The sequence below is a fragment of the Mus caroli genome, unplaced genomic scaffold, assembly GCF_978045245.1.
Source record: "Mus caroli unplaced genomic scaffold, Mus_caroli_1 scaffold_13, whole genome shotgun sequence".
In the NCBI taxonomy this organism is placed as follows: Eukaryota; Metazoa; Chordata; class Mammalia; order Rodentia; family Muridae; genus Mus; species Mus caroli.
The window spans coordinates 63,667,691-63,734,551 of record NW_028227268.1 but is presented as its reverse complement, the minus strand read 5'-3'; the positions used below and the strand labels follow the sequence as shown (position 1 = coordinate 63,734,551).

Here is a 66,861-nt window from a genome sequence, read left to right as displayed (position 1 = left end):
GCCAGTGACTTTTGTGGGGCTGGGGCTCGGGCAGGGCTGGGGCAGACATACACACCTGGCACCCTGGAGACCCTGGAGCTGCTTGGACACTGGCCACACTGGGGCACTGTTTTGCCCTGTCCTTCCTCTTTCCACCGCCTGCCAGGGATGGTTGGGCTCAGTTCCTGGAAGGTTGGAGCTGACCCCAACCTGTTGCCCCTCAAAGAGGTGCTGTCACCCGGGGACAGCAGGTGGAGCTTCAGGCTGATCCTCAACCCTGGACAGAGATGGTCTTGTCTCCATTTTCCAAACTCCTCCTCTGGAAGTGGTGTTAAGGGTTACAGCCCTTTCCTGGCAGCCCAGGATAATGTCCTGGGGTCTCAGCACAGTAAGGTATGGGCTGGAAAGGGGCAGTGGTCCTATCTGCAGCTTTTCTGGCCTGCTCAGGGATGGGAGTGGGGGAAGGGTCCAGCAAGTTGCCAGGGAAACAAGAGCAAACAAACACTTCCTCCCTTCACAGGCCTGCTGGCCTGCTGGGGGGCCTGTGGCAATGACCTCATCTGCCCACCCAACCCTACTCCCAAGGCCAGGCTGAAGGTGGGGGGTCCTGGGCTGTTTGTGTTGGGTCCAGATCCATGGAAACGGCTGGGGCTGGGGGTGCAGGGCTGTTCCTGCTGCAGTCTGTCAGTAGGTGGCAGGAATATGGAGAGGGAAGGAAAGTGAGAGGGCAGAGAGAAGAGAGGAGAGGAGAGGGGAGAGAGAAAGGGAAGTAGCCGAGGAAGGCATTCCAGAGGATCAGAGGGGAGGCAGGGAGGGCAGAAGTCAGGGCTGGGGTGTGGAAACTCATTGAGATTGTGAGGGGCGGGGACATCGAAGACATGCCCTGGGGTATGAGAAGACCCCTCTGGAGCCCTGAGCGAGATGAAGATAGTTGGTCTTCGGAAAGGGAAGGGCCTGGGCACAGGACTTCAGGGTATATGACTGGTATAGGGTATCAGCTCTCTCAAGAGAACCTCCTCCAACTGTTTAGTTTAGTTTTGTTTTATTTTGAGACAGGGTTTGTTTCTCTGTGTATTCATGGCTGTCCTGGAACTCCCTCTATAGACCAGGCTGGCCTCGAACTCACAGAGATCCTCCTGCCTCTACTTCCCGAATGTGGTACCACTGCCTGTTTCTTCCAACTTTCTAAACCGAGATCCTCCCTATGGGAGAAGACAGAGCAGTATGAGAGCAGGTGTGTGTGTGTGTGTGGCACACACACACACACACACACACACACACACACACACACCTATTGTCTTTCTATCTGTTTAAGAGAAATTGGGATGGGTACTATGTCCCTGCTTGCTCCTCTTCCTATGGTATGGGGCCAGAGGCACACTGACATGTGTGTGACTGCCTTTGTTCTCTGGCTGTGTGACTTGAGGAGGCCCCTCTCCTCTGGGGCCTTCTGCTCTGGTAATGGTTATGCCATACGCTAGCAAGTAAACCCAAGTTTGTCATCTCCAGGACCAGATGCTGTCGGGGGAGGACTCTATGTGTTTGAGTTTTCTAACGTCACTGATAGGTTCATTCAGTATGCTGTGCAGACTGAACCCAGAGCTTGGGACCAAATGGGTAGTCAGAGGTTAGACATGTTGTGGACTAGGGGATATTTGACAGATGGATATTAAACATCCATAATCTGAACATTCGGAACCCTGAGATCTGACATCCTCCCATCACTGAAATTTTTGAGCATCATAAAGACTTTTAAAACATTTCAGGTCCCAAGAAGGCTCAGCAGATTGCACTTGCCACCAAGCCTGGTGATCTGAATTTAAGACCATCAACCTGCAAGGTGGATGGGGAGAACCGGTTTCTTTAAGTTATCCTTTGACATCTATGCATGTGCCATAATATGTACACACACACACACACACACTCACATACACACACTCACACAGAATATAAAATTCCAAGAACTCAACTAGGTCAGCTTCTCTGGGCTGCCTGCCAGCATCAGTGACCACCTGACACCTTTCTGACCATGGGCTCAAGTCTGAAAGTCTGTCCTGTAATATGCAGACAAAGGCCAGATGCTGAGAGATCCTTCTCCTGCTTAGCACTTCACCCTTCACCCACTTTCTGTCTGGAACACGAGACCTGGTGGCAAAGTCACAGCAGCTATCTTGAGCTCGTGAGCAGGGAAGCCATACACGGAAGCTGATGGAGGAAAAGCTTGGGCTCCCCGCACTGCCCTTTGTTTTCATTGCCTGTGTGACTTAATGCAAATGAACACTGGCTGGGGGCGTGGCTTAGCGATATAACACTTAGCAAGTGCTTAGCAAGCGTGAGGGTCTGGGTTCTACCTCCAACCCCCAAATCAACACATGTTAAATTTTTTATAAGACTATCTGTTTGAGTAGGTTAAGTTGAGAAAACCCAACACCTTTTTCTGTGATGACCACATGAAGCTTGGAGCATTAGGCACGCTGCAGCAATGAAATCGGAGTGCCAGCTAGGCTTGAAGCCAGGCCGGTGATGCAGGCCTATGATCCCAGCTGCTACAGAGGTTGAGGCAGAAAGATCAAGGGTTCAAGGCTGACATTGGTCAATTCTGTGAGACCTTGTCTCAAAATAAAGATAAGTAAATAAATAAATAAATAAATGGAGCTGAGATATAGCTCAGTTACAGGTTTGTCTAGCATGTAGGAGGCTCTGGGCTCAATCCCCCATACCAAAACACCACCAAACTTAGATAATTCAAAGAACAGCCATTTCCACCCCAGATGTCCACACCCACCAAGATGGCTTTTTATAAAACAGCTTTTTATATTGATGGGTACAGAGTATGCATTTTCATAGGGCACTGTGCCATGTTCGTTCCATGTAGGCATTGCATAATACCCAAGTCAGGCTGAACAAAGCTGGTTCCACCACTGTCAGTCTCTGGCTTCCATATGGACTGGCACACACATGCACGAGCACTATAATATACCTGCAATACACACCTGTCACATGCTACTCACATACGTGGAATAAAGAGTAGATCTGAGTTGTGAACAGAAGGCCAGTGGAGCTGGGCGCCTGAGGCCATTTAAGGACAGAGTGGACCCAGCCGAGGATGGGGAGCTGGGACACATGGTGGCTGTATCCTTGCAGATCCACTTCCTGGTGATGGCTGGGACCCAGTGCCCTAGAGGCATATTACCTATTCCTCACTCTCCAGCTCACTTTTCCTCTTCTCTTGTTATTTCCCCTCTGTTCCATTTTTCCCCTTTTCTCTTTGCCATTTTTAAAGTTTTTTTAAAAGATTTTATTTATTTATTTATTTATTATATATAAGTATACTGTAGCTATCTTCAGACACACCAGTTGAGGGCATCAGATTTCATTACAGATGGTTGTGAGCCACCATGTGGTTGCTGGGATTTGAACTCATGACCTCTGGAAGAGCAGTCAGTGCTCTTCACCACTGAGCCATCTCTCCAGCCCTAAGACTTATTTTTATTTTATACGTACGCATGTTTTGCCTGTACGTGTGTTTGTGTACATGTAATGTGCCGGAGGGCCATTGAGGGTCTCTGGAGTTACAGACTGTTGTGAGCCACTATGTGAGTGTTGGGAATTTCAGCTGAGTCCCCCACAAGAGTAGCAAATGTTCTTATCCACTTAGCAGTCTCCCTAGCACCCTTCTTTTTAAAAATACATTTTTTATTTTATGTGCTCTAATGTGTGTGTGCGCGCAGCATGTGTGTGCCCGGTGCTTGAAGAAACAGAAGAGGGAATCAGATTCCCCAGATCTGCCATTACAGCTGCTTGCCAGTTACCATGGTCTGCAAGAGCAGCAAGTGCTCTTAAACATTAGGCTGTCTCTCCACCCCCTTCCCCATCTTTCATTTGAGTGATAAGCTGCCCAAAAAAGTATATGCAGTGCATGTGTGTGCTGCATGCACGTAAGCAGATGTGGTTGCCCATGCATAATGTGTAGGAGCAAGAGGTCAGTGTCAATTATCTTTCTCTATTGCTTTCCATTCCACTTTGGAGACAGGCTCTCTCAGTGAACCTGGAGCTCACTGATTCATGCTGACTGGCCAACCAGCAATGGAGCTGACTGATTGGCTGGGTTGACTGGCAAACTAGCAATGGAACTCACTGATTGGCTGGGCTGACTGGCCAACCAGCAAGTGCTGTTGACTTGAGTCATCGCCCATCCTTTTTCTTTTTTTTTCCTGCCCCCCCCCCTTAAATATACTTTCCTTGTTCTTCTTTCTTTAATTTTCTTACTTTTCCCTCTTCTTTTCTATTTACTTCTTTTCTTCCTCTTGTATTTTTCCTTCTTCTCTCTCCATCCACCAACACCCATCCATCCGTTAATACTTACCAAGTGCCTTGCATATTCCCCTCCTGCACATACTGAGATTAAGGATGTCAGGATAACCACCAAGAATAAGCAGTTCATGGAGGGAAGTATGTTCCACAGGAGGAACACCTGTCCCTAAGTACAGTCACACAAGCCACTTGCTCAGTGAGCCTTGCTGACAGAGATCTCACCGGCATGATTCCATGAAGAGAAGAGGCTCTGTGGGCCTGACATGTGGAGCACTTGTCATGATGGGAACACAGAAATGAGTCTTGAACATGTCCAAGCAACAGACCATGGGTCAGTTCAGAATGGTACTGGCTTAGGAGCTGCTGATAGGGAGAGTGGATACCAGTTATAAACTGTCATATGAAGTCCCAGGAGCAGTGATAGGGTAACTAGTGGAGAAGATTCATAACTCCATCCCAACCCAGTGTTTGACTTCAACAAACTGGGATCCCAGGAAAACATCCCTAATTCATTCCAGGGCAGCACCACGGTGACCCAAGCACTTTCCACTGGGATCATCAAGATCCTATTTTTTTTTTTTTTTTAAGATTTGTTGCTGGGCAGTGGTGGCGCACGCCTTTAATCCCAGCACTTGGGAGGCAGAGGCAAGCAAATTTCTGAGTTCAAGGCCAGCCTGGTCTACAGAGTGAGTCCCAGGACAGCCAAGGTTATACAGAGCAACCCTGTCAGGTTTGTTTGTCTTATGTATATGAGTACACTGTAGCTGTCTTCAGACACCCTAGAAAAAAGCATCAGATCCCATTACAGATGGTTGTGAGCCATGGAGTGGTTGCTGGGAATTGAACTCAGGACCTCTGGAAGAACAGCCAGTGCTCTTAATCACTGAGCCATCTCTCCAGCCCAAGGTCCCAGCTCTTAATATCAATATCCTGAGGAATAGGCTTCTTGATGTACAAGTGTCTTCGTTTGTATTTTATTCCTGTAACGAGACACCATGATCAACACAACTCTTTTTTTATGATTTATTTATGTATGTATATGAGTACACTGTAGCTGTCTTCAGAGACACCAGAAGAGAGCATCCTATCCCATTACACATGATTGTGAGTCACCATGTGGGTGCTGGGAATTGAACTCAGGACTTCTAGAAAGGCAGATAGTGCTCTTAACATCCAAACTATCTCTCCAGCCCCCTAACACAAAGTGTTAAATTGGGGCTGGCCCAGAGGTTCAGAGATTCAATCCATTATCATCATGGTAGGAAGCATGGCAGCATCCAGGCAAACATGGTACTGGGGAATCCAAGAGTTCTAAATCTAGATCCACTGGCAGCAGGAAACTGTGTTACACTGGAGTAGCTTGAACATATATGAGACCTCAAAGCTCACCCCCACATGACACTTCCTCCAACAAGGTCACATCTATTTCAATAAGGCCACACCTCCTAAGGATGCCCCTCCTTATGGGACAAGCATTTCAACAAATGAGTCTATGAGGGCCTCTCCTTTTCAAGTCACCACAAGTCATAACCAAGGCACTGCAGAACACAAGATACGAGTCCACAATGAGATGTTTCCACTATAGACCAGATGGGTGGTGGTGGCACAGGCCTTTGATCCCAGCATTTGGGAAGCAAAGGCAGGTGAATCTCTATGAAATCGAGGCTAGCCTGGTCTACAGAGTGAGTTCCAGGACAGCAAGGGTTACATGGAGTAACCCTGTCTTGAAAAAGAAACACACAAATACACACACAACATATCTAAAGTAAGAAAAAGAGAGTAAGAGGGGACATCTGCTGGACAAAAGAGGCCATACCTGGAGGATAGCCGTCTGGAGGATGAGTTCAGAGAGGAAGAGGACTCCTGGCGTGCAGGCAGTAGGATTGAGAGGCATGAGTAAAGGATGGGGAAGGGGCTGGCAGGGAACAAGGATCTGCTGTGGGGCAGTTGGTTTGCTGACCCAGTGCCAGGATTTCCTACCTGAAAGCCCAGTTATGGTGAAGTTTGACCTGGGGACTTCAACCAGAGCATATAAGGCTGTGTCTAGGTGCATAGTGTAATTGAGAAGTCACTATGGAGACAGAGGTGCTGGCTGGCTGTGGGAAGCCAGAGCCTCATGCTAAGAGGGGTTTATCCAGAGTGAAGCCAGGGAGGACCCCCAGAGGCTCCTGTTCCTTCCACTGGTGGGTTCCTTGTCTGGAGGTAAGTTCACCCCAAGGAGCAGGCTGTGGTACAGAGACTGGCACAAGCATTACTCTGCAAAGAAGCTGGCCTCCTGACCCCCATGGAACCCTATCAGAGCACATGTTACACTGGTCTCTACTGATAACTGTGGGGACTTCACACTGCTTTCACAACTGGCCAAACTACACCAAAGGCTCAAGGCGAGGACCGTGTGTCTACTGTGCCTGGGTCAAGCCACTGGCCCTGTACGTGCCCCTTGCCTCCCAAGCAAGGCATTGGAGCCATGCAGTTGGGATTGTAGGCTGCAAGGATAACAGCTTGAGCAGGGCAGTTGGGATAGCAGGAGGGGTACAGAGGGAGCTAGGTAGATGCATGCCGCTGCTTACTAAGGAGAGATGGGGGGAGCAGGCAGGCCAGGGGTTTGGCTCAGATGAGAAAGTGAAGGCTGGTAAGGGCGGTGGGTGGGCTGAGTGCTTCACTTTAGCCAGTGGCTTCCTGGGGCGTGCTGCTGCCTGGAGCAGGGCCCAGAAGCTTCTGAGACGTGGACTAAGAGCTTCCCTTCTGTCCTATCTGCTCTGCCCTAGGCACGCCAGAGGTGGGATGATGAGGACTGATCTGTGGCCAATAGGAGACTTTGCTCCATGAGGAAGGAACAGTGGTTCTGGTGTGGAATTGGGCTTTGTGGTTGTCTGGAACTCATTGGTGCAGAGCCCAGGTCCCTAGTGATCCAGCATCCACATAGATCCTCTGTGGTGTCTGGCTCAGGCCGAGGTGGCTGGAACCCCACTCAGGGGTTGGCAAGATCAGCCCAGAGATGCTTAGAGCTTCATGAAGGTTCACAGCAAGGGGAAGGGAGTGATGAGCTGTCCCCATGCAGCCCCCGGTCAGCCCCCAGTCCAGGGCTGTGGGCTGGGTGGCCTGCTCTGGTTGTTGGTAACTGTCATTGAGAGCAGCTACTGCTGATGACATTTATGGTGCCCTTGGGGACATTTTCTATGCCAAATAACTCAGCAGGACTCACACACTGACAATGAATGTGTGAGATCCAGCAAGGCAGAGGGGGCTGAAAAGGTTTATTGTGAGGGGCCTGTCCACTGGTCCATGGGGACAGGGGGCTTCTTAGCCTCCTCACCTACCCACTGCAGCCAAGTGTGTAACTCCCAGTGTGCTGTGCTGGGGACAGTGGGGCCAACTTGGTATCACCTCGCCTACTGGTACATAGCACCATTCAATACATGCTCTTATGTCAAGCACACACAAAGAAGATGGGGGGGGGGTTATCCATCCTATTGGCAGCAACTGTGAAAAACAGACTTACTCTGAGACCTGTGGGACATGGTCCACCTTGGAGTCAGGGAAGACACTGCCTTGTCAAGTGACCTGGACATGTGACCCTAGACCCTGTAGGCCCAGCCACCTCATCCGCCCCTCTAAGAGAATAAAGAACCTAACTTACCCTGACAGACATTCTCCATGGGCCTATCCTTCCATGTCAGAGGAATCCAAAATGAAATAGGGCAGGGGTTTCCTCACACCACCCAGACTATGCCTGAGGCAGAAGAGTTCAGGAAGTCAGGCTTCCGTGGAGCCGGTTGGGAGTTCAATAGATATCAGCCAAGTGATCCGGGGGTCAGTGAGACTTTCAAGTTAGAGAGCCAGCCAGAGAATCAGCTAGGTGACCCAAGGGTTAGCCAGGAGTGTAGCCAGTGTGACAGCTAGAAGCCAGCCAAAGGAGACATATGTTCCATGGCTCCTCCTGACGACCCTTGTCCTCAGCCAAGCTGATCATAGGACAGAGGGGCTGATCCTTCCTGCTAAAGAGATGCTTGGGCACATTGATGGGGTCTGAATAGATGGACATCTTGCTGTTGGGTAGGCACATCCATGAAGGATGGGAATATGACAGGACATGGTTCTGGAGGCCTTGAGTCAAGAGTCCAGATTAGAGCTGCCTCTCCCAGGAGAGCTCGGAGCCCAAAGCTGAAATCTTTCAATGTGTTAGGAGTGGGGGTTTAAGCCACAACCTCATCTGGAGGTTCATGTTTGCCGCTTTCTGCTTGCCACAGCCTGGTCTCAGCCCAGCATCACAGCACAGACCATGAGCCACAACACAGACTCTCTCCTGCCTGGGGCCCAGCTTGGCTGCTGCCACATTGGCTTTCAGGATGGGTCTGAGGTCACAGGGTCTCTGCAGGGACCTCTCCTCAGCTCATTCCCACCTGTCCTACACTCTAGGGCCGTGGGCTGGGGCTGTAGCCATTTCAGGTCATCTGGGGAGAGTGGGGTACTGTCTGGACAGCACTGTCCCCAGAGGGCTCTTACTTCATTGATCGAGAGTAGGAGTGAGTTTTAGGGGTCAAACCAGCACGAGAGCCTCTTCCTAACCCTAGCCAGGCCAGCCTCTGTATCTGCCCACTCCACCTCTCCAGACAGACACTTCTTGGCTTCTTAGCCAGAGGCCCCAGCTGGCTGACTCAGACATAGGAAGATGAAGAGACAGATAGTGAAAATCGGGGGTAGACAGAGACAGGGAGATGAGGAACTAGAGATGGAGAAATAGTGAGGCTACATTGATAGATAGATAGATTGATTGATAGAGATAGTAAGAGAAAGAAGTGAAGAGAGATGCAGAAACAGAGTTAAAGAGACAGGGAGAGATGTAGACAAGGCAGAGCAGATGAGATTCAGAGAGATGGAGATAGAGAGACAGAGACCGTCAGGAAGAGATGGAGAACAGAGAGTCAGAAAGCGATGCAGAGAAAGAGAGATGAACAGAGAAATGGAGATAAGCAGAGGAGGGGAAGGGAAAAGAAGGGAGGAGGGAGAGAGGGAGAGACAAAGAGACAAAGAAGACAGATGGAGAGAAGCAGAGAGGCAGGGAGAGGGAGAGAGGGGGATGAGAAGGGAAGGGGGATGGAGAGAGAGACAGATAGACAGAGACAGACAGAGAGATGGAGAGAGGGAGGGATATTCTGCAGATAGAGACTCAGAAGTGAACTGGGCCTGCTTCTCTCCCCCCATGGCCTCTCCTTTCATTTCTAGGGCACACTGGAACAAGGGTTTAGCCTACTCAGCATAGAGGACAGGATGGCACTGAGCCTCCCCATGGCCCCACTTTCTGTCACCACTCAGAGCATCTGTGAGCACCTGTACCTGGAGGCTCTCTCATCCCTTCTCCCGAAGTCCCAGTTAAGAAACCCTGGGGTTTCAGCCTCTCAGTGGGTCAGCCTGGACTCTCAGTGGGTCAGCCTATGCTCTGTTCCTCTGACAGCAACTGGACCCTCCTAAGGCCTAAGAACTGTGTCCTGTCCTTCCAGGCCTTTTGGTCCTCTGGTCAACCACCCACCCCCACCCCAGACTCCAGTGTGCCACCTGCAGGTAGCCTGAGGGATTATATGTCAGGGCTGAGACTTGGTTCTGCCTTCCTTGGTGTTCTCAAGAAGTCTGCTTCATGCACCCCCATTTGCAGGCTGAGAGAAACGATGGAAGGGGTTGGCTACCAAAAGCCAACGAGGAACCCCAGGAGCAGGCAGAGAAAGGCCTGGCCTCACTGGGCTCAGGCCTTTCTCTTTGCCTGGTTATGGGGGCAGGGCAGCGCAGGACTATTTATGTAAATGCCGTACGATGTTGGATTCTCCCAAGATGAAATCATGCTGCTTGGCTCAGGGTCTGGGGAGCTGGGCCAGGAGGGCTGAGTCGGCCTGGGGCTGTACCAGGCCCTCAGTGAAGGAACTCAACAAGGAGAGGCATCAGAGCTCCACAGCCACAGGGACTGCAGGGATGCAGCCATCTCTGGAGCTGCAGAAGGAACGGCTGAAGATTTCCTGCTGGGGCTCAGAGAGCTTAGCGTATGTGTAGACCTCTTGCTCCAGAACCTGTAGAAAGAAAAGTCGAGGTCCTGCAGCCCAAGGGACCATTCTGGACCAGCCAGGCTCCTGGGAGATTTGGACTCATTCCAATGGACTGAGACGTGGAAGAGACAGGATGCTTCAACCGTGCCAGGACCTAGGGCAGCTCTATGGCTGACTTATCTTCTAGAATGTGGAACGCCTGGAAGCCAGAGAGGAACTAGGGAGAGGCCTTGAAGCCAGGAAAGACACTCACATTATCCACCCCTCTCAGCGAGGGCTGGGTTGCAGACCAAGGCTTGCCCAGATCCCCAGACTCTTAAAGGTTTACCTTCCATGAGTTTGTTATAGCAGTATGGATGCTAAGAGGACATGTAGATCACAGAACATGAAGGATAGGACAGTGAGAGGATGCTGGGGTCACTTCAGAGTCTGAGGGACAGGACATTAGGAGGACATGTGAGGACACAGAACAGGAGATACAGGGTACTAAGAAGACCTGTTGTGATAAAACCCATGACCAAGAAAGTTTATAGAGAGGATTTATTTTGGCTTATGGTTCCAGAGGGATACGAGTCCATCATGGAGGGGTAGAGCACTCACATCTTGAATCATAAGCAGGAAGCAGAGAAAGAGAACTGGAAATTGCATGGAATCTTTAAGTTCCCAAGCCTCCCTTCAGTGACACACCTCCTCCAATAAGGCTGCACCTCCTAAAGCTCCCCCAACAGTGCCACCAACTGGAGACCAAATGTACAAGCAGCTGAGACTATGTGGGACTTCTCACTCAAACCACTGCAAGAGAAAGGACATTACAGTCACGGTGTTGGGGTGTGTACTGGCTATTTTTGTGTCAACTTGACACAGCTGGAGTTATCACAGAGAAAGGAGCTTCAGTTGAGGAAATGCCTCCATGAGATACAACTGTAAGGCATTTTCTCAATGATCAAGGGGGAAAGGCCCCTCTTGTGGGTGGGACCATCCCTGGGCTGGTAGTCTTGGTTCTATAAGAGAGTAGGCTGAGTAAGCCAGGGGAGGCAAGCCATTAAAGAACAACCCTCCATGGCCTCTGCATCAGCTCCTGCTTTCTGACCTGCTTGAGTTCCAGTCCTGACTTCCTTTGGTGATGAACAGCAGTATGGAAGTGTAAGCCGAATACACCCTTTCCTCCCCAACTGCTTCTTGGTCATGATGTTTGTGCAGGAATAGAAACCCTGACTAAAACAGGGTGAGACTGGAGAGATGGCTCAAAGGTTAAGAGCATTGATTGCTCTTCCAGAGGTTCTAATTCAATTCCCAGCACCCACCTGGTGGCTCACAACCATCTGTAATGGGATCCGATGCCCTCTTCTGGTGTGTCTGAAGACAGTGACGGTGTGTGTACTCACATAAATAAATAAATCTTTAAAAACTGTCACTGAGGGATGGGACACCAGAGGACATACGGGGTTGCCTCAGAGCATGAGGGACAGGATGCTGTAGAAGGACAGGAACAGGATACAGAAACTGGGCTGAGTTTCTGGTGAGTGTGGAGACTGGCCATTCTGCATCAGGTGGCCCTGGGCAGTCCATTGTGCTGGCCTGCTGATTAATCTTTGGCAGAACTGGCAGATTAACAGCAGACTGCTCCTCATGCTCCAGCCCTGGATCTCAGACTTTCTGGACTTTCAGGAGGGCCTGCCTGTGCAGTAAGAGGAGGGCATGTGGTCACGGAGGCTATGCCCTGAACCGGGGCCATGGCACATTCTCTCTCACAGGTTCTCTGTGATTTGGTACCTCTTGCCGCCTACCTGAAGGCTATCTCCTGGGAGTGCTCCTGGCAAGCAGTGCAGATGTGACCTCCCCTGTGCCCCGCAGTATCAAATTCCTGGCCAGAGATGAAGGCAGCTTTGCAACAACAGGGCTGCTTATGAAGCGTCCTCCCCCGCACCACTCTCAGCCCAGATGAGAACATCTGGGGACCAGCAGGGAGGGGTTGTGGGGCAACAGAGACAGGAGAGAGGCATAAAGACAGAGATTGGAAGTGGGGACAGAAAGGGAGGTGGAGACACAAAGAAGCAGGGAAGGAGATAGGAAAATCCAGATAGAGGAGGAGGAGGGAGACAGAGACAGAGACAGGGACAGGGACAGGGACAGGGACAGGGACAGGGACAGGGACAGGGGCAGGGACAGGGACAGAGACAGAGAGGGTAGGAGATGGCCGTAAAGACACAGAGAAACACTGACTGGGAGGTTGACAGGGAGTTAACAGAGTCTACACATAGAGACAGGGTGAAGAAAGAGACAGGGACAGAGGGTTGTGATGGCTCACACCTGCTGTCACAGCACTGGAGAGGCTGAGGGAGAAAGATGGTCATGAGATGCAGGGCTGCCTGGGCTAACCCCATGTGACCTTACCTCAAAATAACAATAATAGAGAGACAGAGGAAGACAGAGGTAGAGACAGACACAACAACAGAGTAACAGACTCCATCACCCTAGAGCATCTCCTTTAACAGCACTTGCTGGAAGGACCCCTGGACACTCACCCCCAGATGCCTCTCCATCCTGGGACCTCACAGTGCTCCCCACTTGTGCCTGCTAGACCCAGGGGTCTTTTAAACGTGTATTTATTTATATTTAGTGTGTGTGTGTGTTTGCTCTCTTGAGTTTATGTATACCACATGTACATAAAAGGAGGCCAGAAGAAGAGTTTGAATCGTCTGAAACTATTACAAGTGTCTATGGGCTGCCCTGAGAGTCCTAGGTTACCACTAAGCTCCAACTCAGGGGTCTTGCACAGGATCAAATGACTATTCAGTAAAAAGAAGATGGGTGTCAAGAGGACAGAGAAAGGAAACTGAGACCCAGAAGGCAGCTGGAGGGACCAGGTATTCAAAATCCATTCACTGTGTCTACCTTCTTCCTCGTCTCTGCCCCTAGCTTACTTTGGTGGGCACCCTAGGTCCAGCTCCTGGGCGATAAGGGGAGGCAGCCAGAGACCAGTACCTGGCCCAGGAGACTCTCAGAAGGGCCTGATGTAGGCAGTACTGAGGAAGAGGGCCCTGAACAGAATGTTAGCAGCCATCTCAGCCACTACTCAGTGGTTGCCCTCTGTTCTGTGCTCCTGAGTTGGGTACCACAGGGGATGAGACTGACCGCATCCATGCTCTCTCCACAAGCTAGAGGCCCGGCCAGGGCTAGCGCCTCTTGGGAAAGGGGAGTGGAACCTAGGAAAGGTCAGACCAGGAGCTCAGGCCAACTGCTGCTTTCCTTCCCAGGGAGGGGTATGGGGCTCAGATACCAAATGGACCAGGTGCCCAAGGAGATCAAAGCCCATCCCAGGCTCAGAGGCCTCCTGGAAGGGAAGGGTGGGGTGGGGTGCAATCATCGGGCCTTCTTGAATCTTGCTTCCATCTGGTTACATTCGCTCAGGACCCAGCATGCCGTCCGTAGCTCAACACTGCCTGTTGATAAAGACTGGTTTGGGACACTCCCAAGGGCAATCCCTGAGCTGGAAGTGAAGGCTTTCTCTGTCTTTTCTGTAGTAGGATTAATCCCAAGGTTGGACAAGGGCTGGGACTCTCCAATCAGAGGGGGGCATTGTCAGGTAGACTACAGGTCCTATTGTCACGATGGCTCTGAAGACCAACCCCACTCCAGGATGTCACCCCTGCCTCCTGAGCTCTTAAGAACGTATACTAGGGGACTAGCCTTAGAAGCCCTTTCCTCAGTAGGACTGAAGCACACAGTAGGACCAAAGCACTTGTATGGCCCCTAGCTTCTCCACTCTTCCCAACTGGACTCAGGCACAGGATAACCTGGCCAGCTCCCTGCAGGATACTCCCATAGGTCTTATGGAACTTGCCTGGGACCAGGCCTGGCTCCAGTAACCGCCAGGATCCCCCTGGGACTCTGGGATGAGGTTTTTATCCCCTTCGGCACTTGTCCTATTTAATATCTGAGCCCCATACCCCTCCCTGGGAAGGGAGGTTCCCATTTACCTTTGATACTCTAGGACCAGAGGCAGAGCTGGGGCTGTGTCCATGAGCCTGGGCTAGGGCTGTGACACAGCAAGGCAGAGGACAGGGCCTGAAGCCAGCCTGAGGATTCTGCAACTGTGAGGGTCTAGAGTGTGCTCAGCATGTAGAAAGTGGCCTTTTGGGAACCATTAGTGATTATGGTCTCTGCTAGTCCTAAATGTAACAGTCTGTCAACCATGGAAAGCTGGAGGAAGAGAGAAATCTTGAGCCCCTCCTGCAAGCATCTGTTGCCTGCCTTGGCAACCCTCTCTCCCCCTCCTGGCAAATTCCTGGAATTCCTTTTCAATCCCCTCACTCCCCTTCTCCCAGCATCGGTTGGGCTATGGCCTCCAGGTTGGATCCAGGCTTCTCAGTGTGGCCTAGCCCTCAGAACTCCACCAGGCCTATGATATCCCAGCCACACTCCTAAGATCCCAGCCACGCTCCTGAGATCCCAACCACACTCCCGAGATGCCAGCCATGCTCTAGGGTCATGATAGAAAAGGAGTTGATGGGGCTGGTGAGATGGCTCAGTGGGTAAGAGCACCCGACTGTTCTTCCGAAGGTCCAGAGTTCAAATACTAGCAACCACATGGTGGCTCACAACCATCTGTAATGAGATTTGACTCCCTCTTCTGGAGTGTCAGCTACAGTGTACTTAAACAGCTACAGTGTACTTATATATAATAAATACATATTTTAAAAAAAAGGAAAGAAAAGGAGTTGATGGAAGACTGATTTGGAAAGCAAGCTGAAAGCCCACTAGGCTGGCCAAACTTCCCAGTGTCTGATCCTGAGCACTGGGGTTCCTAAGACCCTGCACTGGGTTCGAGTGGAGAGAGAGACACAGACACAGGAGATACAGAGCCACAGACACAGAGATAAGGAAGACAGAAATACAGAGACAGAAAAAGATAGAAAGAGAAACAAGGACAGAAGACAAAAATATATAAAAAAATACATATATACATATGAATATACATATACATCATATGCATATATCATATACATGTAACCTACATATACATCATATACATATACACATATAAAAAGGGAGAGATGAAAGATACTGACTAAGAGAGGTCCACAGAAACAGATGCCGGGAGACAGACGAAAAACAGAAGAGAGGACAGCCAGCCAGAGAAAGACAAGTATGGACAGACTAGACAGACAGACCTGTCTCCAGGACAGACCTGGAGACGGGCTGAAATAAAAGGAGAGAGAGAGGGAGAGAGGGAGAGAGAGAGAGAGAGAGAGAGAGAGAGAGAGAGAGAGAGAGAGAGAGAGAGAGAGAGAGAATAGAGTTTGGGAGAGATGTGACGAAAAGGAGACAAAGACAGCAACAGAGCTGGAGACAGGTGCATCAGGAGGTTGAAAGCCAGTGTGAGTGGAGCCTGTGCCTACTGTGGGGCCAGGAAGTATTGAGGCCCCACCCAGCCCACTAGCTTTGGAGGCTGTGAGGTACTCTGGAAGAGCCGTTGTGACCACTAACCCGTCTGGACCCACTGGATTCATGGTGACAACCATGTGGACCTCACCCACCCACACCCAGATAATGTGTGACCCCTCAGCTGTCTGGAAGCCTGACAGGGTCAGGGTGGCCCAAGAGTAGGATGTAGGTGAAAGCAAGGACTGAAGTGGGGGTGGCTTTCTGAAGCTGGCTTAGTCTGAGCCTCAGTTTCTCCTCCTGCACTCCTGGGCAAAGGTGTACGTTATTGAAGTACCACATGGAGTGGAGGCTTGGAGCTGTGTGTGGGCTTCCTAAAAAGGCCTGTCGAGACCCCTCTCCGAGAATTTTCCCCCACTCATCCCCTGGTCCTTTACCCACTGGTTGCATATTCAGCCTCAATGGCACCTCAGACTCACTCTCAGGAGGCCACACTCTCTAGCGCCATCTTGGACTGTGGCATCTAGGCCAGGACTCCATCGCAGATGCCTTTGTGATATGTGAGGGTGGGGGATGGGGGTGACAGGGTGTGGCAAGCAAAGACAGCCCAGAACCACTGCCAGCAGCCTGAGGAATTCTCATATCCTTCGGGGAACTCCACTCTGGTAAAGGCAAATTGTTTTTATTATTTTGTATTTGCATAAATTAATTATACAGAGTAATATATTTCATCATGACATGTTCACACATGGATATACAGCATTTTTGGTCATATCCACCCCCATGTATTGGCTAGTTTTATGTCAACTTGAATTGACATAAAACTTTTATGTCAAGCTAGAGTCATTAGAGAGGAGGAAGCTTCTTGTGAGAAAATGCTTCCAAAAGATTCGGCTGCAGGCAAGATGTAGGGCATTTTTCTTAATCAGTGATTGATGTGGGAAGGCCAGCCCATTGTGGCTGGTGGTTCTGGGTTTCATAAGAAAGGAGACTGAGCAAGCCATGGGGATCAAGCCCTCCCTGGCTTCTGCACCAGCTCCTGTCTCCAGGTTCCTGCCCTCTTTGAATTCCTGTCTTGACGTCCTTCAGTGATAAATAGTGTTATGGAAGTGTAAGCTTAGTAAACACTTTCCTGGGCTGGAGAGATGGCTCAGCGGTTAAGCGTTCTGACTGCTCTTCCGAAGGTCCTGAGTTCAAATCCCAGCAACCACATGGTGGCTCACAACCACCCATAATGAGATCTGATGCTCTCTTCTGGTGCTGTCTGAAGATAGCTACAGTGTACTTATATATAACAAATAAATCTATCTTTGGGCTGGAGCAATTGTGGCCAGAGTGAGAAGAAAAATAAAATAATAAAACAAAATAAACACTTTCCTCCCCAAACCTTCCCTCCCCCAGTTGTTCTAATCATGGTGTTTTATTACAGCCATAGCCACCCTGACTAAGACACCCTCCCTGTCCCCCTCTGTTCCCACGGATCTCTTCACATCTTTTTGTAACCCACCTAATTTAGTTAGAGTTGCTTACATGATCATGGGCAAGGTATTATTTACAGGAGCATAGGTAACTTACCAGTAGCTGAAAAAAAAATCCGTCCCTCTGGTTTATATCTCATGAGCAGCCCCCCTCCCCCTTCTGTGACAGTGCTAATGGACCCAATCTTGTTCGAGTAATTACAGTTGCTGCCACTTCAAGCGGGCAACAGCCACATCGTGCTCAGAAGACATCGCTCCATCGCTCCATTGCTCCACTGCTCCACCGCTCCACCTCTCCTCAGCACTCCACCCTTTCTCTGGCTCTTACACTCTTTCCATTTCCTCTTCCATGATGTTCCTTCCCTAAGCCTTGGAGTGAATGACAGAGCGGGATTACCGACCTCGCCACAGAAAATAATTTCAGGATGATACAATACAAAACAGAGTTGGTGTTTATTGAGAAGAAAGTTCAATGTGGATATAAGCGCAGAGGTTTAATAAAAAGAGAAGGCCACTCAGGAGACTGATAAGACATACTCAGGGGCATAGGGATGGCCTTCTCAAAGAGAATTTTAATTGTCTTCTCAGGAGCCATAGGTATCACTCTGGGTGGCATCTGAAGGCATATTTTAAGGGTTGCTAAGGAACCTAAGTGAGATCATAGGGTGGTTTCTATGCATTGAGTAGGATTGTAGCTGTCATGGTTAAACCCTACTAGGACATAAGCATTGCTGGGGAAGCAAAGAGGCTTATATTGTAAACAAAATAAAAAGAACAAAAAAAAAAAATGGTCTTGTCTTGTTTAAGATTCTCCAAGGCTGGAGAGATGGCTAGTGGGTTAAGAGCACTGTCTGCTCTTCCAGAGGACCAGGGTTCAATTCCTAGCATCCACATAGCAAATCACAGTTGTCTGTAATTCCAGTTCCAGGGGATCTGAGGTACACACATACACGTAGGCAAAACATGCACACTAAAAATAATCACTAAATAACAAGCAAGCAAACAAACAAAAACAGTACATTTTCAAGCTGGGCATAGTGGTACACACCTTTAATCCCAGCACTGTGGAGGCAGACGCAGGTGACTCTCTGTGAGTTCGAGGCCAGCCTTGTCTACATAGTGAGTTTCAGAACAGCCAGGGACACATAGTGAGACCCTGTCTTCAAACAAACAAATAAACAAACAAATAAAAGATTCCCCAGAAAATATGTGGGAGAAGTAAGAGTCACAGGGGCTAAAGAGATGGCTCAGCAGTTAGGAGCACCAGCTGCTTTTCCAGAGGTCCTGAGTTCAATTCTCAGCAACCACACAGTGGCTCACAACCATCTATACTGTGATCTAATGCCCTCTTTTGGCATACGGGTACACTTGCCAACAGAACATTCATACAGCTAAAATTAATAAATAAATTTTAAAAAGAAAAGAAATGAGTGTGAGATCATACTTGAAGATCCTATATGCATAGGCCTTAGCATGGGCTCATTGCTATTTTAAAACAAAATACCTCTATATAAAAGGAATTCTATTTCTGTGTCATCAACCTTCATAGCAAATGATTGTGCTGGAATTCTTGATTCTTGGATGTTGAGAAAGCTTCAGCCAGGTCCCCTTTCCCTTCCCGCATCCCCTTAATTTTGCTGTCTTTCTAGCCTGCCTCTGTGCTGCCCATGGGGGACACTGTGTGGGCAGTATCCCCAAATTTAGCAGCTGGCTGATGGCTCCGCTGCCCGAGAGAAGGTGCTTTCAGAATCTGCCTGAGCTGACCTGGTTCCTCCGCTTCCTGCTTCTCTCTGTGGGGTTTCTGAAGACTGGGGCTCAAGGCTGTTCCTTCTCTTTCTTGCTAGTCCAGGCCCAGCTGGCTGACTCTCTGAGCCTCAGGTAGGGAAGGGCTACAGGCCTCAGCAAATGATGTCCTGCCCTGGCTCTAAGATGGAAAAAAAAAAAAAAAAAAACCCAAAGCTTGCTATGTAGTGCCTGCTGGATGGGGCAGTAGAAGTGTCTGGGCGGAGGGGAGTGCCTCAGGCCTCACTCTCATTGAGCTATTATAAGGTCCTGCCTGTCTGGGAGGTCACCACACTGCAGAGCCCATCGAGGAGGAACCCAGGCTGACCTCCTCCCTGCTCCATTCTGTGAGGACAACCCACCATACCCAGGAAAGCGGTACCTGTCTCCTTTTCTCCTGGCTGAGCTGGCAAGGCCACTTCCACCAAAGTCCTCTGCCTGAGGCACAAAGTGACTGTCCCTTACTATAGGTTCAGACCTGGTAATGGGCCCAACATCATACTCCCTTTGTGGCGTAGGAAACACACCCAGGAGAGGTCTCTGGAAGGGTCTAGCAGGGACATAAAAGAGGAGTTTTTATGTGGCAAGGATTCAGAAGGTACAATCTCAGCCTGTTAGACAGGCACTTGACACACCCCACAGCAGGACAGAGGACCAGAGGAGACCAAGGCCTGTGCCTAGCTAGGAGTCCCCAGGTCCCACCTGGACTGAGGATAGAGGTGTCCTTATGTCCAGCAAAAGAGCCTGAGGTGCCTCTTTGTGTCCCCGCACACCAAGTCCCCAGTCACTGCAGACTCTACCTACTGCCCCCCTATCTTTGTGGCTGCAGAGATCCATCCAGTCTCTATGGCTCTGGGGCTGTCAAGTGAGAAAGCCTCATCCCATCTATTATCCAACATTCCAAAGGGCAGTGCTTGGGGTGTTTGCATTTGTTTTTGTTGTAGTTATTTGAGACAGGGTCTTAGTAGGTAGCCTTGGCTAGCCTGGGGCTTGCTATGTAGACCAAACCAGGCTGGCCTTAAACTCTTTTTGGGTTTTGGGGGCATTTTAAAAAAGATTTTATTTATTTATTATATGTATGTATGTGAGTACACTGTAGCTGTCTTCAGGCGCACCAGAAGAGGGCGTCAGATCTCATTATGGATGTCTGTGAACCACTGGAGTTGCTGGGATTTGAACTCAGGACCTTCAGAAGAGTAGCCAGTGCTCTTAACAGCTGAGTCATCTCTCCAGCCCCTCAAACTCTTAAAGTCATAGATTCTTGTATTTGCCTCCCAGTGTTGGAACTACAGATGGTTTGCATCCTCAAGATGTCCAGCCAACAGAGGCCTTCTTCATCTTATAAAAGACATCAGTTTCCTCATCTGTGGAAGGAAGAAATCCTGTTTCCCAATGTGAAGACAGAAGCAAGAACACACGATGCTCGATGGAGCTGTGCGTAAGGGTGGATGTTAACCACACAGCAATGGAACGGTGGTGACATGTCCTCACTAGTCACATGAAGGGGACATCTGCACCTTCTCCATGACTACGCTCACCTTCCACACTGTAGCCTAGGGCTGTCACTGGTCCTCCTCTGCACTCCTCTGTGACCTAACCCCTGGAGAGACTCTCCTGCAGCCTGCCCTGGGACAGGTAGCAAGCAGGTGCACCAGGAACAGGAACAGATATGCAGAGACTGCATCTGGCATCCCTCTTTTGGGACAGCTTTCCCTCTGAGCTTTAGAGGCTCCCTCCACCCCATCCAGGAGTCTGCATCCCCACTGTGCTGCAGCATCCGACTGACTTAGGCTTCCACAAGACTCGGGCCCAGATGAAGTCCTCTCTGCTGCCCAGGCTCTATGCCTGCACCCGGTGAAGCGGCAACCACTGAAACGTGTGTTATTTCACCTGCTAGATTCCGGCATTCCAGGGCAGGGCTGGGGAAGGTCATAAAAACGTTGTGGTAACCTATATATTATTTTTATGCTGGTGCTTAACACAGCATGTTTGACACATGTGCAGGAGCCCATCATAAATCAAGCCTGGGGTCCACCCTTGTGTCCACGCAGGGGGTCGCCTGGCCTCTCACACGTGTATGGAGGCCCCAGCGGCTGTCCTCCTGGGAGCCAGGCTTCAGGCTGCTCTGAGGTCCAGCTGCTGGCTGCTGCCCCTTGCCTCCCACAAAGCTTCCCTGAGCCAGGGGAAGGGAGGGAGGCCAAACTGGGAAGGCTTGGGCCAGAAATGCTCAGGAAAAATGCATTTTGGAGTGAGCAACCCTGGTGCGTGATTGCGCTCCACGTGTGCATGTGTGACAGTACATATGTGTGTACAGGAATATGTTCATCTGTGCATTTTGTCTGCATGAATGTGTTTGTATAGGAGCGAGTAGACTCTGTATGTGTGCTTACATGTGTGTGGCCAAGTAGGCTTCTCTGTCTAGGTATCTGCACACGTGCTGTCTGTGTACGCTCATGGGTACACAAACAGGCTTATGTGTGCACGTGTGCATGCTTGTGCATATAAGCATGAAGGTTTGCATATGTGTGCATGAGGTATGTGTAGGTATGTGCTTGTATTCATTTGTGCACATGTGTTTGCTTATATATGTACAAACAAACTTGTGTATGCAGATATGTGCTTATCTGTAAATGCATGAGAGGGTTATTTGTATGCATGGACGATGCTCATATGTGTGGTTGAGGAGGATTCTAGATGTACGTGTGTGATTATGAACATGTATGCATATGCTAATATGCACAGGCAGATATATGCTTGTGTTCTTTCTCATCTGTGTAGGTGAGTGTGCTCATGGATACACATTGCCTGTGGTACACTCTCCCTGCCTGGTGCCTGCTGGGTCAGGACTTTTCCTGCCTGCCTTACCTGTCCCCGCCCTTTTGCGCTCCTGGGAGTGGAGGTCTTTCTCCCTAGTCAGACAAATAGGTGAAGTCGTCATTTAAAAGTCCAGAAGTGTCTTAGTTACTTTCCTATTGCTGTGATGAGACACCATGATCTAAGCAACTTAGAAGGAAAAACAAAACATTTAACTGGAGGCTTACTTACAGTTTCAGACGGTGAGTCCATGGCCATCGTGGCCAGAAAGAAAGCAGCAAGCAGGCAGGCGTGGCACTGAAGCAGTAGCTGAGAGCTTACATCCAATCTATAACTTGGAGGGTCAGAGAGAGAAAGGGAGGGGGAGGGAGACTGGGCCTGTGTGGGCTTTTGAAACCTAAGCTCCCACTCCCAGGGACACACCTCCTCCAACAATGCCACGCCTTCTAATCCCTCCTAAACAGTTCCACCAGTCAGGAACCAAGCATTCAAATATGACTATGTGGAGGCCATTCTCATTCAAACCATCATAAGAAACATCTTCACTTTAGCCATGAACTGAGAAAGCAGACGGAGCTGGGGCTCTCCTCACTGGCTCTCTGAGCCCCTCTGCACAAAGGGCTGTCTCTACTGTTTAATGGGCTGGGTCACAGATAGGATGGAGGTTTGAGGGACAGCAATGGCCTCCTTAGTTACCTTGTCTCTAGAAGGTACACATGGGTGGGTTGGTGGTCCCTGAGCTTGCAGCCTCCCCAGGACAGATCCTCTGGGCACAAGGGGCCCTTTATGAAGTGGGTCAGAGCTCAGTAGCTTTCCCGACTTCCCCTACCTACAAAAACAATGCAAGTGGCCTCTGAATCCTGCTTCTCTGACCTGAGGTCCCTATCAGAGCATATGTGGTGCCACAGGTAGGGTCACAGAGACTCCTGACATGGGTACAAGGCCAGGTCCTACATCTCTCTGTAAGGGAAAGAGTGACTTTGCGCCCCAGCTCAGGGACAAGTAGACAGTCAGAGTCTAATGGAGCCCCACGCATGAAACTCTAGGACCCAGGATCAGCAAGGCTACCATTCATTCTTTGTAGACACACATCTGCACATCTGCCTTCACAGGTCTGGGACAGCCCACTATGGGAAGACAGATCGTGTCCCCTCCAGGTCTGCTGAGAGTCATCGCTCAGAGCCCCTTAAGAATATGTACTCTGGTGCACCTTGACCCCCTGAAGCTGGAAGGTTCAAGCCGACCCTACTCCACAATCACAAGTCGTTACTGCCCCTGTGATCCTCCTGGGCTAGGGTTCAGGGATGACTATCTGGCTGTTTGACCAAGTTGTCAGATCTCTAAGGGTCAGATGGGGCTGGGAGAACCATCTCTGGGAGAGTGTCATGTGTCGCGTGACTGTGGAGGTGGCTGTCTTTCTGCAAGGGATCTCTCCACACTCTGATGAAGCTGAGTGCGAGCACCGTATGTCAGTTCTGTCTCACTCTGTGGGTTCCATGGGCCACCCATGCCTCCAGGCAAGCCAGGGTTTCTGAGGTAAAGCTTCTTTGCTTCTAAGTCCAGTGTGACCCCAGGCTGGACACACGGAGGCAAGGAGGATGGGTGGGGATCTCTCCAGCCTAGGACATCTTAGATAGAAGCTGGACTTAGGGATGTAAGGATAGTTCAGGCCAAGGCCTAGGGGGAGGATTAGTGACTGCGCCTGCCTTGGAGAACACTTCCAGCTGTTCTGTAGAATGGGACGCAGGTGGTCGCCATGCTAGCCCTCTCCTCTTTGTTGTCCCCTCTCTCTCTTCCCCTCTGCCCCCCAAGCCGCTGACCTCCATGACTCCAGCTTGCGACACCCACCTTCCCAGATGCTTTCTTGTGAAAATGCTTCCCTGCCAGGGCTTTGACAGAGAGAGAACAGGATGAGAGGCTGGGGACCTCAAGAGAGTTAGATGTTTATATCACTTAATACTGTGATAAATGCCTTGACTATGGCAACTTATGAAAAAAGGAAGCTGTCTTAGTTAGGGTTCCCTCTGCTGTGAACAGACTCCATGACCAAGGCAACTTTTTTTTTTTTTTTGATTTATTTATTTATCATATGTAAGTACACTGTAGCTGTCCTCAGACATTCCAGAAGAGGGCGCCAGATCTCGTTGCGGATGGTTGTGAGCCACCATGTGGTTGCTGGGATTTGAACTCTGGACCTTCGGAAGAGCAGTCGGGTACTCTTACCCACTGAGCCATCTCACCAGCCCGGCAACTTTTTTTTTATTAGATATTTTCTTCATTTACATTTCAAATGTTATCCCAAAGTCCCCTATACCCTCCCCCTGCCCTGTTCCCCAACCCACCCACTCCGCTTCCTGGCCCTAGCATTTCCCTGTATTGGGGCATATGATCTTCACAAGACCAAGGGACTCTCCTCCCATTGATGGCCGACTAGGCCATCATCTACTACATATGCAGCTAGAGACACGGCAACTCTTATAAAGGACAGCATTTAATTGGGGCTGGCTTACAGGTTCAGAGGTTCAGTCCATTATCATCAAGGCAGGAGCATGGCAGCATCCATCAAGGCAGGCATGGTGCAGGAGGAGCTGAGAGGTCTACATCTTCTCTCTGAATGCTGCAAGAGAAGTCTGACTTCCAGGGAGCTGGGATGAGGGTCTTAAAGCCCACACCCACAGTGACACACACCTACTCCAACAAGGCTAATAGTGCCACTCCCTGGGCCAAGCATAGACAAACCATCACAGGAGCTTAATTTGGCTTTTGGTACCCAAGGTATAAATGTCCATCATGGCAGGAAAGGCATGGGAAGAGCAGTGAGCATAACACAACAGTAGGAACTGGAAGCTGAGAGGAAGAAAGTGGAGATGGAATGAAGCATCCGACTCTCAGGGCCTTCCTCCAGTGACACGCTTCTACCAACAAGGCCATACATATCTCCTAGACCTCCCCACTAAAATGCCACTGTTGAAGGACCAAGCCTTCAAATGCATACGCCTATGGAGAACACTCTCATACAAACCGCCCTTCCCAGACAGTCTCATGGGAGAACAAAAATGGCATTTCTAAGAAACATTAGGGGGACAGAGCCAGAGGGTGGGAGAGGCGTGCCGGAACGGTGGCTCAGCGGTTAAGAGATATGACAGAGGAGGGGAAGGAGAAAAGTCCTGGGAGGGTGTGTCAGTTCCCCAGGTTCCTAGGCCAGTGTCTGGCTGGAGGCAGGGGAAGTGCAAGTTGGGTGGTTCCTGAGAGGTACAGGCTAGTGTGGGGTAGCCTCTCGGAGTGGTCCATCCTGCGGACGGCCAGCTGTGGCTGTGAGTGTTAGCTCAGGAGAAAGTGATCCCTAAGAGGACAGACACCTGGCCCAAGGGCAGTCAGGATACCTGTGACTACAGGAGTATCCCGAGAGCCCAGTCCCAATCCCCCTGGCTCTGTTGCCTTGGGGGTGCATCAGCCTCTTCAGAGCTGCCCAAGGAGGGGCCTACAGGAGAGGAGGGGTGAGGCAGAGCTGGGGAGGTGGCCTCTGCACAGAAGGTGCTTCGTGGGCTGCCATTCCCAGAATGCTCTGCCTTCCCAGCCTTCCGTATGCTGCCTACACAAGAGCACAGGCCCAGAAAGGGACACAATCTGTGTCTGAGTGAGGAGAGGAGCCCCCCAACTCTGATAATAAGAACACATCTCGATGTGGGTTACGTGGAGGCGATTGGAAGGGGAAGCCAGCTGGAAGCTTACACTAGACGGGCCCCATCTTGGGCCTAGGAGATCTAGGCCCCATGCTGATGTCTGCCTAGTTTGACGTTACCTGGCCTTGGTAGCAGGGGATAGGGAGCACTGAGGACAGGGGACCCAAGGGCCTGTGGAGAAAGGCTAGGCAGGACCTGCTCACAGACGTTTTGTAGAGGTTGTGTCTGTGTGGTGAGTGTGGGGTGGGTGGCAGAGATAAACTCTTCAGGGAAAAGCCAAATAATCTGGAGGAACACAGAGCAAAGGTGCAGGGCTCTGGCAAGTAGTGCCTGGGAGTCCTGTACTGCAAACCTTCTGGGAGTTGGCGAGGGGCATAGTCTTCTGTAGCCCACAGTTGAAGAGCAGGGGGCACTGGAGCCTGAAGCTCTCCCTAGTCCCCAAGATTTAGTTTCTTTGGGCTCTGGGTCCAGGCCCTTGACCCTACCCCTTACTCAGAGAGATGGTCGTGCAGGGATGTGGAGTTGTGGTGTAGTGTGGGGGTGCAGATGGATTCTCTGTCTCTACCCAAAGCAAGCCGTGAACACGTACATACACTTGCATACGCATGCATACACATACACAGGCACACAGATTTTATAAGGACACGGGATGGAGGTGGTGTCTGGCTTCTGCTTCAACGCATTTTATTAAAAAGGGGGGGGAGGGGGAAAAAAAGAAAGAAAAATAAATGAGAGTCTCCCACGAGGACCACACACGGTGGCCTGGTGTAGCCGCAGGGCAGGCTGAGTCCCAGCTGGCACACTGCACCGCCACTGCCACCTCCAAACCGGACCCCCATGGCAGTAGAAGCCCAGGGGCAGAACCAGAGCCAGATAGGTACACCCGTGTGAGTTCTGTACATGGTTGCTCTCTGAGGGGGCCCTCGGATGGTTGACCAGGGGTCTGGAATGCGTTGGGAGGCTGAGCAAAGCCTTGTCCTCCTGGTGTATCTCTGGGAGGATGTCAGGTGCTATCTCTTTCCTCCAGAAGAGCTGGGATGTGATGCTTACAGCAGCTGGAACCATGTCCTGACTCTCACTCTCCCAACCCAAGTACCACCCCAGACATGCCCTGTCTGTATACTGATTTACACACACAGATACACACACATAGACACACACACACACACATAGACACACACACATACACACACACATACACACACACACATAGACACACAGACACACACAGATACACACACACACATACACACAGACACACACACACATAGACACACAGACACACATATACACACAGACACACATATACACACACACATAGACACACATACACACACACACACACACACACACACACACGGTGGTATCCTCTTATTCTTCCAGCAAGACCCCCTACCTATCCAGGCTCAGGGCAAAGGAGGCTGGGCCCAACCACAGTTTTAAAAAAGTCACAGCCCAATCCCCATCCCATGGGAAGGATGGGGCCCTCTCTGGTGTTTCACACAAGCAGCCCCCCTCAAGGCTGTGCACCTGTGGGCTGTACACCTGTGGGCTGTGCACCAGGAAGGTTCTCTGGGGAAATGGAGGCATTTGAGACCCGTGTGAGGAAGGAATCAGAAGGTGTCTGGCCTGAGGCTCCCACTGTGGGGAAGGGCCTGGGTTTGTACTTCTGGGGAGGGATCTTATTGTCACCAATTGAGGGGGTGGGCCTGGGTAGTAGCAACAACCCAGAGCCCCACTCCAAGTGTGTCCGTCCCCCCACGCTGGTTCTGACAGAGACAATCGCTATGGACCTCACTGGAAAAAATGTTCTCATTGTGAACATAAGCAGGCAGCTCGGCCTCTGCCAGACGTGCCTGGAAAATGTTTAGGACCTCAGTCAACATATGAAATTTCCATCAAACTTTTATTAATCAGGAGGCGTTTGTTGTAAACCAACCCCTGTCTGATCCCTCTGGATGTCCAGGGAGAGGCCTGCGCTTTCTGGGGCCTATCCAGCGCCTGGTCTCCTGCCTACACAATCTGCCCCAACAGAGGAAGGCTCAGGGCCCAGAGATCAATGGGGACCAAGACAAGGCCAAGCAGGTCCCTCAGTGGCCAAGGGACCCTGAGGACTGAGGGACAGGATCCTTTCCACCCTCTGAGACAACCTTATCCCACTATGCTCTCCCTGGGCCAGGCCTGCGAGGCTGCGGCTGGCCCCGCTGCTTCTAGAGGTTCTGGACTGCTCAGCTGTGATCTCTTTTATGGGGTGGGAGACTCATAAAGGACCAAGAGCCCCACTTAGGAGCTGAGAGGCTTGGCGGCTGCACAGCCTGAGGAGGAGGGGTTGAGGCTTGGGAGGAGAGAGAGCTGAGGAGAGGCAGGCTAGAGGGGTGGTTGGGCTAGAGAGGGAAGGGCCAGGAGGGACGGGGAAGGAAGGCCAGGGAAGGGCCAGGGAGGGAAGAGCCAGGGAGGGAAGATATGGGGGGAGGTTGTGTAGGGGAAAGGGGGAGAGTTGGGAAGAGGAGGACCGGAGAGGAAGCCTCAGCCCACTAGAACTATATAATCTGTTCCAGTGACTGGGGCACTTCATATTTCCCTCCTGTAAATAAACCGGGGTGATCGTGCCCTGCCCAATGGCCTCCCAGGTTTGCCTTCACTCCCATCCCCTGTGTCCTGTCAGTGACTGTGTAGATTGGTCACACAGAAAGTCAGGCACGTGTCCATCCCTGACACTTCCCATCTGAATCCTCTGCTTTTCTTCTCTGGACTGTAGGCTACCCTTGCCCCTCATAGACTCGTGGACTCAGTCTCCCCTTCTGGCTAGGGAGCATGGAGAGAGAACCATCCTGTCAGGAAGCCAACATCAGGATTAGATTACTTGGCGTTTCTTAAGCATACCCCGTTTAAGTTCCTCTAGCTCTGGGGCTTAAGTCTCCATCCCCAGCTTCTGCCCCATTCCAGACCACCTTCTCCCATCAGAATTCATCAGCTGCTGAGACTTCCTGATGAAGACCAGGGAGCCAGTCTTGCCTGGCAATCAGGCCTTTTTCTTTCAGGGCATGCAGGACAGAATGTGTATGAAGAGAAGGCCACCCTGGAGGTCCCAGGAACCCTCATCCCTAGAGAGCACTAAGGAGCAACAATGCTGAGTGGAAGTAGAACCCAGGCTTGGAAAGGCAGAGTTTCCCCGAACCTGGCTTATCATCCTCCTGCAAGGCCCCCAGACCTTGTGCATGCCTTCCTGGCTGCTCAGACCTTCCAGACTCTGCCCATAGTGGCTCAGCCATGTGTACCAGGAAACAGGCCAGAAATGTGGGCTTGACTCTGTGGCCTTGACACCATGGCTTTGATTCTGTGGGTGGGCCCTGGGCACTTGTCCTGGACCTGTATCTAGTGTTCCTTATTTCCTGCTTGGGCTTTAGAAGGCTGATGTTTATAAGTGTGACTGATTTTGTGTGTGGATTATGTAGGCTGCAACTTTTTGAAGTTTGTGTGTGTGTGTGTGCGCACGCACATGTGCGCGTGCGCTCGAGCACACCCATTAGAAATGCCACAGCATAAAAACATACCATATAGAAAGTGGTGCTCCTTCCCCCCCTCTTCCAACTGGGCTACCATTCCTTTTTCTTGACTGCTTGCTCTGGCTAGCACTCCCAGTAGAATGCTGGGCGGCAGTGGGGAAATCTTGTATTGTTGATCTCAGGGGAAAGTTGTCTGTTTCCCACTAGTCAGGGAACCAGCTGTGAGCTTTTGAAACGTGCCCCTTTTTTATGTTGAGTGTGTTCTATTTTACTCCCAGTCTATTAAATGTTTTTTTCTTTAATCAGAAAAGGATGTTGGCTCTTGTCCAATGCTTCTTTTGTTGTTTTAATAATTGAGATGTCAATGCCCCCCCTTCATTCTAATAACATGGCATTTCATGGTACTTATATTTTATTTCTTGAATAACTCTTGGACTCCCAAGGGCTTGGAGCTGGAAGGATTTCAAATAGGCAGTGGGGCTGGGGGAGATGGGCTCTCCTGGCTCTTGAACCTTCTTCATTCAATGATTCACGAACCAGGATTCACCCCGATTCCCCACGACCAATCTCAGTGCCCTGAGGCAGGCCTCACAACTGCTTCTTCCAAAGGAAGGCCCATGCTCCACATGCACCCTTCTGGACAGTGGAGGAAAGAAAACAGAACACAAGCCAGGCCGGTGTGTGAAGTAGTTCATGGCACCCCCAGCATGGACTACAAAGCAGAGCTTGATTCTATGACCCTGTAGTCTGGGCCTTCGGGACACCTGTTCTCACTCTCTGATGCTCAGGACAAACAAGATGCTGGTGAGGCTGTGGTTTTAATCTGCCATCTCCACTAGCAACCTCAGCATCCTAAGACAGGCATCACAACTGTTCTTCCTACTGAGTAGTGGGGTAGTCCATGCAGAAGCCAGTTCATATGGCCTAGGGTCCAGGGAAGTCCCACTCCTGGGTGCCAAAGAACTGCCCCCTTGTGGCAGGAGACGGCAGGATGCCAAGAAGCAGCAGGCTCCCATGTCTTAGGAAGAAACCCACAAATTGGGAGCTACAAATGAGGAGGCATGTTCAGAACCTTGGAAAATGCATGTGTCAGCAGCCTTAATGTGCCACGAAGGTTTGTGTGTGCAGACACACCAGGCTGAGGGACAGGAGGAGAAAGGTGCCCCCCATGCCCACTTTACCTTGAACATTAATTACTCAGGGTCTGCAGGCACTGAAACAGCACACCATGCACAAAAGTCTGTAGTATTATTTCAACTGGAAAAAATATATAAAAATTGGATCTCTAAACCAGTAAATAAACTGAAAGGCAATTTAATGAACTTTAAAAGAATCCCCAAAGGCTGGGGAAATGGCTCAGTCAGTAACGCGCTTGAGGACCTGAGGTTGATCTTCAAGATCATGTAAAGCCAGGCGGAGGTGGCGCACGCCTTTAATCCCAGCACTTGGGAGGCAGAGGCAGGCGGATTTCTGAGTTCGAGGCCAGCCTGGTCTACAGAGTGAGTTCCAGGACAGCCAGGGCTACACAGCGAAACCCTGTCTCGAAAAACCAAAAAAAAAAAAAAAAAAAAAAAAAAAAAGTCAGAGTGTTGATCCTATGAGTTTGGGTCTCAGCTCTGGGCAGGCAGAAACAGAAGGCTCCCTGGAGCTGGCTGGCATGCTAGCCTATGTGACTGAGTGCGTTCCAGGCCAGTGAAAGAGCCTGTCACAAAACACAAGGTGTGAGCCGGGCATGGTGGCGCACACCTTTAATCCCAGTACTCGGGAGGCAGAGGCAGGCGGATTTCTGAGTTTGAGGCTAGCCTGGTCTACAGAGTGAGTTCCAGGACAGCCAGGGCTACACAGAGAAACCCTGTCTCGAAAAACAAAACAAACAAACAAACAAAACAAAAAAACAAAAATCAAGGTGTGGAGCTAGAGAGAGGGCTCCACAGCTAAGAGCACTAGCTGCTCTTTCAAAGGACCTGGGTTCTATCCCCAGGGCTCACAACCATCTGTGAGTCCAATCACAGAGGATCTAATGCCCTGCAGGCACCAGGCATGCATGTAGTGCACAGACATGCATGCAGACAAAAAAAAAAAAATCATATACATTGAAAACAAACAAGAAACCAAAAGGAAACAGTAGTTCCTGTGGAATGACACCTGAGGTTGACTTATGCCCTCCGCATACATGTGCATATATGCAAATCTTCTCATAAAGATGTGCATGCGCGAGCATAAGAGTACATGCGAGTGTGAGCATGCACGTGCACACACACCACACACACACACCAAAAAGATCTCTCATAATATGCATTCTAAGCACACGTGATGTTCACAGACTTGGTGTGGGAACTTACTTTGTCCCTTAAATATTTACTATTTCAGGCCAGTGGGTATGAAGGACTGCAGGAAAAAAAACTGTGTGTGGGTTTTGCTAGAAACTGAACATAGTGATGATAAGAGTCGTAACTGGATTGCTCAGAGCACCCAGCTTCCCCAGCCTCTCATCTCCTGGAGAGGCCTGGTACACACAGGGGCTGGAAAGAGTTCCAGTTCAGGCTGGAGAGATGGCTCAGCGGTTAAGAGCACTGACTGTTCTTCCAGAGGTCCTGAGTTCAAATCCCAGCAACCACATGCTGACTCACAAACATCTGTAATGGGATCTGATGCCCTCTTCTGGTGTGTCTGAAAACAGCTACAGTGTATTTACATATAATAATAAATAAATCTTAAAAAAAAAAAAAAGAGTTCCAGATCACGTGATTCCATCCAGACAGGGATGAGTGGGGCAGTGTCCACCCTGCACACACTCCATGGTCAGCACCACATGGGGCGGGCTCTTGGGGTGACTGCTGTGCACACACACCTATAGCACCCCTCTCTGAGTTTGGAGCCCCAAAGTATCTGGGAAAAGAAAGATAATGTGCTCACAGTTGATCTTAAGATTGCTGCTAAAATAGATGGACTGGGGCAAGTACCTCTGAGACCACGGTGCCTCTTCTTTGTGGTTCTACAAAGAAGAACCACATTCTGGGGTGGTTTTACCCCAGAATGGGAGGTCTGGGCAGCAGAAGCCAGCCACCCTATTTAGCTCTTACCTTTCCAGTGTGAATGCCTGGCATGGCAAGTTTTTAAAATCTTTTTTTAACCATGATTTTTGTTTTCTTTTAAAAGATATCGTGTAATCCAAGTTAACCTCAAACTCATGATCCTCCTGCCTCAGCCTTCCAAGTGATGGGATTACATGCTTTCCGCCACCTTGCCTCTCTTTTCTTTACACGTTGAAGTACTGAGCATCAGGCTCCATCCACTTCTGCTTCTGTCTGTTCCTGGACAGACAGATTCCCCACCCTCTGTGGCATGTTGATCACAGGGGCTGTATCTGCATAAACCTGTGTCACTGGCTTTCATGTTGAATTGATTCTGAGCACATTTGCTTACTTGTGATTTGATGTAAATGTTGAAATCAACTTGTCTAGGTTCAAAAACAACAAAACTAATTCCTTTTTACTCCATGTTGCCCTGGCTGAAAAATGTAAACTGTCTTATCATCTATTAAAACCTAAATTTTGGGAGGAGAGGCCCTTGGTCCTGTGAAGGCTCTATGCCCCAGTGTAGGGGAATGCCAGGGCCAGAAAGTAGGAGTGGGTGGGTTGGGGATCAGGGGGAGGAGAGAGGGGATAGGGGGGTTTTGGAGAGGAAACCAGAAAAGGGGATAACATTTGAAATGTAAATAAAGAAAATATCTAATAAAAAACTGTTTTCTTTCGAGACAGGATTTCTCTATATAGTTCTGGCTGTCCTGGAACTCACTCTGTAGACCAGGCTGGCCTTGAACTCAGAAATCCACCTGCCTCTGCCTCACAAGTGCTGGGATTAAAGGCCATCACTGCCCGGCCTTTTTTTTACACACTGTCTCATGTGATAATGGTGACTTAACTCCTGATCCTCCCATCTCCATCCTCTAAGTGCTGGGATTACAAGTGCATTGCACCAAACTGGGTTTCTATGTTGCTGGGGAGCAAACTTGAGGCTTTATACATGTTTGGCAAGTATGAACTACACCCCAGCCTTGTCTACTTTTTGTTTCTTTGCTGTGTTTAGGGGTGCTAGAGCTCGGTTATGTCCCCGACATCCGGGGTCAGACACTTAATCCCGAAGCCATATGTCAGTTCCATGTGGGGGCGCCTGGGTAGTGAGGAACTGGTCTCATGGTGAACTTCTGGGTTTGTGGGTTAAGATAAGAAGGGAGTGACTGCTGTGCCACCGAGGTATGGCACTAGCACCATGCTATTGACAGCGAGCCAAAGAAACACGTACTCTTTGTAAGACACACCACAGCATCATGGTATTCTGACGGAGCAACAGAAAATAGACAGAGACAGGTGGCGTTTAAGAGACTGCTCACTCTTTCCACGTGCTGAGGTAAGGCTCCACCAGTGGAGTCTTGTTCTAGCCTTCCTGACAGTGAGTGCTTTCTACCGTAAGTACAACCTCTTGTGAAGTGTTTCTCTTCACAAGTGCCTGATGCCTGTGGTAAACTTGCACTTTCCTCCGAGTCCTTTTTTCAAAAGATGACTCCAACAGCTCCTTCCATTTCCTGGGACTGCTCCTCTGAGTGGCTGTCGTGATGGGCTCAAGAGCAAAGTGGGGACTGTCCCAGCCTTCCTGTGCTTCAGGCCTTAGAGCACTCCTGGTCAGCGTCACTCTGCCAGGTTGGGGCAGAGGAATGCAAGCACACATCTTCCTATCTACGTAATCCTATCTGTTTGGCTTTTGAATTTGTCAGAAAGCTTTCTCACTGGTATTCTCCATAGCAGAACAACTGATATGATGAATCTGTTTGATTAATTAATTAATGTGTTTTCCAAGTGATCACAGTGCACTATTTTGAAAAGTGAAGTAAGATTCTATTTGTAAATTTTTCAGTAAGGTTTTCATTTATTTTTTTATTCTGTTTATTATTTAATTATGTATATGTGTGCTCCTGTGCCAAATGGCACACATAGAGGTCAAAGGATAATCTGCAGGAGTCAGTGTTCTTCGCCCTGGAAAGCCCAGGCATTGAACTTACATTTTTAGGCTTGGTGGCAAGCCCCTTTGCTCACTGAACCATCTTACCTGCCCCTCATTAGGGTTTTTTAATTCCTGTCCATACATTGGATTATATTGGTGTATTTTCATCCAAAGCCAGTTCTGGCAACAAATGGGATGCTACTCTTTCATCTGATCTCCCAGAGGACCAGGCAGTACTGGGGCATCTCTGTAGTTGAAGGTTTGTACATGTCTCAAGAAAATCTGTTCCCAGGGATGTCTATTAAATGGGAGTAGGGAATGGGGGTCACTTTCTTAAATATCTGCATTGTTTATGGAATCTGGTCTGTTTTAACCTTCTTTCTCTATTATGACTAGTTTTTGTTTTTAAATAAAAGTGTTTTTTTCATTACTTATTACATAGAATTAAGTATAATACTTTCTTGGGCTAGTGAGATGGCTCAGTGGGTAAGAGCACCCGACTGCTCTTCCGAAGGTCTGGTGTTCAAATCCCAGCAACCACATGGTGGCTCACAACCATCCGTAACGAGATCTGACTCCCTCTTCTGGAGTGTCTGAAGACAGCTACAGTGTACTTACATATAATAAATAAATAAATAAATCTTTAAAAAAAGTATAATACTTTCTTTGAGCTCTTACATGCCCCCCATTTCAGTAGGTGGCTTCCGTCTTTGTGTGTGTGTGTGTGTGTGTGTGTGTGTGTGTGTGTACTTTGTTTCCCTATCTTAAGTTAATAATTGCTCCCTTACTTTTTTGAATTTTTTTTTCTTTTAAAAAAGCAACATTTCAAACTCCAGTGGTCCCTTAGCATCAGTGCAGGGTCAATTTCCCTTCACAAGTGCTTGGTTCACTTTCCTCTGAGTCTGCCCCATGCTGAGACCCTCAGACACCTGCTGTGCTTTGTAGAGAACCTACATACATCCTTCTGCGTGCTTTTTCCAGACAGGCTCCCTCTATGTAGACCAGGCTGGCCTCAAACCACCGTGACCTTTCTGTTCCTGCATCACCAGTGCTGGAATTATGGGAATGGGCTACTGTTCCCCCCATAGACTTAGCACCATCTCCAGGTGACAGATGACCCTTAACACAGTAAGACTGCTATGCCAATCACTGTTACACTGCATTGTTTGGGGAGTCTGATCACGTTCAGCAGAGATGAAATTTGGGGGAACATTTTCTATTTGAGACGGGCAGAATCCGGGGCACAGATCCTGCAGACATCAAACTTGGTGCTTAGGGGGTTTCTGTTTACTCATTTCCACACGTACCCTTTTGGCTTCTTCCCCTGTGCCTGCTTATTCTTAGCTCCTGTTTTCTCTTTTCCCACTTGGGATACTTCCATATTTCAAAACTCTTTTTTGACAACATTTAAACTGTGGTCTCTTCCCTCATTTGAGCTGTACCCATAGATCTATCCAGGTCAGTGTCTAGAAAAGCTGTTTGGTTTATATTTCTTCCTCCTCCCCAGAACTTTATTATATGGATGTGAGTTTTTTGCCCACATGTATGTCTGTGTGCCTCATGTGTGCCTTAGTGTCTGGTGCCTGTGGAAGCCAGAGTTAGGCATTGGATTCCTAAAACTGGAGTTACAAATGGTTGTGAGCTACCAGGTTGGTTCTGGGAATTGAACCTGGGTCCTCTATAAAGCCAGTGCTCTTACCCACTGCGCCATCTTTCCAACCTCCTGTACCTACCTTTTCACGTGGTGGGCACTTGCCTGACCGTGTCTGGATAACCTACTTTCTACGTGTGGATTTCTACCTACTGCACAGAGAAGGTGCCTGTAATAACGCCAGAGCACCCACGAAGCGAGGATGGGAGCTCTGAGGCGTTTGTTTCACAAATCTTTAATAAGTTTTGACTGTCACATGAGTAGAATCCAAGCTCTTGGTTCACCCTAGCTTTCCCCCAACTCTCCCTCCTGGTCCTGCCCCTCTCCACATCTCATGCTCAGCCTCTTACAGACTTAGAGTCTAGACAAGTGTCCTGACTTCATGGAACAAGATGTGTGGAAGCAGGATTTGAGAGCTATAGAGGATAGAAACAGGGCATGTGGCAGCTCAAGGGGGGGTGGGCGTCTCGGTCCTCACAAAACCAGCAGGTGCCCCATTATGGTCACAAAAATGCTTAAGGTGTTTTTCGGGGATGAAGAGGGGAAAGGGAGTATCCGAGGAGGATCGGGTGTGGTTTGTAAGTGATAATGGATCCAACTCAAGAAATAGGAGACATTGGCAAACACTCCTGGGTACAGGGGTTGGGCACAACCACGTCCCCAGCTCACTATTCCAATCTGCAACCAGGTCTGGTTCTGCTTACATACCAGTGGACTGCCAGAGTCACCCTGAAAAGGAAGAGGGGCTTTCTGTGATCTACTAGACCAGGTATGCCCCTCAGGTGCAGAATGAGCGTCCATCCCCTCCTCTTCACATAGCCCCCTCTCTGGCTGCAACAGAGCCCAGAGCCTCAGCACTGAGGTCTGATACACGCGTATATTGATCATACACTGTCTGTCTGGGTTCAGCCACCCCCAACCAACAGTCCCCTGCTTACATCAGAGCCCAGCTCTGATCTGAAAAAAAAAAAAATGGGACATACCTCACACACATTCTTCATTTTCTTGATGTCTGCAGCACACAGCATTTCTGGCAGGAGGTAGGAGCTTAATCCATAGAGCAGCTGACACTGGAACCTGGGGATTAGTGGCAACTGGGCTTCCAATAGCTCTTTCCCGGTTTCGCCTGTGAGGGGAAAGGGGAGAGGAACTGCCAGGTGAGGGTGTGTATCTGAGTTCAGCTAGGTCTTTCTTAGTCCTGGAAGGCAAGGAGGCAAAGACATTCTTGGGTTCTTGGTTAATGGAGGAGAAATCTAGAAGAAATCCCCCTCAAAGAGAGCCCTCTCCACAAGCAAGAGTCACCAACACACAGGGAGGCCATGTCCTACACAGGGAAGCCCCACCCACACAGGGAAGCCACACCCACACAGGGAAGCCACACCCACACAGGGAAGCCCAGTCCACTCAGGAGGAGTTTGTTTTTCACACATCATTCTGTCCTCCTTTCACACATATTTTGTTGTTGCTGTTTCAATATGGATAATTTCTACTGATCTATCCCCAAGGCTACTGATTCCCCCTCAGCCCGCCATAGACCCCATAAAGGAATTTTTCATATCTGAGAGCTGTTTTTTTGTTTTTGTTTTAAATTTCCAATGGGTTATTTCCTTAGAATCTGCATCTTTTGGCTTAAGTTGCTCTCCTAACCATCTTCCCAGACGCCAGGGAGAGCCATTCTATGCTCTGCTTCCGTGAGATCTTACTTAGCTCATACCTTGTGGCGAGATCATTCCCCATCCGGTAGTCCAGCATGACAGATCGATGGGGTACAAGTCGGAAGGTGGCAAGCAAATTGGGAGCACAAAGTCAGAAAATATGATGGCGCTCTTCAATTGCACTAGCGCCACGTCCCCTCCAATAGGGTGGTACATCTGGAAGGTGGGGTGAATGATCACCTGGTAAATCTCAAACCACTGGGTATGTCTGTTGGCCTTCTCAAGGTTGGTGATGCCCACATATATATCATAGGTTTCGAGTTTCTTCCCCCTGCCAACCAGAACAGAAGCCAACTGCTTGCAGCCCCCTGTCTCACCAGCCCACAGACAGGGTCTGCCGGGTTGGAAAGCGTGAGCCTGGTTGTAACACAGTGTAGGCCTATCTGACAGTCTGACCTCAGAGGTCCTGATTTAGACTGAAGGAGACTTGGGGATCAAGTCTTAGGAGCCTGTGTCTGGGCTTTGAGAGCCAGATAATCATGCAATGGGTCCCTCTGTGGCCTCCGCCTGAATAGCTGATTAAACCCTGTGGGCCTGACTGGATGAGGCTCAGGAGACAGGGCCATCTGACCAAAGAAGGTTCTGTGGAGGAACACGGTTTCCAGTTTGGGGGACCTTGCTGGAGGAGGGAGGGTAAGCTGGGGGCAGAGGCACACTGTAAATGGAGACTTCTCAAGTGGGGATGTAGCCTGGTCTGTAAAGGACTGTGCTCAAGAGGCCAGCCATACACCTAAGTACTGACTGGCCCAGTCAGCTATGGCTGATAAATCCAAGCTGGTCCACTGGGAGCAGCTTGAAGTCTGAAATCAAGGGAATGAGTGCATCAGCTATGGTGTTTAGGTTGGGGGTTGGGGAGGAGGGTGCGGGGATGGGGGGAACTTCAACAATGACTGCAGCAGTCCAAGCCATGGGCACATGGTCGAGGCCTCCCTCTCCTTTCCTGTGTCCCTGCTCCATTCATCACCCCTAACAGCTCCTGAACCTCTCACCTGTCAAAGCAGTGTGCTGCCGACAGCACCCAGTAGGCACTGAGGATGGAGCCACCACAGACGTGAAAGCCAGAGTAATGCAAGCTGACCTGCCACGGCCATTTCTGATCACGAGCAAACTCTCCACCCAAAAGCTTGCCTTGCAGAACTGGCTGGCCACAGGCTGAGGAGGGGGACAAATGCAGAGTGGGCCCAAAGCCACACCACAGGAGGGGCGGGCCACGGAGGGAGGAAGGGACATCGTATATTTGAGTGGGGAGGGGCCAGGCCAGGGCTTAGGGCCGAGGTTCCACCCAGGGAGAAAGGATTACCACCGAGATCCTGGGACAGGGGCCTACCCACGTCACCGCTCAGTGAATTTGCCTGGCTTTTTGGGTGTCGGCGACTGACTGATGTGACCCAGGTTGGGGAAGCCAGTAGAAGCGGAAACAGCAGGTATCCCAGGAGGCCCAGGCCGGAAGTGAGGGCGGCCATGAAGCCAGAGTCGCAGCCCAGCAGAAGGCAGCTGACCAGGAAATGTGACAGCGCCTCCACTGGTGAAGACGTGAACTGGACACGTGACGGCCCCTGGATCCTTGAAGCGTTGGTGGCGTCCCCAGCAGGTGACTTTGAACTAGCGGATGTAGATGGAAGGAACCTGAACTGTGTGGAGGCTGATACTGCAGATTGCCAAAGGACCACTCTGCCAAAAGGGCAGGATGCCAGACGACCTAACCTCACCTCAGATACGGGCGACAGACACTACCTGGGACACACACACACACACACACCATGGTCAGACTTGGATATACAAGTTCTGTTTGAGGATTCTCTGTTTCAAATTCCATTGCTCTAAGATCTCTCAGTGGCCTACTCAGATCTGTAAGTTTTACTATTTACACATGCACCATCTACTATTAAATCTTTTTTAAAAATTAAGCCTTTGTTTATATACAGTAAAATCTACCCCTTTTTGTAAATTTTGACAACCCTTCTTTTTACTTTTAAGGGAGGATCCCAGCTGATAGATCATGGTGGTGTATGCCTTTAATCCCATCAGTGGGAAGGCGGGTCACCCATGGCCTTAGAGGTGCAGTCATGTATACATAGCTTCACCCACATAGATACACACAATTTAAAAGCTATTTAAAAATATTATTTATGTATTATTAGTTATACGAGTACACTGTAGCTTACTTCTGACACACACCAGTAGAGGGCATCAGATCCCATGACAGATGGTTGTGAGCCACCATGTGGTTGCTGGGAATTGAACTCAGGACCTCTGGAAGAGCAGTCAGTGCTCTTAACCGCTGAGCCATCTCTCCAGCCCTAAAAGCTATTTTAAGGAGAAGATTCCATAAGACTCTGAAATAAAGGATGAGAAAAATTACAAAACTTTACGAGAGCTGTCGAAGTCAGAGGGATGGAGCTGTCCTGTGCACTTGGGTGTGATGTCATAAATATACTGTATACTTATACAGGGCATACAGGTTGATGTCATAAACACAGCTGTTTCTGATCACACTAGATTCACAGCAACTCTGAACAGAAGGCAAACAAGAAGAATTCTAAGGCTTCAGCAAGTAAGATATCAGTAAGGTACAGCCTAGAGCAAAAACTAACAGGGGCGGGGATAGACGTGGTGATGGAATTGTCTTCATCAACTCAGATGTTAAAACAAAACTCAGCCAGGCGTGGGGGCGCACGCCTTTAATCCCAGCACTCGGGGTGGGGGCAGAGACAGGCGGATTTCTGAGTTCGAGGCCAGCCTGGTTTACAAAGTGAGTTCCAGGACAGCCAGGGCCTCACAGAGAAACCCTGTGTCAAAACAAAACAAAACAAAATCCAAAAACCTCCAAGACTAGAGATGGTTTCATGATTAAGAGCTAATGCTGCTCTTCCAGGGGACCTGGGTTCAATTCCCAGCACCCATGTTGTGGCTCACAACCATCTGCCACTCCAGTCCCAAGGGACCCAATACCCTCTTCTGGCCTCTCCTCAAGCACTGCACACACATGATACACAGACATACATGCAGGCAAAACATCTATACATATTTTTAAAAGAAAGAAAAGAAAAAAAATCATTAAAAAATTTAACCCAAAACTCTATAGGCTAGATGGCTTGTGAAAACAGACAGTATTCTTTGCCTTTGGGGGCTGGGGTTCTGAGATTAGAAGGCCAGCATTGTGCTGTCAAGCTCCTCGTGGCTTACAGAGTGGAATCTGCTGCTCACGTCCTCACTGCGAGAACTCTGAAGGCCCTTCTGTAAGGACTCTACTCTCATTCACATGCACGACCGCCATCACACGACCACCATCACACGACCACCATCACACGACCGCCATCACACGACCACCATCACACGACCACCATCACACGACCACCATCACACGACCGCCATCACAGCCCCGAGGCCCTGCTTCTCCACACCACCATCACTCAGCTCGGAGTCGAGACTCCAAGCCCTGAAGGGGAAGGAGGCAAACTTCAGTCTATTACTGAAATGAATCCCAGACTCAGATCTTTACACAGAGCACACAGGACTCAAGAGGCACACGCTGTCAGTGAAAAGTCTGTTGGACACAGGATCTGCAGAGGGGAAGAATGCGATCCCACCACACCCTTTATACAGAACTGAGTTAAAGTGATCAAGAAAGTGCTTTACAACTTTAGGTTGAAATGCAAGACAAGCTTCCGGTGACCACGAGCAACCCTCCTCCTAAGACAAGGAAAATCTCATGGCAGCACACAAATGTCATCTCCATAGAAGCAGGAAATATCGAAAGCATGGCGATGACTCCCCTGAGTACGCTAGGCTAGCGAGGAGATCCTGGAACCCAGGCTATCCCGCCCTTTCGGGAAGGGCCAGGAAGGGACTCTGTCATTTTTGGCATCTTTCTGGGTTAAGGAAACAAATAGGAGTCCAGGACCCATCAAGGGTGTGGGCCATACTCAGCCACACCTGCTTTTGACTGAAAACAAAGAGGAGTGTGCCCAAAGGGTGAGGGGATGGGCAGAGGCAAGTCAGCACTCTGCTGGACAGTAGCCCAGCTTAGCATCATTTGGGTGGCTCAGGCCCTAAACTCAGGAATTCTCAAGTTCTCCAGCCCTCAGCTCAGTGTAACTGCAGGTGGCTGGGGGATCTGTATCTGCAACAAATGCAAAAAGGAGCTTTCCAGAACACCACCAACCTTGCCCTAGCTATTGCTTATTTCTGCAAATAACATTTAGATATTTCTCCAGCCCAGGAGCAAAGACAAAAGAAACATGAGAGGAGATATGGTGAAGGAGAAGCAGCCCAAAAACAGATGGTAAGAAACCCAGGCACTTGAATTATCAGCCAGAGACATAAAGGTCATGGTTTGTTGTGCTAGAGTCGGGGAGGAGAATCTAGGTCTCTAAATTTCTATTTTCTCAACAACTGGACAGTATACAGCTAAGATTAAAAAAAAAACCCACCATGGAACACCTAGAAATTAAAAACCCCAAAAACCCAACTCAGAGATCCCTGAATGGCCTTAACAAGAGTTTAGGCCCAGAGGAAGGCAGAATCCATGAAATAGAGTGCAAGTCCAAAGAAGCTATTCACTGTAGGAGGAAATGGGATACTTGGAAAGAAGTGTGAGGTGCTTTAATGCTGGATGTGTCTCCCCCTCCTCCCTCCTCTCTCCTTCCCCTCCTCCCTCCCCTGTCTTAGTCAGGGTTTCTATTCCTGCACAAACATCATGACCAAGAAGCAAGCTGGGGAGGAAAGGGTTTATTCAGCTTACACTTCCATGCTGCTGTTCATCACCAAAGGAAGTTAGAACTGGAACTCAAGCAGGAGCTGATGCAGAGGCCATGGAGGGATGTTCTTTACTGGCTTGCCTCCCCTGGCTTGCTCAGCCTACTCTCTTATAGAACCAAGACTACCAGCCCAGAGATGGTCCCACCCACAAGGGGCCTTTCCCCCTTGATCACTAATTGAAAAAATGCCTTACAGTTGGATCTCATGGAGGCATTTCCTCAACTGAAGCTCCTTTCTCTGTGATAACTCCAGCTGTGTCAAGTTGACACACAAAACCAGCCAGTACAATTGACCCCTTGTCAACTTGACACACAAACACACCACTAGTAAGCCTCAACCCTTACATTCTTATTTATCCCCAAGGTCTAAATAACTTTAAAAGTCCCACAGTCTTTACATATTCTTAAAATTTCAATCTCTTGAAAATATCCATCTCTTTTAAAATCCAAAGTCTTTTTACAATTAAAAGTCTCTTAACTGTGGGCTCCATTAAAACAGTTTCTTCCTTCAAGAGGGAAAATATCAGGGCACAGTCACAATCAAAGCAAAAATCAATCTCCAACCGTCCAATGTCTGGGATCCAACTCACGATCTTCTGGGCTCCTCCAAGGGCTTGGGTCACTTCTCCAGCCATGCCCTTTGTAGCACACACGTCGTCCTCTGGGCTCCAGATGCCTGTACTCCACTGCTGCTGCTGCTCTTGGTGGTCATCTCATGGTACTGGCATCTCCAAAACACTGCATGACCCCTTCAGTCCTGGGCCTTCAATTGCAACTGAGGCTGCACCTTCACCAATGGCCTTCCATGGCCTCTCACAGTGCTGAGCCTCAGCTGCTCTGTGTGACCCTTCATGCCTTCAAAACCAGTACCACCTGGGTGACCCTTACACATTACCAAGTCCCGCTGCAGAAGGAGTACAACCTTGCCTATCTCTGGAACACAGCCTCTTTGTGCTTTCAGAAAACACTTCCCAGAAGATGTCACCTCAACGATGCTGGTCTCTTCTTAATCACTGCTAATTTCTTAGCTCCAGCTAACCAGCATCAATAGTCCCAGTAATGCAAAGTTTTTGCTTTAGTAGTTCTGGTATCTTGTTAATCACAGCTGATTCTTCAGCCCCAGCTAACCAGAACTACAAAATCTTCACAACCAAAGTAACAATGGCCCTGAAAAGAGTCTTTAATTTTCCCTCTGAAATTTCACAAACCAGGCCTCCATCTTCTGCACTGTTCTCAACATTATCTTCCAAGCTCCTACACAACATCTGACAGAGCTCTTAACAACAAATGGATCTTCAAGCCCAAAGTTCCAAAGTCCTTCCACAGTCCTCCCCAAAACATGGTCAGGTTGTCACAGGAATACCCCACTCTGCTGGTACCAATTTGTCTTAGTCAGGGTTTCTATTCCTGCACAAACATCATGACCAAGAAGCAAGTTGGGGAGGAAAGGGTTTATTCGGCTTACACTTCCATGCTGCTGTTCATCACCAAAGGAAGTTAGGACTGGAACTCAAGCAGGAGCTGATGCAGAGGCCATGGAGGGATGTTCTTTACTGGCTTGCCTCCTCTGGCTTGCTCAGCCTGCTCTCTTATAGAACCAAGACTACCAGCCCAGAGATGGTCCCACCCACAAGGGGACCTCCCCCTTGATCACTAATTGAGAAAATGCCTTACAGCTGGATCTCATGGAGGCATTTCCTCAACTGAAGCTCCTTTCTCTGTGATAACTCCAGCTGTGTCAAGTTGACACACAAAACCAGCCAGTACACTCCCCTCTCCTCCCTCTCACTCCTCTTTCCCTGGTTGCCCTTTTCCACTCCTCCCTCTTTCCTCCTCCTCCCTCTCAATTCTCTTCCCCAGATCCCCTTTTCCACTCCTCCCCCTCCTCCTTCCTCCATCCTCCTCCCTCTCACTCCTCTTCCCCTGACTCCCCTTTTCCACTCCTCCCTCTTTCCGCCTCCTCCCTCTCACTCCTCTTCCCCTGACTCCCCTTTTCCACTCCTCCCCATCCTTCCCTCCTCCTTCTCTTTCTTCTGGATCCTCCTCTTCCTCTTTGTTTCAGTAAACTACAGTTTTTCTTTTTCTTTCTTTCTTTTTTTCTCTTTCAGTTTCTGATTGTTTGTTTGACACAGGGTCTCACACTGTCCTACCTGGCCTGGAACTTGCTATGCCACTGAGGTAGTTACCAATTGGTGGATATATTTTCATTGTACAGACAGGAAGAGGAGACAGGTAGCCTTGATGTTTGTGCAAACTTATGAATGTATTAATGCCATTCAATTATACACTTAAAAGTGCATGATGGTAAATGTTATGTTTCTTTCAATTAGTGTTTATTAACTATACAAAATAATGGGTTTGCATAGTGACATTGTCAGGCATGTATGCAATGTCTTTTTGTAAGGGTCCATGATTTGCCGAAGAATTATACCCCAGATTCAAATAGTATGTAAATGCAAAGGGTGTTTTATTCTGTACAAGTCCAGCATGCTGGGGTCTCCCATTCCAAGATGGAGACACCCAAGTGAGATGCAGGCCTGATTTAAAGCACATTAGGAGAGTTCTGGGGGTGGGTGTCCTTTATCTTGGTCCCTCCAGGGGATATTTCAGTACCATTACTGGGGTGGTGAGGCTGGAAACTGTTGCTGGGGAGGTCTGGAAACTGTTGCTGACCCATTATCCTTGCCTCAGGCCAGGTGGTGAGGCAGCTTCTGATGGCGGGGCAGTTTCTGGCTAGCTTTCTGAAGCCTGGGTTTTTTTCTAGTGACTTGCCTGGGCTTGCCCAGTTCTTAGGCCTAGTCTCCTGAACTGCTGATGTGAAGCCTGTCATGGAGTCAGCCCAGCCTTCTCATTTGGACCATATTCTCCTCACTATGTGCTGGTTAGTTTCTTGACACAAACTAGGGTTGTCTGGGAAGAAGAAACTGCCCTTGGGAAAAATGCCTCCAGTCTCTCTCTTCACCTAGGGAAGAGGATGCAGTTCTCAGCTACTGCCCCAGCCACTGCCTGCCCGCTCCCATGCTCCCTGCCATGATGACAGTAGACTAAACTTCTGAAACTGTGAGCAAAACCCCAACTAAACACCGATTGCCTTGGTCACGGTGGCTCTTCGCAGGAGTAGAACAGAGACTGAGACAGACGCTCCCTCGACCTCTCTTTTCCCCACTTTCTTTCCTCTTCTTTAGTAGACCCACCCTACCTTCAAGTCTTTTCCCCCTCAAGAGGAAACACCATTTGTCTTTCCAAGTCTGGTTTATTTTCCATAACAGGCTCAGGTGACACCCATATTCCTGTAAATGGGAAGATTTCCTCCTGCTTTGTGGCAGAATAAAACTGCATTGTGAATATTTATTGCCTTTTCTTTATCCATGATCTCATTGGCTGGCTCTATGACCTCATTATTGTAAACAGTGACGCCATAAACATGGTATGCTGACCTTGAATCCTCTCAATAGATGCCCGGAAGTAGTGTAGCTACATGATATGGCAGCCGTAGTTTTAGAACTTTAGGAACTCCATACTGATTTCAATGAGGCTACACCAATGTCCATTTGCACCTCCAGTGTGTAAGGATCTCCCACCTTCTACTACACAACAGCACCGTTAATACTTTCTGCTCTTGGTGAGAGCCATTATGACTAGGCTGAGAAGAGTCTTTCTTGGTTTTGATTCACATTTTCCTAACGGCTAGGAAGTTGAATGTTTTTTCGTGTGTTAATTGGCCATTTGTAATTCTTCTTTTAAAAAGTGTGTATTTGGTTAGTTTGCCCATCTATTGAATATATTCTTCACCCTTTTGGTGTTTATACTTGAGTTCTTTGAATATTCGGGATATTAATCTTCTACTGGAGGAATAGCTGGCAAAAATTGTTCTCCTGTCCTGTAGGATGCCTATTGGTGCTGTTGTCTTTGTTATATGGAGATATTTATTTGGTACAGTCCCATTTGTCAATTTTTTTAAAATTTAATTTATTTTTATATTTATTTTTATTTGTGTGTGTGTGTGTGCCCACAAAGACAGGACAGTGTTAGTCGGATGCCTTGGAACAGCAGTTATAGCCAACATGGGTGTTGGATTCAAACTCAGGTCCTCCATTTCTCCAGCCCCAGTTTCCCTTTTTGTCAGTACTTTTAATTAATGAATTAATATTGATTGATTGATTGATTTTAAGGCAGGGTCTCATATGTAGCTCTGGCTATCCTGGAACTTGCTATGTAGTTCAGGCTAGTCTCAAATTCACAGAGATCCTCCTGCCTCTGCCTCCCCAGTGCTGGCATGAGAGGTGTGTGCCAGTATGCCAAACTGATTCCCTTTTTAAAAAAATATTTATTTATTTATTATATGTAAGTACAGCGTAGCTGTCTTCAGACACTCCAGAAAAGGGTGTCAGACCTCATTACAGATGGTTGTGAGCCACCATGTGGTTGCTGGGATTTGAACTTAGGACTTTCGGAAGAGCAGTCGGTGCTCTTAACCACTGAGCCATCTCTCCAGCCCCCTGATTCCCTTTTTAAAGGCCTGATAGATGTCATCAATGAGTCTGTATGGCCTTGGGCTTTTGGCAGGGAGATGGTTACCACTGCTCTAAGCTAATTGGTTGTTATTGCTTTGTTCAGGTTTAGTATTGGTAGGCTATAAATGTTGAGAAATACATTTACTATAATTTATTTCTTTCTTTTTGTTTGTTTGTTGTTTTTTGGTGTTTTGGTTTTTGGTTTTTCGAGACAGGGTTTCTCTGTGTAGCCCTGGCTGTCCTGGAACTCACTCTGTAGACCAGGTTGGCCTTGAACTCAGAAATCCACTTGCCTCTGTCTCCCAAGTACTGGGATTAAAGACATGTACCGCCACTGCCCAGCTATTGTAATTTTCTGATATATTAGAATATAACATTTCAAAATGTGCCTTAATGCTCTCGCCTTCAGTGGCATCTGCTGTGCGGTGCTCCCCTGCCCTCTAACTTTACTATCTGAGGCCTTCTTTCTCTGTCTCTCATTTTGCCAAAGGGTTTGCCACTCTTGTCCATCCTTTGGGAGGAGCCTGTTCTTCACTCCGTTGGCTTACATTTTTTGTGTCTGTCTCATTAGTCCCTGCTCTGACTGTTATTGTTTCTGTTATTCTGCTGGCTTGGGGTTCCACTTGGTTGTGCTGGGCTAGGCTCGAGGGGCGCCTTTCAGCTGGTCCCTCACACTCTGACTTTTTCAGTATAGGCACTCATAGCTCTGAACTGTCCTTGTAGAACCAATGGCTGTCACTGCAAGTTCTGGCTAGCTGTGTTCTCATTTGCATTTGCGCCTAGGAATCTTGTATTTCCTCCCAGAACTTCTTCAATGACCCACTCAAAAGTGTTTTGTCCAGTATTCATAACTTTGCATGCTTTCTCTTGTTGCTTTCCAGGTTTATTCCATATCGATCTTAAAAGATTGTAAAGTTATTTATTCCCCTCTTTATTTATTAAGACTTACTTTGTGGACTAAAATCTGATCTGGTTTGGAGAAAGTTCCATGAATTGCTGAGAAGAATCCATATACCACATGTATTAGGTGAAATAATTTTGCTAGTGTCTCTTAAGTACTGTGGATCTACGGGGCAGTAGATTCTGAAGTTCTTTGTTGGATTTCTGTCTGGGTTGTCTACTTCTGGTGAGGAGGAGGTGGGACTCTCCTGCTGGCATTATATTTGGATTGATCTGTCTCTGTGTCTCTCTCTGTTTTTCTCTGTCTCTCTCTCTCTCCCTCTCCCTGGGCTTAAATGTAGCCCAGGCTAGCCTTGGGCAATGCTGGGAAGTAACTAAGGACATCATGTACCCGAGGAAGGCACTCTACAAACTCAGTTGAATCCCCAGGCAGGGGAGATATCTGAAGGCAGTGCCTAAACTGGACCTGTTGGATATTTCAATGCTGGACAGAGCAGAGGGCTTGTAGGGCTGGCAGCCCAGGGGTATGGGGAGATACCCCCTCAGGAGGTTTTGAAGCAGGAGAATTGCAGGCTGGGAAATTTTATGGTCTGTTTAGTTAGGGTTCCTATTGCTATGATGAAGCTCCGGGACCAGACCTACTTGGGGAGGAGAGGGTTTACTTCACTCACAGTCCCATATAACAAACAGTTCATCACTAAGAGCAGTGAGGGCAGGAGCTCAAGCAGGGCAGGAACCTGGAGGCAGGAGCTGATGCAGGGACCCTGGAGGGGTCCTGCTTACTGGCTTCCATGATCTACATTTCTCTTAACAGTCTTATCTCCAGGCTTTGTCCCTTTGGGAAAGATGATGGGAAAGAAGGAGATGGGACCAGGGCAGGCCTGGGCCTCACTTTAGGAGAAGTCCCATTTGATGGCTGGTTTCTACCTGGCTGAGAACTTCTAGAGTAGTTAGCAGGGGAGTATGTGTTTCTTTGCACCTTACAGACTTTTCATCAAATTCACGTGAGGTTTGCTCCTAAGACACATGTGTCAGGATTTCTGGCTTAGCCCCTCCACCCCTGATCCCCACACAGAATGTGCCTGGATATGGTAGTTTCTTTAGCTCTTTCTATCCTCTAGGCCCTTCTGGCTCTGCACTCCAACAAGGCTCTCATTCCCTAAGCCATCAGAGCATACCAGGAGCCCTCTAGACCCAGAGATAGGAATCAGGATGAGAATAGGAGACTTCAATGAGGAGGACAGAGGACTCTGTGTCAATGGACAGAGTAAGTGAGGTGAGCTCCCACTTAGGGCAGGGTTCAACCTCCTAGAATTTAAGCAGCGGTCAGTCCGCAGCATGCCATGCACCAAGCAGTACAGTGTGTGTGTGTGTGTGTGTGTGTGTGTGTGTGTGTGTGTGTGTGTGATGCTACCCACCATGTAGCATGAACACTATGTACCCTGTAACACGTTTGATACACTCCACACTATGCAATGTATCTAGGGGCTGACCTCAGGAGAGTGGGCTGCAAAGATTCCTGTTCCATTCTCCATGAAAACACATCATACGTCACCCCTGCAGCCTGACAGGGGCTTCAGGCAATCCTTTCTGGCTTGGAAGTAGCTCAGAGACCATTTACTCCAGGATCAAATGCCCAGGAGTTGGAGACACTATACAGTAAGGCTCATGCCCTGCTCTGTTTGTAGTGCTGGGAGGTGGACAGGCTGCAGGAGAGAAGGATATTTGGGGTGAAGGACACCCAGATGTCACAAAGACAAGTACCCCTTAATGCCACTTAGCTACCCACCAGTGTTCACAGCCCCATGGGAGGCTGTTCTCCTTATGACCCCCCACACACATACAAACACAGACTGCTGTCCAGAAGATGTAAGCATCCTTTCCCTTGCCTTTCTGCCCAGCTATGGAGCCTTCTGGGTTTTGATCTCTCCCCTGTGTCACCATGCCCCTGGAGGACATGGCCCCACATGTGAACCCTGGATCAACACTCCACACTGAATAGCTGAGTGGACAGTACTGCAGCAACTGGGAGTCTCGAGTGACTGGTTATCCCAGTATCCAGAAGGTCCATTTGTAGACCTATGGTGCCTGCAGGTCACTACCACCCTCTGTCCAGCTGAGATGCTCTGAGAGCTCCACCCCAGCCTCTGCAGCAGAAATCCCCACTGAGCTGAGTATACTGAAGTGCAGCTGAGCCACAAGCCCCATCAGTCCTTGTACAAGCCGGCGCTACTACTCAGACCAGGAGAATGTGCCCAGCCTTGTAAAGAGCTTGCACACCGTCTGGCATGCAAGAATCACTGCACCTCTCCTGAGGGTCAGAGCCCTGGCTGTCTGCCCACCCACCCCTCACATGGCTTCAATCAGAGCAGGGCTGGGTCAAGGCTCGGCCAGAGGGCCACACCTCCTCCCCTTCAGGCCAGCTTGTCCAGACAGACAACACGCCCAGCTGCAGGCTAGCCACTCTACTCTTGCCTGCCAGCTGTCTGCCTTTGAACTTGGGGGAAACAGGAGGCAGATGCCTGTGGTTGGAAAAGTGTGTGCAGGTGCCACGCCGTCCTCCAAGTCAGCTTGAGATAGGCAAAGGGGCTGAGCTGCCTACACTGACCTCTGTGGTTTCTTCTGTGTGCCTGTTCATTGTCAAAAGTGTGGCCAGCCACCCTTTTTGTGTGAGGTAGTAGAGACTGGCAGAGTGATTTGGTGACCTCCTCCACACTGCACTGGAGGGAAGTGGAGACTGGGCAGGGGTGGACTCCTTGGACTCTGATCTTTAGCTCAGAGAGGAGCCAGAGAGAAGCTATTGCTTGCTTTCCCCCCAACTTGAGTTGTTTAAGAAAACCACCAGTGACTGTTGCCCCTCTGGGGCGGGTGTAGTATCACTGTCCCAGCCCGGAGGGGACATGCCACAATAACATGAACATCAGAAAGAAAGGTCTGGTAGCCCCCTGAACTCTGCTGCCACGTAGGAGTCCTGGGGGCAGAAGAACATCCTTCCTACTCTTGCGGGGTCAGCCAGGGGCCTCCGGAGGCGCCACCCACCAGGCAGAGTCAATTCCCAGCCCGGCATGCCTGGAATGCCTCCCATCATTGGGCCTCACCCGAAGCCCCAAGCCCCATGCCCTAAGTTCAGTCTCTCTCTCTCTCTTTCAGTGGGGAACACGGTTAGGGCCAGGCTTGCTCCCCCACTGTGCCCCGTTAGGATTGCCTTGGCTCCCCCCAGAGCAGGCGGTGATGAGATATAGGTAATGTGACAGGGAAGTGCCCCGTGGCCCTGGTGACACGATTGGTGCTCTGAGTACAAGCAGGAAGGAATCCATAGGAACAGACTGAACTGGAACCTGTGAAAGGCACTGACTGTGGATGTGGATTCCTGATGAGCAAGCCAGGAAGACTTTGATCCCCCACCCCCACCCCACTCCACCCCCGCCACTGAGGCAGGCGAAGCATTCCTAATCTGAAAATCTAGAATCCGAAAGGATCTGATATATGAAACTTCTAAAAGGTGTTGTGATGCCACAGTAGGTAAGTGACACCCGTGACCTGCTGTGACAGGTCACACTCAAAGAGCAAGCACAGTGAGGATTCCTATGAAGCCCCTCCTAGACAGCGAGCCGAAGGTGAATAGGGAAGGTGAAGGCATGAATCATGGGAAGGATTTCTCACAGCCTCAGATTAATTGTTCTGTACATCCAAATATTGCAAGATCTGAGAACATAAAGCCAAACAGACTTCCGGTCCCGAGCATGTGGGTGACAGACATCAAATCCGTTTATTTATTTTTCCTGGTGTCTGTCAGTACAGGTCTGTGTGTCTGTATGTGGTGCTGTTCACGGACTCGGGGTCTTCTTGCATGCTGAGCAGGTTCCCCCTTCCACGCCACCACCAGCGAACATGCTTCTTCTGATGCTTGTGCTTGTAACCATGCACCCTCCATAGGCAATGGGGAGGTTCTCAGCTACAACAGGTAGCACAGGATGACAAACAGAACCCTGCCAAGATGTGAGTGGGAAGGACGGAAAGTGACGGACAGGGGTTATAGAGACCAAGGGTCACAAGCCTACCAACTCGGGGAAGCTTCGAATATTTTTTTTTGAGACAGGGTTTCTCTGTATAGCCCTGGCTGTCCTGGAACTCACTCTGTAGACCAGGCTGGCCTCAAACTCAGAAATCTGCCTGCCTCTGCCTCCTGAGTGCTGGGATTAAAGGCATGTGCCACCATGCCCGGCTCCTTGAGTATTCTTTTTTTTTTTTTTAAAGATTTATTTATTTATTATATATAAGTACACTGTAGGTGTCCTCAGACACTCCAGAAGAGGGCGCCAGATCTCGTTACGGATGGTTGTGAGCCACCATGTGGTTGCTGGGATTTGAACTCTGGACCTCTGGAAGAGCAGTCGGGTGCTCTTACCCACTGAGCCATCTCACCAGCCCCTCCTTGAGTATTCTTAATATTGTTTAAAATGGCATTGTCTGCCAGGCATGGTGGGCACACCTTTAGGCTCAGCATTCCAGAGGCAGAGGCAGGCTGATCTGTGGTGCAAGGCAAGCCTGGTCTACAGTGTGAGTTCCAGGACAGTTAGGGTTACCCAGAGAAACCCTGTCTCAAAAACAAATAAACAAACAAACAAACATTGTTAACAAGCATCCAGCCAGGTGTCCAGGATACCCTTAGAGTCTCCCTTAGAGTCCTCCCTCCCCGTCCTCCCACTGCACTATGCTCTTGTTCTCCTCTTCCCCTTCACTGTGACCATGCTCCTTTCCCTACGTCCTCCCTACCCTGCACTCACGATCCTCCCCCATCTTCCTGTTCCCTGTATTATGTCCACCTGTAGATTTTGGAGACAGGGACAATTTCGTTCTGGTCAATTTCATTTGTTGTGGAAAATTTGTTACATGGCTGAGTCTTTATTGTGCCCTTGGTTCAAGCAGTGGTGTTCTTTTATGACATCCAATATGTGACTGACCTGTGGTCCTGGGTGCTGGACTAGAATCCCTTTTCTTGCTTTGTTTTCTTTTTCTTTTTTCTTTTTTTTTTTAAGACTTTTTTTTTAAATTTATATGAGTACACTGTAGCTGTTCTCAGACACACACCAGAAGAGTGCATCAGACCCCATTGTGAGCCATCATGTGGTTGCTGGGAATTGAACTCAGGACCTCTAGAAGAGCAGTCAATGCTCCTAACCACTGGGCCATCTCTCCAGCCCCTAGAATCCCTTTTTATGGGCTAAACTTAACATTCACATGAGCAGCTAGAGCTGCTAGACCTATGGGCCAGTCTTAGGATGTTATGCCTAAACATGTCTCTAGGCTAGGCTGTTTACGTTTAGTCCCCAGTTGCTATGGCTAATCTTGGTCTTCAACTTGATATTCATGGGAAGACAGAGCATCAGTTGAGTCACTGCCTCCATCAGATTGGCCTGCGGATATGTGAATCTCTCTCTCTCTCTCTCTCTCTCTCTCTCTCTCTCTCTCTCTCTGTGTGTGTGTGTGTGCGTGTATGTGGGTGGATGGGTGTGTGTGGATGGGTGTGTTGATTGATGGAAGAAGGCTTAGCTTACTGTGGGTGGCAATCCCCCACCCCAGCAGGTGGTCCCTGAGCCTGGAAGCAAGCAGAAGAAACCATGGTTTCTGCATCAAGACACTTCCCGTAATGATGGACTATAGTCTGAAAGGAAAATAAAGCCTTCCCTTTCCTCCCCAAGTTTCTTTGGGTCACAGATTCTTAACACAGCACCAAAAATCTAGGGTGGCAACAGAATGGTGTTGGTAAGCTACTGACTGCATCATCAGGTAACCTATCGGTGACTTCTGGGCTGAGGAGGCCATGAGAGTGGGGTCCTGGCTGGAGGAGGACCACTGGCCACCCGCCTCTGAGGGCTATGATGTATGTGTCTGTCCCCAGCTCCTTCCTGTGTCTGCCTTTCTCCACTGCTAGACGCTTAGTCGCACCAGCTCCCCACCACCGGCTTGTCACGGGGAGCCAGGTGAAGGGGACAGGACGCTCAGGAACCATGAATCCCGACACACTTATCATTTAAGTTGTTCCTGTCAGGCATCTCGTCACAACCACAAAATCCTGGCCCATGTGTAGTGTCCACAGGACCTGTCACAGCCCTTTCTAGGCCTAATAATGCCAGCAGACTTGCTGGTCAGTGCTTGGAGTCTGATACCTGGAGTCCTGCTTCCTGGTCCCAGGAGCCAGACCAGTGGGTATGCAGGCTCAGTAAAGGGGATGGGGGAAGGGCTGAGACCCGGTAGTGCTGCGGACTCTGGATCAGGATTTTCGGTCTCAGTTTCCTGACTATAAACTGAGAGGTTTCAGAAGGTATTCCCTGGGGAAGTGGGACCAGGCAGACATGGTCACTACCCCCACCCCCAGCATCCCAGCCTGAGGCACAGCTGGTTCTGATTGTGGGGGCTCAGCTCCCCTTGGTGAAGTGAGCATGTCAGGCAGAAATGGAAACTTAATCCCAGCCCCTCATCCCACACTCAGCTCCAGGAGGAGCCAGGAGGAATCCCTCCCAACTCATCCTTGTCTCCTGGGGTGAAGTTCCCAGGAAGTGGATCTCGGGGAGCTCCCTCCACAAGGACTATGAAAATAAACTGCCAATGATGTGAGTGGGACAGATTCAAAGTGATGGACAGGATTGTCAAAGAGACCACAGTTCACAAACCTGGGGAGCTTTGAGTATACTTAATATTGTTTAAGATATTAAACATAAAATAATATATTCTATTATCCCAGCTCCTCTTTTCTCTACTTAGCCTGGATTTTCTGGCCACTAGCTATTGGCTCCCACCCTTGTCTTCCCTGTCCCCTGTGTGATCACAAAGACACACACACAAAGACACACACAGACACACGGAGACACAGACTCACACAGAGCCTGCCCCCCAAGGTTCAGGAGCACTTGACACACACACACACACACACGACACAGACACTGACACACATAGAGACATACACATAGATACACAGAGAGACAGACAGACAGACACAAGGGTTCAGGAACACCTGACACAGACACACACAGAGACATATACACACAGAGAGATATACACAGAGAGACATACACACAGACACACAAACACACATGTTCAGGAATACATGACACAGACATACACAGATACTATATATAGATACATACAAAAAGATAGATAGACAGACATGTACACACATGGGTTCAGGAATACCTGACACAGACACACACAGAGACAGATACACACACAGACATACACATACAGAGACATACAGACACACACACACATACACACGTTTAGGAGCACCTGAAGCCTGCCTCACTGGGTTCTGAGGAAGGCTGATATCTACCAGGTTCTCAGACTCCAACACCATCTAGTCAGCTTCCTCAGGTGGCCACAAAACTTGGTTCTGAAAAAGACCCCCTCTCCTCCGGACCTGGCTGCCAGGTACACCACCTTCTTTTTTTTTTGTTTTGTTTTGTTTTTTTGAGACAGGGTTTCTCTGTGTAGTCCTGGCTGTCCTGGAACTCACTTTGTAGACCAGGCTGGCCTCGAACTCAGAAATCCGCCTGCCTCTGCCTCCCAAGTGCTGGGATTAAATAAAGGCGTGTGCCACCACCGCCCAGCAGTACACCACCTTCTTGGGCCATCTGTTTCTCTGGTCTGAGTGGTTCTGTTCGAGCCCAGAGAAGGGTCTTAGTGGTCCAGAGTTGGTCCATTTGTGCAGGAAGTGGCCTGGAAATAACAAGGACCCAGGACTTCCTGCTCTGCCTGTCCCTGTGCGGATAAAAGGCAGGGATATCTGAGACAGGCTTGTGCTTACAGAGGCAGGTCCTAGGTTGTGCCATGATGTGTATTTAAACAGACACTGAGCTGTGCACATGTGAGTGCCTTACATGCGTTAACTGTGTATATGCAGAGGAGTCAGGCCCTGCATCCCTTTCATGGGAACACTGCAAAGGGACCAGGCCTGGCTCTAAGGAAGCCAAGGCTGATTCAGGCTATTCACCTGTGAGCCTGGAGGTCACACACTCAAGGCTCTTTGAAAGTAGACCTCACACGCATTTAGACACACTGCTCCAACATGTGGAACAGGCTTCCTTGGAAGGCTGACTAGCCCCTGAGGTGCCTGAACAGATCCTGGTGGACATAGAGGGGCCAGACTGGATGCTGAAGTTCTTACCCTGCTCCTGAAGGCCAACTCTGCCCAGAGCCCTTCACTATGTGCCTTTGAGAGTAACAAGGCGACAGTTCAGTTTCTTTGAAGAAGGCGCTCAGCTGGTATAAGATCCGACTGTGAATGTGGCACGCGGTGCCTCTGGAAAGTCGAGCAGTTACTATCTCCCTGGGTCCTGTACCCTCAAGGCTGGAGGCCCTTTGGAGCCAGAGGAAGGCCCTATGCTTGTTGACTATCCAGGCAGGAGGCAATACAACCCAGCTGAGGTGAGTGAGCAGCTGAGGAAGGCCAATGCTCTGCAGTGTATTCGGGTGACACACAGCAGCGAGGATGACAACACTGCCCCCCGAGAGGCCTTCTAAAGCCTGTACTCTGTCTCCAGGGAGCACCTAAGTAGGGAAAGGCGAGTGTGATTGAGGGCAGGAGAGGTGAAACAGGCTGCAGGTGATGTCTGTCTGTGAAGGACAGACAGTTGTCACACCCAAGGTGTGTGGTGGGAAACCGGAAGAGCAGACTTCTCTTGGGGTAGAGCTCACCTCTTGTCAGGCTCCTCTGGTCTCAACCACGAGGCACCCACCTGTTTCATGGGCTCCAGAGGATGGTGTAGTGACCCCTCTGCTCCCGTTTGAGTTCTTGCTCCTTCCTCTGATGGACTCCTGTGCCCTGGTTTGTATCTCCAGGGACAGAGAGACACAGCTGTCTTCGCCAAGCCTGGTTGTTTGTGCACAGCCTAAATGATTGTCCCACAGACTGGGACTTTTTTTTTTTTTTTAAACATTCTTTAAACAAGAGCATGAATTTTGGAAAAGCTGTGGTAACTTTCTCCTGGGACACCGATGGGGTGGACTCTATTTTTTACTTTTGAGATTGTATTTTAATTACAACATGTCTCCCTTCCCTTTCCTTCCTCCAAACCTTCTCATATGCTCCTCCCTCTCCTTCAAATTCATGGCCTCATTTTCCTGTTACTGTCTGCTTTTATGTATTTGTATACACATATATATTCCCAGATATAACCTGTTGGTCCACATCACGTTACTTGTATGTATATTTTCAGGGCTGACAACTTGGCACTGGACAATCGGGATGCTCTTCCCTGGGGAGGACCACCTCTCCCGCTCCCGGCTTTACTCAGCAGTCTGCGGTTCTTTGTGTAGGGTGACCTCACCATGGACAGGCTCTCCCATCCCATCCCCCATGCTGTTTGGCATGTTCGTTGATGTCCTTGTTCAGTTTACATTTGGACGGTCATGCTGGTGATTCTTTTCGGGTGTTGCTTATGATGTTGCTAGGAGACAGATCTCCCAGCAAAGCCCCTGATCTCCCAGCTCTTACAATCTTTCTGCCTCCTCTTCTGCAATTATCCCTGAGCCTTAGGTATCAAGTGTTTTGTAGATGTTATCTACTGGGCCTGGGCTTCACAACTCTGTGTATGGAGTGGTTGTCGTCTTTTGCAGTGGTCTCCGTCCATTGCAAAGAGATTGTTTCCGTGATGAGGAGTAAAGACGACACTTTTCTGTAGGTCGAGGACCAATGTTTGTAGATTGTTGTTAGAGAATATGTTGGTTTAGTACATTGGTGGTTGTAGATTATCCTCCAGTAATCATGATTTCACTAGCACTGAGGAGTTGGCCAGGTCTCAAGTACCAAGCGTGGTTTCCCTCTTGTTGAGGTCTTAAATCCAACTAGAGCAGTTAGTTACCACCAGGGTTCATGTGAGTCTACTGCACTGATAGGGTTACTGGGCCAGGCTGCCTGCTGTGGCTCACAGGTGTCATGGTCAGCCGGGTTGCTGGCTGCCTCCGCCTCCCTCCTTTGAGAGCTTGCATGATGCCTTTGGGTACCATGAAAGCTAGACCTCAGGGATGGGCACAGGAACCTCTTTTAAGTCACTGGGTGCTGACCAATTTCCGTCCTGAACATAGTGAGGCCACAACTCGGGTCTATAGGCCCCCATGCTCAGCATCAATGGTTCACAGCCAGTGTCAAAGGCTCACAGGAGCAAAGGCGTAGATAGTTGCCTCTCTGGAAGCTGTACCACTGTTGGTGTCCAGACCTGTACCACTGCTAATGTCAAGCCCTCCCATGGTGCCTGCCTTTCTGCCACAAATCCCCTTCCAGCTGGCTGGCTTTTCCCCCCTTTTTAATATTTTTATTTACTCTTTGAAACACTCATATATTTGTAAAGTGTATTTTGTTCCTATCAGCTGGCTTTTTAGTAGCGGGTGAATGTTATAAGTGGAGACACGGGCTGGAGAGATGGCTCAGTGTTTAAGAGCACGGACTGCTCCTCCAAAGGTCCTGAGTTCAAATCCCAGCAATCACATGGTGGCTCACAACCATCTGTAATGAGATCTGATGCCCTCTTCTGGTGTGTCTGAAGACAGCTACAGTGTACTTAGATAAATCTTTAAATAAATCTTTAAAAAAAAAAAGTAAAAAGAAAAAATTTTAAAAAAAGAAAAAGAAAAAAAGAAGAAGAAGTAGTAGAGATACCTTGGGAATGGCTACTGGAGTTGTGGGCCTGAACTGCTGAGAAGCAAGCCCTCTGGACAAACCCCTTTGCCCCACATTCATGGGAGCATGCCTTGCCCACGCAGAACACACCCAGGAGGAATACAGACTCTTTCTTTGAAAGGAGATACCTATATTTGCTTCAAAATCAACAGCTTCAGTTACACCAGTTTTCTTGCACATGTAGAAGCCAGTAGATTCAGTCAGGGTTTCCTGCCAAGTCCTGAGAAGGAGTGGTAAGGTGGAAGAAAGGAGGAGGAGGAGGAGGAAGAGGAGGAGGAGGAGGAGGAGAAGGAAGAAGTAGAAGAAGAAGAAGAAGAAGAAGAAGAAGAAGAAGAAGAAGAAGAAGAAGAAGAAGAAGAAGAAGAAGAAGAAGAAGAAAAGTTCCCTCTTGTTGAGAAAGTCTTAATTCCAATTGGAGAAGTTAGTTACCGCCAAGGCATGCTGGCTGCTGATGTGATTCATCATAGGTGTCATATGACATGTCACATGACATGTGGTTGGAGACCTCTCAGCGATGTGCCATTTCCATGAAGGTCAGTTTTCTGTTTTCCAATCCCTTTACAACTTGTGATTCATTTTCCCCATGTTTCTCTTTGATGTTTGACTGCAGCTTCCCCTCTGCTCTGCACGGCACCCCGAGGAGAACAGGTGACTGCCAGTCTGTCTCCACTGGGTCCCTAGTTATGCTCTTTTTTGATGGATTGGAATAATTCTTTTTCTCTGTGTAGCCTTGGGGATCCTGGAATTCTGTAGGCCAGGCTGGCCTTGAACTCACAGAGATCCACCTTCCTCTGCCTCCCAAGGGCTGGGATTAAAGGTGTGTGCCACCACTGCCTCCAGGAGTCAAGTTTTTAAAGTAAGTATCAGTTGTAACTGGAATTTTTAGGGGGAAATTGGGCTCTAGCATCTCTTTCACAGCACAGCTTGCCTACCTTGTCCTAGTAACTGGTTCAAGGGATGAGTATAACTCAGGAGACAGGCTTACTCACTGTCTCACACAGGACAAGCAAAGGGAAACCTACCTGCCTGACTTCCCACCGAGGTGTTCTAAGCCCTTTGTCTTCTGTCTCTGACCATAAGAGGTCAGAAGACAGAATCTTCTTCCCGGGAACCCACATGGCAGAAAGAGACCTGACTCCTGCCAAGTTGTCCTCTGACCTCCACATAGGCACTAGGACACTAGCACTCCAACAGATACGTGAATGTAATAATAATAATGTTTATTATTATAATAATAATACAATTTTAAGTGAAAATTTTCAAGATTTTGACTTTTTTATTGGTCTATTTTTGTGATTTTGCTTTTTCAGAATTGTTTATTTTGGAAGACTGGGTGGTAGGTATCACAGTGTTTAAGACTGGCACTTTGGTTCATAGTTTAAACTCAGCCTTGAATGTTCATCTTAGCTCTTGGCCTTGACTCAGTCCTAGCACACACTCAGGCAGCTGGTCTGAGTTTTTCCCTCCTGTAGTTTCAAAATCATAACAGGTTGAGGCACAGAGCCCAAGCCTTGACCCCGGCATTTGGGATGCTGAGGCAGGAGGGTCATCTGGCAACACAGTGAGTCCCTACATCAGACAGACAACCAACCAAAACAAAACCAAAGCTGGAAGAAAACCCTGGCTCAATCCCAAATCCCTTCTCAGCTGAGTGTCAGCTGCGGGATTTGGGACTGTCCCCTGAAGATGTGACACACACGAGGGGGGCTGTGGGGGGGACTGAATGTGAGAATGCCTTGAGAAAACTGAAACTGGCTCTCAATGCCAAGGAGGTTTCCATGGGAACCCCATCAGGGCAACAAGCCAGGAGTGAACGAGCCATTCCAGTGGAGGTCGTGGATTTCAGACTCACAGCAAGGAAACAAATGAAACCCATATGCACGCATTTCTGTGAGCCTCAGTGCGGACCGCTTAGAAAGGCAGCGGTGGCAAATCGGCTTTGAGCTCCACAAAAATGTGAAATCTGAGATTAGGTGTCTCAGCTACAGTGCATTCTATAGGTCACATAGTAAATTCCTCCTCCTCCTCCTTCTGTTTTGTTGTTGTTGTTTTGTTTTGTTTTGTTTTCAATGTTTCTAGAGACCTGTGAGATGGCTCAGTGGGTATAGGTGACACTACAGCTGATGCCATGAGTTCAGTTCCCAGAACCCACATGGTGGAAGGAGAGAACTCTCCCCCAAGTTGTCCTCTGGCCTCCGTCTATGTTCCCCCTTCCCTCCCCCCTCTTGTGTCCGACATAAATAAATAAATGTAATCAATTTGAAATAAGTGGTTTTGGAGTTTTGAAACAGGATTTCATGTAGCCTGAAACTCACTATGTAGCTCCGTCTCTGAAGCCCGGTTCTCCGGCCTCTACCCCCCAAGTACAGAGGCACTTAGTTTCTGGTGAACACTATCACGTCTCGTTTACACAGGAAATGTGACTCTTTTGAAAACTTGTCTGAGCCTGGAACAATGATGCAGATCCGAAATCTCAGCATTGGAGAGGCAAAGGCAGGAAGATTGCTCAGAGTTCAAGGTTACCCTGAGCTACATAGCAAGCCCTTAAAAAAGAAAAGAAAAGGAAAGGAAGGAAAACAAGACAAGATAGATTTAATTAAAATGACTCAGAAGCTCAGGAGAGGGAAGATGTGGCAAAAATCCAAAACCACAACTGCTTATATGTTTAATGAAAATCAATTAAGGGCAACGAGAAGCCAGCCAACCTACTATGTAGGAGGATGAAGCAGGATTGCTTGGGATCAGAGTTCAAGGCCAGTCCACACTTATAAGACTCCTGAAGCCAGTCTAATCTATGAAAGCTCTAGACATAAGCAGAAGACCAGAAGCAGGACTGGGTCAGAAATGGCCACTGAAGTATCAGGACACTGCAGCCTGTTTGGAGGGAGTGACCCTAAGGCCAGCCCCTTGCAGCTGTCCTGCCTGGAACAGGCCCCTCTTACTAAGTTTGCCCCTGTGTATGCAGGGAAACATGCATGCAGTTCCCCGTTCTCTTGGACCCCAGGAAACCATCTGACATTTGGCTCCACAATGACCAATTCAGGGGCTGGAGAGATGGCTTGGTGGTAAGGAGCATTTGTTGGTCTTCTAGAGGACCTGAGTTAGGTTCCCAGAACCCACATGGTTGCTCACAACCACCTACAACTCCAGATGCCAAGTTCTCGGAGATCCAACACCCTCTGACTTGATGGCATTCCAGGCATGAACCCGGTGCACACACAAATATGCAGGCAAATGATTCATACAGACAAATAAATTTAAAAACAATGGCTAATTCACCAAATTCTGCCAAATGGGTGATACCGTCTAACTTTTAATTCTCCTTTAAGTGTCTCATATACAGGCAACATGACATGATGTCATTTTGATCAACAACAAGTGGCAGGTGTGAGGTTGTGAAATTCCTGTCGTCTGGTGCCCTCATCAGTCCCTTTCCTGCAGTGATGGGCATACTTGGAGGTCTGGATGGTGTCCCATACCTGATCCAGGATCCTTGGTTTTCTTATTCCTCCAGGCTCTTCAAGTCATTGCTATGTATAGTGAGTGTGTGTGTGTGCAGTCTACCCTGGGGCAGGACCTGACTCAGACAAATCTCTGTCTGTCTCTATGTCTCTCTCTATGTCTCCCTCTGTCTCTGTCTGTTCCTGTCTCTGTCTCTGTCCCTCTGTTGTTGCTTTTATTGTTTGCTTATTTGAGACAGGGACTCACTGTGTAGCTTAGGGTGGCCTGGAGCTTGCTTATTTAGACCAAACACCAGATTTGAAAACAAAGAAAGAAAGAAAAGGAAGAAAGAAAGAAAGAAAGAAAGAAAGAAAGAAAGAAAGAAAGAAAGAAAGAAAGAAAGAAAGGGAGAGAGAGAGAGAGAGAGAGAGAGAGAGAGAGAGAGAGAGAGAGAGAGAGAGAGAGAACAACCAGGCTCAGGCCTTTAAGCACTTGGGAGGCAGAAGCAGGTAGATTTCTGAGTTCAGGGTGAGTCTTGTCTACAGAGTGAGTTCTGGGACAGCTGAGGGAGGTTACACAGAGAAACCCTGTCTCAAAAAAGGAGGGGTTAGGGAACAAGGTTGTCCTCAAACTCACCTTTCCTGCTTGGACTGAAGGTGTGTGCCCCTATGCCTGGCTCTTCAGTTACTTCCTCTTGCTAATCACAAAGTGCCCCGGCCTGGAGGAGTCACCTGTGGGAATGATTCTTCTCATCCCTCCCAGGACCCAGGTCAAGGTTTTCCCTCAGAGACTCTCCTGATGAAGTCGCGAGGAGCTGTAGTATCAATATGGCAAGAGGAAGGGGACACACTATGTCTCTTCAGGTCTTTGTCTTCTTCTCATGTTACCAGGACTCAATTGTGGACCGTATCTAGCCCAAATTACTTCCCAAATCTCCCCTCCCTCATCATCCTTCACAGTGAGGGTCCCATCTCAACACTTGAAGTCTTGGGAGGCATTCTGACCATTTCCAAACGGCAGCAGACTCTATCCTTGAGGGTCAAGTGCTGCTGACAGACAGCACTGACATCCTTGTCACGAACAACCTCTGGGCACCGGAGAACTGCTAGCTGGCTTGGCTGTCTATAGTGAGCATCCCAAGGGTGTTGGGCCCAGTCTCCTTCTGGGGGGCTGAGTGTAAGCAGGTGTCCACCCTAGAGAGTGCTGGTAAACAGGCAGAGATGAGAGGGCCCCTCTCCTACTGGTTCAGGTAGCATATCCTATAATACTCAGACTGTCCAACGCCCAGCTGGGCCCAGAAGTGGGGACTGGTGTGCGAAGTGGGTGTGAGGACCATGTCTCTCTGGGAGAAGCAGCAGCCCTTGGTCAGGGTCTTTTGTGGTTCTGGGCCCTCAAGATGGAAGGCTCAAGAGGAGGACCAAAGCTGGGCTTCAGAGAGACAGCCACGCCTTCCATCTAGAACCTTCCAGGAGACAGAGGAGGGGCAGTGGGTTTGGTGGGTCTGGGAACCAAGATGGCTGGATCTTCCATCAACTGGTTAGTGCAGGAAGACACTGTCTCTGCTCAGCTGCTCTCAACTGGATTCCAGGGTTCCTTGAAAGTAAGGTTTGGGAAGTGTGGTTCTGGGTGGCGGAGGACTGTCGTTATTTTAGTGCCAAAGTTCCCAGGAAGTGATAGACAGTAAGAAACTATGCAAAAGCAACTATTCCTGAGAGGAGTCCCTCACCAGAGGTGGAAGCAAGGCAGCACCCAGCGCAGACATGCCCATGCTGTACACAGGCCCTCATGGTCAACACACGTGTGCACCTCCCACCCCAAAGCACACAGTGCAAATATGAGAGCACCCACGCCCTGGCACACACCGAAGAACATCAACAGAGAAACACATCCACGTACACATACATGCCTTAGAGCACACACAGGAAGACACACATCTGAGAACACACAGAGGGTAAAAGACAGTCCTTCCCATCTCATACACACACAAGAAGACACACACCCAGGCACAGGCATCTGAGAACACACATATAAACACACTCTACTACGCTCAGGTTCCATTAGTGACAGTTGGCAAAAGCCAAGCGAGCTGTCCCCAGATCGCAGTCTGGGCTTTGTAAAGAGGTGTGCCTTCTTGCCGCCGTATCACCAACACCACAGCTGCCCTCTGCTTCTACACTCCAAACTGCTAACTCCCTTCCTTCCACAGCTGGGAACAGCTGCTTGGACCAGCCTGCAGCTTCACCTTGCTTGGACATCCTTCTCTCAGGCTCAACCTTCCCACCCCTCTTACCTTTGTTTCCACTGATACCCAGGACCCCATCTCCCTACCATCCCTTCCCTTTGACAGCCTGTTCCCTGAGGCCTCTGTCTGCCTACCCTGCCTCTCACCCCTTCCCTGGCCACTTTGGATCACCATCTCCCCACCCCCACACTCTTACCACTTCCTCTGATTACCTCCTTCCTGCAGGCCCTTATCTCCACACGCTCGATACCCAGGTTTTCTCGATTTCTTAGGAGCCCTACCCTCTAGTCTACCCACCCCTCCCCTGCACACCCTGTTTCCCACTTTCACAAGTGCCCCTCACCCCTCAGTGGATTCACTCCCACCCTCAGGGTTTGAGGGTGTCACCCTCTCTCTATTCCTGCCGCCCCAACGCCGCCCAGCCCTGTCTGGGTGCTCCTAAGCAAGGGCTGCACCAGAGCATTCACAGGCTCTGCCCACAAACGACCCTGGGAACTTTTTCTGGGAACTTTTTCCCGTCATACACGTAGCACCACGGGACTGTGTTCAAAGGAGCCTGTTTTTATCAAGCTCCAGACATAAGGAAAGAATTAGCTTCTTAGGAGGTATGATTCCAAATCTAAAGAGTCTTGTTTTGGAAGCCTCTCCTTTGAAAAGCTGGGAAAGACGATGCCGCCCCTCTTTCTTCTGAACCTGTGGTCATTCTTTTATTTGTTCAGGCTGCATGCTGCGACAGAGATCCAGAGATGAACATCTGCTTTTGGTGAGAGATGGAGCCCTGGTCCAGCATGAAGTCAGTCAATCCACCTACCAGGGCATCTGCCTGGGTATTCACCAACAGACATGGGTGCAGAGCTGAAGTCACCCGGCCACCCAGGCCAGCTCCCTCACCCAGGTCTGATATGTGACTTTAGGTAACCACAATCTAAAGACATTAATAAAAATTTCCAAAAAATGGTTCTTTAGTCTGCACTCAACCATCCTCTGGGCGGCGTGGTAAAATTTCACTGCCACTGTGTGTGTGAGTCACCACTCTGTCTAGCTTTTTACTTTATCCACCCTGTAAGTGACCTGGGAGTCATTTCCATGATCAGATCAATGGTCCAGCCATGAGAGTCCTTCCTTCGGGTGGGAAAGTGAAACCCACAGTACAGTAAACAAATTAAAACCCAGCCTGTCCTGTTTGCTAAGGTCTGGGTGAGGATGTCCCAGGGTTGGGGGGTGGGGCGGGGCAGGGCAGTAAACTTTGAGCAATCCTCCTGCTTCAGCCTCCTGGTGCTGAAATTACAGATATGTGCCACCATGCCCAGTTGCTGTATTTAGTTTCTGGCCATGGCTGAATTGTAGCTTATAAAATCCTAGACAAAAGGAGAGTAGTCAAGGCAGGTGCTGCGTGAGGTTTCAGACAACCAATGGGATCTTAGAAGACATTCCCTGTGGATGTGTGGGCACTGTTCCAATGCTATCAGGTCACACCAACACACACACACACACACACACACACACACACACACACGTTGGCTTGTTCAACTGCACACACCAAGGGTGGTGCTCCTGTTCCCAGCCATTCCTCCCTCTCCCCGATAGAACTGGGACCTGCCTTTTGCTGCTGGCCTGATTTGTTTCTTCCCACTTTGGCTCCTGCCTCCAGGAAGCCCTCTCCTTCTTTCTTGGGACCAGGGGCTTGTTGAATGATTCCACAGCTAGGAGTATGATTTCTCCGGTATGTTCCTGGAGATCGGGGCCCATGTTAAATGGGACTAGGCAGATAGGATTTTGAACTGCAGTGTTATAAAGAATCCAAGACACTCACATTCATCTCCCAAGACAGAGACTATCTGCTTGAGATCGTCTTGACTCTTGGAATCTGGCCTCATGGCCCCCAGTTGCACAGCCCTGATCTGGGGCTAGCTGACAGACCAACTGTCTTGATTCCTACATATGGGAAAGGTTGAGGGATTCCAAGGTGGAGACCAGTGAGATCAAAGAGGCCCAGCCCTTTTGTCTCTTGGCTCTTTCCTCACTTGGACTGCTATGGCCCTCAGGTGACCTATACCCATGACCATCGCGCCAGACATGATATCCTCTCTCAGACCAGCCTGTGTGCCAAGCAAGGTTTCTGGGCCCACAGTGCTTCCATCTCACTGATTTCACTGCTGTAAACACCATCCACCACGATATAAACCATTAAATTAAAAACATGTCTCACATGTGGAACAAATCCTGGCAGCCCTGTGAATGGGCTATGCCTGCACCCAGCCCTCTCTCACTGTACGTCAACAAAGCAAGAACAAAAAAGGCCCCCCATCCCCTGGGTGTGGCAGCCGCTGTGGCGGTCTCACCCAAGCCCTCACTGGATTTCTTAGCTGGTTGCCAAGCTGCCACTACCTTGCTGGGATGCTCGTGGTGAAAGGTGCCCACAGGGTGACAAGTGCTGGTTATCTTGTGGGAAGGACTGAAGATAACGAGAGAGAAGTCTCTCTCCATAGCACCGCTGTGTGCTCGCTGTCTTAGATATTGCATTGTTTGACAGAAGAGGACAGGGAGGGGCTGCAGGAGGGTCAAGGCTGCACACCAAGGGGCTGGGTCAAGGGTTTTACCGGGCTGGGGCGCTGCACTCTGTCACTGTTTATAGGAAATAGAGATAGCTCCATGTTATAAACATGGGAGTAAAAACTCGGATGGGGGTGGGGTGGGGCTGGAGAGATGGCTCAGTGGTTAAGAGCACTGACTGCTCTTCTAGATGTCCTGAGTTCAATTCCCAGCAACCATATGGTGGCTCACAACCATCTGTCATGGGATCCGATGCCCTCTTTTGGTGTGTCTAAAGACAGCTCAGTGTACTCATATAAATAAAATAAATAAATCTTCAAAAAATATTTTTAAAAAACCCTCAGGTCAGAAGTAACTGCTGGAGCCCCACAGCACAGCACAGCCACTGCTGAAAGAGCAGGGACATGCATGGGCGGCTTGTGGGGGTTTGATA

General features: G+C 49.2%; 1 protein-coding gene and 1 long non-coding RNA gene across 2 annotated transcripts; one reads left to right on the top strand and one right to left on the bottom strand.

Annotated features, from left to right (window-relative positions):
* Positions 1-35,927: 35,927 nt before the first annotated feature.
* Prss38 (serine protease 38) lies at positions 35,928-39,071 on the bottom strand. The gene is made up of 5 exons (XM_021177775.2): positions 38,671-39,071; positions 38,333-38,495; positions 37,343-37,614; positions 36,612-36,754; positions 35,928-36,357 (listed from the first exon to the last, which is right to left on the bottom strand). The coding sequence occupies exons 1-5, from the start codon at positions 38,804-38,806 to the stop codon at positions 36,103-36,105; spliced, it is 969 nt and encodes a 322-aa protein (XP_021033434.1). The 5' UTR covers positions 38,807-39,071; the 3' UTR covers positions 35,928-36,102.
* Positions 39,072-39,860: 789 nt separating this feature from the next.
* On the top strand, positions 39,861-64,840 carry LOC147001507 (uncharacterized). Its single transcript, XR_015044866.1, has 3 exons — positions 39,861-39,897; positions 41,561-41,628; positions 64,595-64,840. It is a non-coding gene; the product is annotated as an uncharacterized LOC147001507 (long non-coding RNA).
* Positions 64,841-66,861: the final 2,021 nt, after the last annotated feature.

What these genes read in the sequence shown, in the direction of transcription:
- Prss38 (XM_021177775.2), bottom strand. Translation starts at nt 38,806, where the DNA reads ATGGCCGCCCTCACTTCCGGCCTGGGCCTCCTGGGATACCTGCTGTTT. An exon ending in GGGAATGATCTCGCCACAAG is followed by an intron (nt 36,755 to 37,342) that starts GTATGAGCTAAG and finishes TTCCCCTCACAG; the next exon opens with GCGAAACCGGGAAAGAGCTA. An exon ending in AAATGAAGAATGTGTGTGAG is followed by an intron (nt 36,358 to 36,611) that starts GTATGTCCCATT and finishes CTTCCTTTTCAG; the next exon opens with GGTGACTCTGGCAGTCCACT.